The 72,089-nt window shown below is 47.8% G+C and overlaps 1 long non-coding RNA gene across 1 annotated transcript; it reads right to left on the bottom strand.

Annotated features, from left to right (window-relative positions):
• Positions 1 to 54,521: 54,521 nt before the first annotated feature.
• On the bottom strand, positions 54,522 to 71,778 carry LOC107320499. Its single transcript, XR_001558284.2, has 2 exons — positions 71,602 to 71,778; positions 54,522 to 58,381 (listed from the first exon to the last, which is right to left on the bottom strand). It is a non-coding gene; the product is annotated as an uncharacterized LOC107320499 (long non-coding RNA).
• Positions 71,779 to 72,089: the final 311 nt, after the last annotated feature.

Below are 72,089 nucleotides of genomic sequence, written 5' to 3'. Positions count from 1 at the left end.
GCTGAAAATCTTATTTTGCCTTAGATATTTCCAGGCAGAAAGAGAAGGGAGAAGCTGAAGATTCCTGGCAATATTTGATTCCCTCCAATGTTTTGTTACTGGGTGCTGCCTGCCAGAGTACGAGGGGACAGTGGGCTGGGGACAGCCTGGGGACAAGCACTGATGGAAGGTAGGAGGAAGGCACACTCTGAAGGTACCGGGATGTGGTTCTCACATCGTGGCTCCTCCTGTACATCAGCAATCTCCACCAGCACCAGGAAGCCTTACCAGCCTCCAGCAGGCTCCATGACACCCTCCCAACCCATCACCACCATCTCAGTTTCCTGCTCTGTGCATGGGGTGGGATCTGCCTGCCTGTCTGTGCCAGTCAGGATGCATTATCCCTGCAACACAACAAAGCACTGAGTCCACCCACTTGTCTGGGTGGTGTGTCATCATTTTCCAGCACCTAAGTATAATACTTCTGGATCCTGAGTGTGACAGAAACCAGTGGGATCTCAGACCTGAGAATGCTGCAGTGAATGGGCATCATCCAGCTCCTTTTACCTGCCCATTGGGTGGGCTCTGTTTGGGCTGCGGCTCATGCAACATGCATGGAAGAAGTTCTGGCCTCTGGGATAGACCCCAGATGATATATCCTTGACTTGGGAAGATGAGACCTTCCCACCAATGATGGGAGTGGAGCAAAAAGGTGAATAAAAGTGAGTTAATAAAGTGGCCTTGACCAGTCAGCATGATATAGGGCTCCTTGCCCCTCACACAGCTCTGGGGCCCTTCTTGTTCCAGTACAGAGGTCCTCCTGGATGCACTGGGGATTCTTGGTGTAGAAAAAGCCTTTCTGCCTTTCCATGGTCTAGGACAACTTCTCTCTTTAAGAGCCATTGTCAGGGCTGTGCTTGGGAGGGAAGACTTGCTCCCAGCCTCCGCCGTGGTTACTTGTGGCCATATAACACAATCAGCCTGCAAGGTTACTTACTCATCTCATTATGCAAGCATAAACCCTAGGCAGACAAATATAAACTAAAATAAGGTTTATGCCTTATTGAGAAAGCTTATTGCATCTCCTAAATTGGAATAAAATATGAAACAGGTGAAACGCTTTGCTACTATTAGAAGAGGGCTCCCAGAGCTATAAGAAGGGCTTTGAGTGCAATGGTGCCAATGGGGTCAGGGACCAGTCTGTCCAGTGCTGGCAGCAGAAGAGCCAGAGATGGAAATGTTGCACTGGGAGGTGGGGGCAGCAGGATAGATGGGGCAGTGGGATGCAGCTGTGGCAGATGGGTGACATCTGCTCCAGCTGCATCGGTCAGTACCTGCCTCAGTTTCCCAACATCTGGCTCTGAATGACAACACTTGCTCCCATGCCAGCAGTTAATGAGATCGTGTTAGTACACGGCTCTGAACACAAATGTCTCTGTGATGTGTAAGTGCTAACTACTATTAGCAAGTAACAGCAGCTCTCCTTTGGTACAGGGCTCTGCTGACTTTGCCTGAGGCCATTCAAACCCAGTGAAGCATCACCCTTGGCAGCACTACCTGCACTGTGACAAACCTCCATGTCCCACAGTGATCAGGAAGCCTGTCCAGCCACCCAGAGGTGGAGCTGTGCCTCCAGGATCACAGACAAGATTGGTGTAGGAGCCCTGGGGACTGGGAGATGGGAGAGATACCCGTGGGAGACAAAGTGTTCCACTAGCGCAGTGAGACAGATGGGGGCTGCCCAATGTAGATGCCATGCTCTTAGCCCACATCACCTTGTTCCTCTGGAGAGGACATTGTCAGTGCATTCTCATCTGCTTTCTCTGGCTGTTTCTGTAGCCTACAGGCACCTGTGTCATAAGGCAGGAATAGGAGCCATCCTCAAAGCCTCTATCAATGCCCCTGGTGGGTGATGCTCCCCTTGCAATGGCATGGCATGCTGCCTGCTCACCATCCATCTACAACTCAGCTGCTTCTGCGCTCACCCTTATGACCATACTATTCCCCACCCTTCCTCTTCATGCTCCCTGATTGTCTCTGTACTAGATCCTGCCTGGAGACAGATGATGTGCTGGGCAGGAATGGCAAAGTTTATTAAGTTGGTGTGGGAAGCTCTAGCAGGCTGGGTTCACAATTAGGCTCCCAAAGGCAAGAACATAAAGCATTCAGACACTTGGGATACAGGGCTGATTACCAGCATCTTTCATCATTAAATATTAACACCCAGGCTGCTTAAAGGCCAGTGAAAGAATTATAGAATTTAATACCTATCACGCTCTATCAATAGGCCGGGAGAAATATGGTCCTTTCGCCTATGTTTTTTTTTAATGCTTCAATGTAAACTAGAAGACTGGCAAAATTAAACAGCACAATTCTTGGTTAGGAGCCACTGGGAATTGCAAACAGGGAGCACCAGGGATCAGACTTGTTTGATATGCTAGGGGAGAGAGCTCATTAAAACATAGGCATCGGTACCAGAAGGAGAGGAAATTAAAGCATAATTTAAGAAAAGGAATCCATATACAGAGCGTGGTTCCAGCCTCAGCATTCCCCAGTGTGGCTGTCAGCTCCCTGGGACCCTGAGCCAGCTGCAGCCTGGTGCCCTGGGCAAACAGAACAGCTGCACCACCTCCTGAAAGAAGCCTGAGAGTGCTGGGGAGTGACGTGGTGTGAACCCCCCCCTGGTGTCCTCATCTCCCTTTGCCCTTGCACATACCTGGGGTGGAATGGCAAGGACGGATGGCTGGAGCTCCCTGGTGTCACTGATGGCATTCTTAACCACTACAGAGAGAACCCAGCAGCCAGGAAAAGATCGTCCTCTGAGTGTAGCACGCTGTTTGCTTTGCTTCTTTCTCTGTGTTACTGTGCCAGGACATCCTACAGCACAGCCATGAGATACAAAGCCACAAATGTTCCCAGCCATCCATGGGGAGAATTCGTCCCTGCATGGTGATAGCTTTGCAAAGACCCCATGGCACAAAAGGTCCCAACAGGAGCTAACCAGCAGTGGGTGCAATAGTACTTGTGCCTTGATTGTTGTTATCCCGTCATCTTACAAGCTGCTCCCAATGCAGCTCTATGGGCAGAGGTTTAATGGATGTGCTACCACTTGGGCAGCCTAGAAGGAAAACCAGGGTTGGCCCAGGGCTGTCCAAAGTGAGCTGTCCTCTTGCTGTACCCTCCTCACACACACAAAAGACAGTTCACATGGCCAAAACGCCACTGACGTTCAGACTTTGCTCCGCTGGGATGCACATCCACCAGGCAGGGCTGTGATTTTCCATCTTGCCTCTGTGTGTTTCCCTTTGCCTCCTTCCCACCTGTGTTGGTGCACGTGCAGGTGGGCAACCAGCCATGGAGTTAATGGGAGCGTTGTCACCGGGTGGGTCAGCAGAGACACGAGCTGCAGCATCAGGAAGGCAGATCCAGACATGCATGACTCCGGGGAGCCTGATTGAAATAACTAATTAGCTTCTCGCAGCCACTCGCTTTTGCAAGAATAAGACCATGTCCCACTCCATATTTCCTAATGAATCCCACTCTATGTTTTCTAATGATTTGTTTAACTGGGCTCTCCACATCCCTGGCTGCCCTCCCAGCGTGGCCCTATGCAGCCTACCCAGGTGTTGGGGGAAGCTTTTCATTCTCTCAAATTTACCTTCCCATGCTGGTAAGTGTAGCTTTTTTATTATTTTTCCCATCGCAGTAATGTAAATTCCACCTCTCGGTGCCATTCAAAATAATTTCCCCCTTCCCATGTTTATGCATGGAGAAGTATACAGATGGTTACCATTTTTTCTGCTCTTTTGAGCACCCCTCAGAGTGCCTAAATAGGTGAGTTCTTCCCTTCTCCTGCTGGTGCAGCCCATCCTGGCCCCACTAACTGATGCTGTGGATCTGGACTCACATTTTACATCCCCAGTGCCACATTCCCATTACCCACACAGACACCAATCCCACAAACATTTGTAGATGCAAACATCCTTCCAGCTGCAGAAAGTTATGCGGAACTCAGGAGGGCTGCCTGCAAATAACATTATTCTTGTGCAAGAAGTATTAGGAATATTTTGATCAAATCATCTATTTTAATTGTTATTTTCAGAGGCAATCTCTCCGCAGCGATTTTTCTTGCTAAATCACATTGTTTGTGTCTTGCTGCTCCATTATCTCTTGGCTGTGTGGAGGTACAGGCTTTCTTCCCTGTTTATGCTGTTCTTTTACTAGTGTTTGAGGTCGTACCAACTTACGACAGTTGCTAAAATCATGTTCCTTTCTCCGTATACATTTTCATACCAACACTTGACTTTATTTTTCTCGGTGTTTTATTCTTCCCCATTACACAAATCTTTCCCTGGGGAACTGCCGATGCAACAATAAATCACCGCTCATTCTCTTCCCCGCTCCTCACACCCCTTCTTTATACCAATTTAATTTATCACACATTGATTTGTATACTGCTTATGAAGAACGTTTTTTAAAGGATTCTGTTTGATTCCTGGTCTCCTAAACTCGACATCTCTCAGCTGACAACGATTTCACACCCCTCCTTGTTGACTGCAGAGCTTCTCTTTTCTCTCCAAGACACACTGGCAGAAGGTCCCTGCATTGTGCTGCTGTGTGCTTGGCCGCACTGTTAGCTAACACAGCTTGTTAGCCCGTCCTTTTTTTCCTCCAAGCCTTAAGAAATCCTACGTTGCCTCCCTCTATTGTATTTGCCATAGCAGTTTTGTGAACTCTGGCTCCTCGAGAGCCCATACTGCTGTTGTCCTGCCTGCTCCTTTTCTCCTTGCATCTCTCTTTCACAGCAGGTCTGTGCTTTGCTATGGCTTCATTATCATGCTTTTTAAGATTCCCCCAGGAGCTGCAGCACCAGTGGATTTTAATATCCCACCCATGACAATGTTGTTATTGGTATTATCACCATTCCAACCAGGACTGGTTCACCACAGGCAGAACGAGCGACTCCATGCAGGTCAAAGAACATCCCTGTTTCACGCAGCTTAATCTGAGAAACCAAAAAGCAGGCAATAATTGAAGACAGAGACAATGCACACGCGTGTGGAAACAGCCAGCATGTTTGTCATTAACAGATTGCAGGATGGCTTGAAGCAGGGCTCCTGCGGACATAGGAGGGATGCAGAGAGCTGGGGATGCTGCACAGGGATTCTCCAGCAGGCAACCAACAGCCACTGTACACAAGCCCTGGGGATTTGCTGGTGTTTTTAACAGCTGAGGTTGGAAGTTTAAGTCTCATTCCACATGGCTGCCCACTGTGCAGCTCCTGCCCCTTCCGAGCTGTGCAGTATTAAGGAACCCATGGAAAGTGGCCACTTTTCCTCTTTCAGAGAGAAGTCTGTGTTGGAAGGATCCTCAAAGGCCACCCTGATCCAGCGCCCTGCCATGAGCAGGACTACCTACTTGTAGATGAGGTTGTCAAGGGCACCATCCAGCCTGGCCTTGGGCATCTACCTCTAGGGACAGAAACTCAGTGTAGCTGGAGATGTCCAGGGAAAGCTTCGTGTGGGATAAGTAAAGGGCAGCACAGCTTGTGTTGGTTGAGAGGGTCACCATGCAGCAGAAACTGCTGCAGCACAGATTAGGTGGGGGGGGGAGGGTTCAGAAGCAGAAACCGAAGTAAATCCTGCTCTGAACAATAAAATACAATACCACCATATCTCCCAGCAACATCCACCGAAAACCAGGGACGAAGGTGGAGAGATGACAAAGAAGAAGAAATTCTATAAAGAGCCCTTCTGTTTCGACAAGTTAAAAAAAAAATAAATAGAAAGTATATGCAGTCAAAGATTAAATGCCAGTTTGAAGAGGCATTCATACGTACTTCAAGGAACAGCTCCAATATAGAAAACAAGAAAAGAACATTTCTGAGGACTTCAATTAAGTACAAGGTAACTTGGAGTCATTCCCATCCGTTCCTTAAGTTTTCCAGACTATCTTCTCCCTTTTATTTTATGTATGGCGCTCAGAAAGGCTTTGCTACATCAAAGATACTTTTTGTCTCCTTTGTTCAAATGTATAAATTTGCCTGCAAAAATTAGAAATATCATCAACGGCAAAAAATAATTTATTTGTAAAAGGAACTAACTTTTGTTTGAACTAGAGCTGGGAATTGAGATAATGTCTATGAATTGTGGAATGAATAGATGGAAGTATCTGAATTTATGGAAATATATGAATTCTTCTTTGCTGATAGAAAATTACAGTCAGGACCCATCGCAGGACAAATTAATATTCAGCATAATCTCATTCCCACAGTGGAAACCGAAGAGGCAATTGATCTTGTTTCCACTGCAATCAATGGGCAAGCTGTGCGAGCAGCTCTGTGAGCCCATGGCACACCTGGGCTCACGCGGCCCCACTCCTCCTGCCCGCCTCCACCAGCCTTTGTTGCTGCTCGGATTAGCTCGGAATTTAGCATCCCACTCCAGCTCCTTATTTTTTCTGTTTTAAGTCACATTAAACATGCTCCATGTGAGCATCGGTAATTATGCTTATCCCCTTGAGGTCACCTTTTTAGATGTATCCTCTGGATCTTCAATCCCCCCCTGAAGTAAGATGTTCTTCTTAATCAAGGTTGCCATGAAAAGCTCAGCACTTGCAGCCTCACGTGGAGGAATATTAGTGCTAACAGACATTATTTTTTATTTCTCTTTCAAATGCATTGATTTTTTATCTATTTTATTTCAAGATGGAGCCGTGGCACCTATTTTACATTCTGAGTCTGCCACAGGAGCAGTAATAACACCAAGCAATGCATGCTCAAGACATTGTGCCTCCAAACAGGTCAGCTTGTACTCAGTCCTGCCAGCCCTGTGTCCCCAGCATCCAGAGAGCACAGGAAGGTGGCAACTGGAAGGCTGGGGATGGCCGGGCTTGGTGGTGGTGACCAGCAAAGAGGCTGCAGCTGCTGTGTTGGCAGAGGAGCCGAACCCAAACTGGATCGTGAGGGTATCTACTCCTAAAGAGGGGCAGCCTTGGTATGATCAATCTCCTCTTCTTAAATCAGACCCCAAATGTGCGGCCCAAAGGAAAAAGAGGCTCAGCAAAGAGGCTCCGCAAGGAGGATGCAATTCACCATCTGAGCAGATGAGAGCTGTATTTGCAGTGGCACAGCAGAGGAGCAGGCTTCTGAACTGGGCAGTGCTGCTTGCAGGGGGACAAATCGATTCAGAAACTACTCTCACTGACCCAGGATTACAAAACAAACAATGACAGTCACTTGCAAGCTCACAACAGCCTCTCATCCCCTGCCTCTCATCCCGGCTGCTGAACACGCTGTGCTTTGTCGTGGGAGGAGCACGATGCTAGCAAACCTTTATTCTCATATCCAAAGTGCTCAGTGTGGGGGCGGCAGCTGGGGAGAAATCTCAATACAGATATAATATAAAACAGTGCTACAGGAAAAAAATAACAAAAAATAGTGCTTAAAGGTCCAGTCTCATTCTTGAGGGAAAAGCAGATTGGGATAGGATATGCAAACAATAGCTACATCTCTATGCAATCTTTCCTGCTAGGCACAGCTGGCCCATAGCTCTCTGAGTAAGCAAAGCCTGTCTGGGACCATCAGCCTCTTGTTGGAGCAGGAGGATATTCTGGCATCTAAAGAGATGTATGTCTGTCCTGGGTGGTGTGTGGGAGCCCACAAGACTTTGCATGTGGGAACTCATTGAATATTTGGGTGAATACCCATAGGCTACTGTGTGTGGGAACCCATAGGATATTGCAGATGCACTCTGTGCCCACTGCAGAGTGGAGGGGTTAACTCTCGGGAAGGTTTCTGAGCCTAAATAAAAAGGCAGAAAGGGAAGCATGGGTTCCCTTAGGGCTTAAGAAAAAGAACTGTAGGAACTGTGAACAGGGAACTGGGAGAGAAATGGACCTGGAAAGAGGATGGGGAGCTAGGTCCACACCATACTTCATTGGTCACTTCTGATCATAGAATCATAGAGTGGCTTGGGTTGAAAGACACCTTAAAGACCATCTGTTTTCAATTTCTCTGCCATGGACAGGGTTGCCACCCACCAGGTTTCTCAGGGCCCCAAACAACCTGGCTTTGTATTCCTCCAAGGATGGGGCATCCAAAATTTATTTGGACAACTTGTTCCAGTACCTCACCAAAAGGGTTGCTCAATATTATTTAGAGGTTGGTGGCTTTGGGAAAGAAACCACAAGTAATTAACCTTGAGCTGCTAATGGGTCAGCTCAGCTGAAAGCATTGGTTTTGCTAATTAGTCCTGTCCCACTAAGAACAGGATTTCAGACTGGAACACCAGTGATCTGAACCACCATGACCAATGCTACATTATGCTGCTGAGGAGATAAGAGAATTACGATGGGATGCGGATAATAAAAACCACTTTGACATGTTCTGGGTGAAAGATAATGCTTAAGCATTAAGTTATTAAGCATCTTGTTTAGGTTCGTGGTTACAGTTCTTCATAACTCCTGCTTGGTGAGAACTGAGAATGCCCATATGGCTGCGTGTCTGGCATTTCAATAACTGACTTGTCTTGATCAGGGCAAACGGTCGAGTTTGAGACAAGTGGTGCAATACAAATGTCCAATGTGCCTCTCCTGCTCCCTTTTCCCCAGCACAGATGTGGACTTGGCCCTTTAAGCTGATGGCAGCAGATCCTGTCCTTGCCCAAGGCTGTATCTCGACCTGCTCAGACGGATGTAAGGGTGTAAATCTATGTCTGTGCAGGTGCTAACTTGGGCTTTGGCAAATTGCTCTGGTTCACTTGCATAACCTGATTGAGGGGCTGCTGAGGTAGCTCTCATTTCTCATGAGGCCACAAGATAAAATATCACTCACATCCCAGCTCTTCTCAGACGTGGCACTAAGTGGTGTGGGAGGTAGGAAATATGACATCATTTTTCTTTAAAAAGGGCATAAGGAACTGGAGACGAGTAAGTGTGCTTTCTGTGACAGGCAGATTTGAAGGAGCTGTAATATACAACAGAGTTAACAGGAGTCTAGGTAGATCTGGGTATAGTGGGGAAGAGTCAACTTGGCTTCTCTGGAGGAAAGTCATATCTCATAAATCTATTAGATTTCTTTGAAGGTGTCAACACAAGTCCAGGAAGGATTAGCTGGTCACTGTAGTTTAATTGCATCTTCGAAAAGTTACTTTCAAGGTCTCTCACAGGAAGGGCTTAGAGACAATGTGAAGTTATGGGATATGAGAGGTTCCTATAAGTTGTTACAAGCATACAACCAAGGAGAGAAAAGCTAAACAGTGTCTGAGCTGCCCAAAGACTAGTTACCAGGTCCCTAAGAGGCCTGTGCTGGAATCTCTGCTGTGTGACACGCTCATCAATGATCTGGAAAAGTGGTGGATAATGAAGTGACATTGTTTGCCTATGCGACAAAATTATTCAGGATCATGAAATCTAACACTGACAGTGAAAAGCTCTGGAGGATCTTCGGAGCCTGAGTTACTGGCAATAAAACAGAAGATGAAATTCAGTGTAAATAAGTGTAAGGGAATGACAGTAAAGGTGAAAGAAATACAGAATGGCAACCCAGTTCAAGCAGACAACAATAAGCACTGAATTAGCTGTGATCTGATCCTGCATCTCAGAAAGGATATAGTGATGCTCCTGATGCTGAGAGACTGAACAGACCAAGGTTTTTCAGCTCGGATAGGCCATGGGGGTCTATTCCAAATGTTTTTGAGAAAGCAGATTGGAGTTGGTGACTCCTCACTTATAATCAGAACTGAAAGAATTTGGAATATTGGGCTAACCCACAGCAGTATGGCCAAAAAATGGATTAGATAAAACACACTTCCACGCTCCTTCACAGAGCAGAGCTGAAGCCAGCCTGTCTGCAATAAAAATTCTGTAGCAAACACTTGAAGTTTGACTCTGATCCAATGCGGAACAATGCAGCTGAGGAACACAACAAAGGAAATCTTCTCTTTTCACCTGAACGTAAGACGAGGAGTGAAAAATGTATATTTTGTCCGAGGAGAATTACACAAAAATAAACGTGCTTCAGGAGCGAGGTCTATAGACACAAGCTCAGAGGAAGAGATGAAAGTGCACGTTGTGCAGCTCCAGGAGGATGCACAAGGAGAGGCTGCCTTTGCTGCCCCATCTCCAGAGGCCAGGCAGGAGGGATGCTGCCAACCTTACTGCCCACAGAGCTGCCAAGTGAGATGCCGAGGTAGTGCTCTACTCCCCGATGTTTGGCTCTCCTGAATGCATTGCTCAGTTCCTTCCTTTCTTCTTCTTTTTTTCCAGAGAGACACAATTAGAAATAACCCGTCAGAGTAAAATAACCAAAACTCACATTCTGTCTAAAAGTCTATTTCGAGAAGAAAGAAGATTGCGCGTGAAGAAAACGCTCACCAGTGAGGTTCGACATCAAAAGAATGTTTTGCATGGACTAAATAGAAGTATTCATTTTTCATACATGCACAGATTCACACTGACACCAGTTAGACTTTCATACGAGCACACTTTGTTTACTTAAAAGCTTGAAGGAAGCAAAAATGCCACAAATGCTCATGTAAGCCTGCATGTGTGCCAATTGGACACATCCAGCATGGCTGTTTGTACAAGCAAAGATCTCCCAATAGGCCAGGAAGTGTTCGCATACATCATCTGCCCAATCATTTAAAAGAATGAATTATTCATAGACAGGCAAATGTGTTCACAAGCCATTCGCATGAAGAGCTATGTTCGAGGGGTGGATGTGATGCTCACTGTCTCTGCAGCCCGGGTTCTGTGAACCTGAACTTGATTTTCTTTGGTTCCCAACCTTTCCAAACCTGGAACAGTGCTGTAGCTCAGTGCCTCAAAGCAAGGCTGCCCTACATGTCCCTGGTTATTACCCATCTCGAGCTGCCTGTCCACTGCTTGTGTCTTTCCCAACAGATGAAACAGTGGTGTCTCCCACAGGAAGCAATGCTAGTCAGTCTCACATCTCTAAATAACTTAATGGGAGGGTCCCTGGCTGGGAGTGGAGGCACAGAACTGCTATATATCAGACAGGCTTTACTTCTTACCTGAAGTCCTATCTCAGTTGTAAAGGTGATGGATTAACAATGGGACAGATGGATGGACAGATATGCTGCCTGCAGCTCCACTTGTTCTGCCCCATGCCTTTATCTCCAGTACCAGCAGTACATGGCCAGAGAGGAAGGGGTTCTGTTAGTGACCCATCCCCTAGAGGGACAGCCATTAGGAGGGAGATGACAGGGGACACCAGCCAACTAGGAACAGCAAATGCAATGAGTGGGATGAATGGAAGGCTTAGTGCAGCTTATCAGAGACTTGCAAGTTGGATGGGGGTTTCTTCTGCTCTGAGGTTCCCTTGATACCCCCAGTCACAATTCTGACGAGGAAGCTGTTATTTTGCAACGTCAGGCTTAACAGAACCAGCACAGTTCTCTGTAGTCTTCCATGAGATGCAAAATACAAATAGGAAAAAAAAGCTTCAAGTGCCCGTTGCGTTCTCATAGTTCTCAAGTGTCCTTGATGTGCAACCTCAAGTGATATCTGCTCAGTTTTCCAGAACCCACTTACAAGGCCATTCCAAACTTTCTGAAGAAGTACTGCCATGAAAGGTGCGTCCATCCTGCAGCTGCTCAGATCTGCAGACAACAGTCATTTCTAGAAACCAGCCCTGCCTTTTTGCCAAGGAAACTCTGCCACGGAAGGATGTGGCTCCTCTGGAGTGTGTCAGATTGCCCTGTGCTTTGATTGCAGGACACAGATGTGCTCCTTGTCCTGACTCAGAGCACCGATCTCCACCTGCCCAGGAGCTGCCCATGTCCTGCTGTCCATATGCATAACCAGCTGCTGACGCACCATTCATGCACTTCCTCCCAGTCCCCACTGTTCAGAAACACTGACTACACCTAGAGCTGATGAAATACGATTACATTTTTCTCTTCATTAAACATGATATGGAATCATAATTCACACATATAAAACTGTTTTATTCCTTTTTCCTGTTTGCTTTGGAATTATTTCATGGTCTCGACAATGTAAGTTTAGCAATGCTGTCTCTTCTGCAAAGCCAGTCAGCCGCCGGTACCCTGCAATTTTAATGATCTAATCCGACAGCTAGCATGCTTTAATTTAAAGTTTTATTAACGACCGCTTTCTACCCTCAAAGACTATATTAAAATTTGTTAATGGAATTGGAGATTATAAATGCCCCACTGCAAGGCCCACTTGTGCTGTTCTGCACCACCCCCTTTAGAATTCAGAGCAATCCTATTAACTCTTCTTTATGTTTTGTATAGGTCATTTTGATTGCAGTTTTTTTGTGTACTTCCCTTATGAGATAGCGTTCCCCGAATCTAAGCAATTGAAAGAATATAATTTTACAAAAGATCACATATTTCAGATTCATTATCCTTCAATAGTCAGCTTAAAATTTAATTTCTTTGACTTATTGCAAAAAATTTTTTGAGTCTACTGGGGGGAAGAAACGAATTCTTTGGCAGTTTCAGACAGTGTGACAGAAGTGACAGAATCCAACCCCAGTAGGAGAAAAGGGAAGAGGAGAGGAGGACTCAGGGCTGTGTGCAGGACCAGCACCACACCGCTGTCCACCTCACCCTTGGATGGTGGACGTATGCATTCCCTTGCACGGCACACACTGCTCTTATGTGTCCCATTACCGTGTGAAGGCTGTCCCCCCTATCACCCAGACGGCACTGCTGAGCCAGGGCCCCCACGTTCATTCTGCAGTGAAAAGGAGCCCCCCCCTCCCCGTACCCGCTATTTATTTTATTCAAAGAGTCAATAAAAGCATCCCCAATCAGCCAATCTTCACCGATCATACGGTCATTGTTTCACACCGACTGTCATTGTTTGCCTCAGGAAGCGTGCTATTAATCATTTGCTATATAGACTTAATTTCTCACAATTCTCCCCTCTTTATTTGCTGCTGCTATTGTTCCTTTCTCCTGCTTAAACGTTTCAGCCACCCAGTGAAAAGGCAGAAACAACATCAGCTTCTCAAGGAACCAAACAATCAATCAGTTCACCGGCTTCACAATGGGACTCAACGGGAGCAGCCGGGCAGCTGCCTGTTGTTTGAATATCACTCACCCGAAAGGCTTGGCCAGCATGCAGAAAAAGCAGTTATTCACAGGAAAAGAGGTAGGTGAAGGACACAGAGGGGGATTTCTAAGTGGATTTTTTTTATATTAGAGATGTTTACACTTGAGCTACTCATCCAGTCTCCTTTTACAGCAGATGAAAAGCACAGAAATGTAGGGTGCGACTCATCCGGTGCATTTGAAATGTCTGCCTTTGGAGGAAATGAAGCAACCATGCTGTGCAGTACCCATTTCTCTCTGAAAATATCCTGAACAGTTGAGTCAGACCTCTAGATTCAGGTAAGACCTGCACCATCTCCATAGGGAGCGCCACCATCACATTCTTGAGGTTTACCAGCTAGCAGGTCAATCCACCTCCCCATTGCCTTCCTGGAAAAACACAGGTGCCCTGAGCTTTGTACAATAGCCAAGAGTGGTGAGGGGCAGAGGCTACACAACGGTTCTACAGTGCATTTCCACAGTTTATTTTTTGCTGACCTCCATCCAGCTTGGCTGTGACTGCACATGGCTGCAAACAAATCAGTACCACTGATAGACAATCAGTTCCCCTCCACCTTCCCTTCCTCAGAGCCATATTTGTTACACGTCATGCTGTCATTCTTCATTGAGGCCCTTTGCACTGCTGATGAGTTCCATCTCACTGTAGAATTCATTGCATCTGCTCCTCAGGTGGCTTTCCTCTACCCACAGCACTCCACACCACAGCCCTTGTAATGCACGGCATTAGCCTCTGGGCTCATTCCAATCTTTCTACACTGAAATCCTTCCAAACTATCAACAGCTTTCCAGTGTGAGGCCTCCAATCTCAACCCTTACCAGGGAAAGGTTCCCATTAGTGAGACCACCTTGGAAAGAGTTCTTTGCTCTGGGGTGGGATTTCTCCACCTCCGAGTCCTCCTCTAATTCTGAAGCCAACAATGCCAAGTAGACCCTCCTCTGCTTGCCTGTACTCAGCCCGCTTTGGCTTTATACAGGTTGTTCAAACCTGCCCATGGCATGAGGGCTGGAAGGGATCATCTAGTTCCAACTCAAGTCATTCTGTGATTCATAGAATAATTTATGTTGGAAGGGACCCTTAAAGGTCACATAGTCCCACTCCCTGCAATGAATGGAGACATATACACTAGATCAGGTGCTTAGAGTCCAATCCAGACTGACTTTGATGGGGCATCCATCACCTCTCTGGGTACCCTGTGCCAGTGCCTCACCTCCCCTATGGTAAAAAACTTCTTCCTTATACCCAAGCTAATTCTCCCCTTTTTTAGTTTGAAATAGCCAGCGGTGGGACAAACCAGCTCAGGAGCTCCTCAGTGGCCTTCTTGTTCCTTGCTGCTGATTCTTTCCCAGCACCTGCAGCCCAGTCCCTGCTGTGATTTAATGCTCCTATCCACATCCAATAGGGCACATGAAATCAGCGTGTTTATTTCATTCACCAGCTCCTTAACACACCACCTGATTCAGGCACAGAAGCAACAGCTCGTGGCTGTCGAATTTAAGTCGAGAGCTGGCACAACTGGTGAGCACGCAGTTCAGGATTTATCTTTTGTGAATATTTGTGTGCTAAAGTTACAGATTTGCTTTTTCACTGTATTTGCAATAGCACTGCTCAAATATTTGTGGAGACTGAACACAGCCTAATTGAAATTCAGTTGAATTCAAATTAATATTCATGTTTTTTTTTTCCCCCCCTTTCACTCTTCACTCTGCTCTAACTGGAAGCAGTTTTCTGTTGCAGAGCGGGCAGCTGGGAGCTGGAGATCCTGGAAGGGTGCAAAGTTTGGCAGTCTGATTTGGATTTCTTGCAGCAGTCACTAGCACAGAGCAGCTGGGACTTCTCCATAAGGAAAGGGCAGAGATTTGTTGCTTGCAAGCAGCAGAGAGGGATCTGGGGACACTGCTTATTTGTAGCTGTGCAGAATCAGGGCTGGGCTCGCTGAGACCCCAGGACCATCAATTGCTTTTGCAACCATTGATCATGCGATTTCTATTGGAAGTGAGCTGATATTTTTAGCAGGATGTGATGAAATCCCACAGCTCCATAAAGCATTATTTCTGGACCCCTCCGCTTCTCCCTGCCTCGTCAGACTGCTGCTCTCTGTCTGCCACCAAGGCAATCTTGTACAGGGAGATTAGAGATGCCTGGCACACTGAAACCTTCCCCCAGTCACCCAGGAAACATAAGACATTTTTCTTCTTCTTTGGAAAAACATGGAGATTAAATTGGAAGTGCGACATGGGTGCAGCTCTGCCCAGATAAATGCACAGGCTGTCAGGATGCAGATGTTCCTGCAGACTTGTACTGCTCACACGCTTCTCAGAGTATCCCAGGTAGCCTGCAAATGCTTTTCATCGGGTATTTATGGCCCCCAGTAAAGCACTAAGAGAGAAATATTCCAAACTACACATTTAACAAGACAAATAAGAGCAGCAAAAAACACCTGGAGGCACTGCAATGTTTGGAAAGATCTTGTAATCATCTCAGGTAGTTGTTTTTTTGGTTTAAAGACACGCTTTTACCACCACTGACCCTGCATATGGTCACAATACTGTTTGTGTTCCTCTCCATTTTTAATATTCACATCCTCATTCGTGCTGCAGCACCCAGAGGCAATGGAGGGGGCAGCTTAGGGGTGAGGGTAGGCACATGCCTGGGTTGGAGTCCTTGAATAGAGACTTATGACTCCCAAGCATCATGCCCCTTTCTTGCCTTTGCAAGAAGTAAAGCATGAGGCAAAATTATCACACCTCTAAATACCAGCACAGCTGAACATGGATTTTTAAAAGTCACCGTACTGCTCCAGCCCCAGTCATGCTTCTATAGCATTTCACCACCACAAATCACAGCCAGGCTTTCTCAGGCATCAGGTTTGCATTTCCATCCCTTAACACCTTGCTGGAGAAAACCATGATGACCTCAGGCTGCAGAATTCACCACTGAATGCTACAGGAGTGCAGGGGATAGCTGGGAACTGGACAACTAGAGACATGTGAAATGGAGACACCACATTCCAATGGGGACACACGGGATGGGAACACCTGGCTGACCCTATCCCATCTTTGTCAGATATTCATCTCAAGGTGGAAGGAGTTGGGAAGGAGACAGGAAGGCACAGCAAGCTGCCTCTTAGGAAACAAACTTGAGGGGAACTGAATAGTACTTTGGACTTTCCTATTTTATATGTGTGCAAAGGGCTCAGTAGACGGTCTTAAATCTGAATAATTTTTCTGCTTTGGTACATTTTCTACTTTTCCACTTTAGCTAGTCTTCCCTCTGGGGAAATGCCTCAAGGAGCAGCAGATGTAAGGTGCAAGGAGAAAAAGGCGTCTTTTTCTAAGCTGCTGCTGCCCCGTCTCCACTATCCTGACCTCTCCTTTGGATGTCCTAAAAATGAAAAGGGGCTGGGACGAAGGAAAAGGAGCAACCCGAGGGATGCCCCAAGTCCACAAAGCAGCACCAGGAGGAAGGGTGCAGCCTAGCAGGGCCCTTGCAGCTCTGCATGCACTGATCACTTCACCCTGCATCTACAGTCTCTGTTTTCCCTGGTGTTCCTTCATAAAACACAGGCACAGAAATTGCTGCTGCCCTCCAGCCCTCTGATCCTGCACATGTTTTGGCAGAGATGAATACTCTTGCAGCTCACCCAGCAGCTCAGCCACTGTATTATTAGGTTTCTTCAAAACCCCTGAATGTCCCATCTAGACCTGGTGACTTAATATTTTTTAAATTACCTATTTGCGCCAGTGCCTCTTCATTTGATACCTTAATCCTTAATAGCAACTCACCTTTATTACCAGAAAAGAGCAAGTCAAGAACAGATTTCTCCCAACATCCCCCGAGGTGGGAACTTATGAAATGAAATCATTTCGCTTCTCAGCTGTGTCCTCATCTTCCTTAATTGTTCCTTTTAACTCCTGGGGAGCCAGCAGACCTGTCTCATCCCTTTGCCGACTTTCCTCTTCTTGTCAGACTTGAATTACCTATTGTTTGTTTCCTTGCCTTCCAAGCCTTGCTATTTCTTTCCGGCTTCCTGCTTCCTCTCTTCCTGCTTGTGTTTTCTGCCCCTGTTTATTGACCTCACAAAGGTTGGATTTCCATTTTGTGAAGGACCATTGTGTGGCCCAAGCACCTTTCTGAACCCTGCTTCTTACCTGCTTGGCTCTGCCTTCACCCCGCTCATGCCCACACAAGCATCTTGAGCCCATCACTGGTGCCAGCTCTCAGTATTGCTGAGCATATGCTGAGATCTCGTTAATGGCAATTAAACCAGAGCGCGTGGTTAAGTACCTTGCAGAAGGTAGCTGCTTTGCTGTGTCACTTCTTAAAGAGCACCCATGCCAAATTTCAGCATTTTAATCTCTTCACTATTGACTCCGGATGCTGTCGACCAGCTTCCTCCTTTTGTTGCAATCTCTCAGTCTAGAGGTTAGCATAGCTGCGATAGGATTTGATCCTCTTCTTTCCCAACGATGATGAACATAATTACATTCTTAACAAGTGAATTAAATTACAGCATGATTTCTCTAACAATGAGCGCTCTCCTCGCCATGGGCTGAAGAGGAGCTGAGCTGCTGGCACGCGGGAGCCCACGCCATGCTTCAGAATGAGTGAGTTTTCTAAATTCTATTCCATGCATTATTGGGACTTTAAAAATTATGTCTTATTCATCTATTGATGACAGTGGCCTCTTGGGTGTAAATTGAAGCAATTACGAAGGATCATGCAAATTAATCAATTATTTTCAGATTATTACATTCAAGCAGTAGTCTTGCTCTTCGATTCAGTTAAACTCTGCCTCTGAGTCAATTTTCAAACCTACAAATTAAGCTATTTATTAGCTAAGAAGGTCGGGAAGAAAAAAAGAAACCCACCAAAAAAACCCGAAACACTCACGAGTTGAATAGTAGAAGGGGTCATTATAAAAAGACTTCAACACATGAACTGCTATATTTAAATACGTGCTGCAGTGACAGCCTGACCCCAGTGTGAGTGGGATGCTTGGCATCACAGTGCTGAAGCTGTGGACGTCCAAAGGCGCTGTTGTTGGATTGATGGACAGCAGGGCACACACCAAAGCATAGCACCCTCTGCCTTGGGCAGGCACTGGTGGAACCATCATCCCCTCTGGGTTCCCCTTTGCTGAAAGCCCATAGAGGCAGCAGCACCAGCACACATCTTCCCATCCATTGCAGGGAGCTGACCTAGATGACCTTAAGGGTCCCTTCCAGCTCAAACAATTCTCTAATTCTATGGAACCTGCCCAGGGACAAGACAACTTGAGTGTCACAGATGCTCCCAGCATCGGCTTGTACCTTCCCCTTTGCAGCTTTAAACTCTACACGTGACATGGTCCATCCATAATGGATTATCACAGCTCTCTCGAATTGGCCCAATTAATGCAAATGCTGATGGGAGCCACCAGGAAAGGAATTTGGAATTAGGAGGTGAACCAAGGGGCTCCTCACCCACGCCCAACACCCTCCGTCCCCCTCCCACTGCCCAGGCAGAGGGGTTGCAGGGTGGCTGAAGGCTTTTGAGTTTTAATTTAAGTGATTCTAAACCAGCTTTGGGTTTATAGCTAATAAGACATTAGTATGCTAATTAAATTATCCATGGAGTGGTATAAAGAGGCCTTCCTGAAGTTTAATGGCTATGTAAAAGGTAACTCTACTTGCGATGTAATTAATTCATGGAACAATAAATGTATAATTAGATTCTTATTAATATCAGAGAGGCTTTTCCTGCATGAGGAATGAAGACTGGTCATTTTTGCTTTCAGAAAGGGAGAAAGGAGGGGGCAGCTCCTGGCTGCAGAGCACCTCTGTCCTCATTACATCCAGCATCAACATCTATCCCAGCCACCAGAGCTGGGCACAGGTCCTACAGAAACCTCACAGCCCTCGGGTTTCCTCCCGGGGCAGATCTGGTCTGGGACATTCCTGGAAAGGTGGATGAGGCTGAGCAAACTCAGCTGAGCATGAAGCTCTGCTGGACCAGAGCTTATCAAAGGAGAGGCAGAAAGCCCAGTAAGAACAGCATGTGGGAATGGCAACAGTATTTTTGTATTTGTAAGGGAAATGAAATTGCTGTGAATGCATCTAGGTAAGAGAAGCCCCCAAGTTGCTTTGTCTGTGGGATCCCAGGCTTCTCTATGATGTGGCCACTCCAGCCATGAGTCAGCATCCTGAGAATCCTGCTGCAAGCCAGGAGGTGAACAACAGCCCCAATCACATGAGGAGAGATTACCTGGCAAGGATGGGAAATGGCACAACCTCTTCCTCATACAGATTATACTGGTCCTCCTGGGCTGCGCTCCTTCCCCTCTGTGCCCCATTGCCCTGGCAGTGACTTGGCTGTTAGCATGTTTCCAGACTATCCCATGCCACAGTCTGACTTCCTCAGCCCTCACTTGGCTCCCACTGGAACGTCTCCAGGGAGATCTGGGGATTCCAGAGGGGCAAGCATCCCACAGAGCCTTTGCCTGTCTTCCTGATGGCATCCCACTGCCAAGCAGTCAGGGCTGGTTGCCCCTCGCCTCTGTGCATGGACTGGCTCTTGGATGCTGCAGAGTTAACAAATCAGTCTTTTCTTCCATTACAGAGGAACACAGAGTCCCTTGTTTTGATCTCTCCCACCCCTGTCTTTCAGAGGGACGGTCGTTAGCAATTAATTGCCTTGGTGCCTTGTTCATCACAGCTTCTCACCAGGCCTCGTGACACGAAAGCTGAAAGTCACCCCCACAGGTGGTCGCACAGCTCAGTGCCCCACAAAGGGAAAATCTCCAGCCCCTTCCAGCCCTGTGCCTCTGCATGTGCTTGGGCAGAGTGACGCTGCCCTTTTCACCAGGTGACAGCACCTCACTGTACAGCCACAGCAGTGTCACAGCAGCTCAGGGGGGAGGAGAACAGCAGAGCACCATCCCAAGATTGCAGCTCAGTGAATGTCCTTCACGCTGTAGCCCACAGCCTGCTCCTGCTCAACACACCCAAGCAGGATGCAGCACCCAGACAGGCGTCTGATATGCCTGGGATGAGGACATTGATCGCTCTGACCTTTGCAAAGCCCTGTCTGGAAAATGAACGGCACTGCAAAGCACAGAATGTGGTCACGGGAAACAAATGTGGCTCCCGAGCTCATGGTTCCACCAGCATCCCAGGAGCAGGGCCAAGCCTGTGTCGGGGAGGTGCTGGAAGAGCACTGCCTGCATGCAGGAGGAAGGCTCAGAGCAGGGTGCTCTGCTCTCAGGTCCTAACACTGCCCCAAGAAGGTGCATAGATACAAAAAGTACCAACAGGGGGGTGAACTTCTGCCCTGAGGGCTGCTCAGCCCTGCCATACAACATCAGTGCCCGGCAGACGGGAAAACTTCTTTTTCTTCTTTTCTTCTTTTTCTTTTTTTCCCTTTTGATCTTTTCTACCGCGCTTCTTGCTTTCAGCCTTCCTCTTTCATCTCCTTTTATGGATTACCCCACACAGAGCCTATGCAGCCTTCTAAGCCCCCCCACCCCAATCATCCCCAGCAAACCATTCCCCCTCACCTAAGAGCTGGGAGAGGAAGCAGCACTCCTTTCTGTTAGGTGTCTGCATGCATGGAGCCCTCCCAGCCCCGCACAGTCCCAGCTGGCTCAATCAGCTGTAGAAATGTGCACTCAGATGCAAAGACATGCTCAGAGTGCCTGGGGATGGCTCATGGAGCAATGCAGGTTATGGGAGCTCTCCACTCCAGGCTGCTTCTTTGCCCCTTGAGATGGGGACCAAGGGGTTGCAGCTGGGTGGCATCCGATCCTCACCATCACACTGAGGGGCTGCATTTTGAAATATCCTCACAATTTCCATGGGTCTGTTTGACCCCATTGAGCTCATCTCCTCCAAAGGCACAAGAAAGCTTTTGTATGGAGCCACAACAATTCTGTGCTGAAACTCAGCTCAATGAAATCCATGGCATTTCCCTTCCATTAAAACAAAGAAGACAACAACCCACAGTTATCTTCCCCAGAAGAGGCAGCGTGTTGATCACACTTGATCTCCTTCTGCCAAAGACACACTACATTTAATCCTGTTTCTTATTTACCCCCACGAACCTTTGTTTCCTCAGTTACTGTGTCCTTTAGGTATGACTTTAGGCCAGCACAGGTGCAAGAAGGTTGAATTTTTCTTCCTCCTTAGCAGTGGGACATTTGCTCTTCAGCCAGGTGCCACTAATTAGATTACAGCACATTTATTATAACCAGTTCCCTCTTCACCCATGCACCTGTGACCCCATTCTCCCTCTCACATGACCTTCATCCTTGCATGGGCTGCAAAGGGAAGCCTCAGACAAGCTCAGGGCACCCAGTCCTCCATAACTAACATGGAAAGCAGGTTACCAGGTTCTCCTCTGGGGTTTGTTTGCTGCCTTGGCTGTGTCTCCAGACAAGACACCGGTCCCTCTCTGCATGGCACATGTGAGACTGTCACCTCATTTCAAAGTCACCATTGTGAGCCAGACTCTGATTTGGAAGAGACTTTCTTCCTCTCTCCTGCAGGGAAATTAATTTCTCTTAAATGTGCTGATGTACAGATAATTTGCCTGTGGACCCAGCAGATTTGCAGTCAGCAGGCTGCCCTGGTCAGTGCCAGAGAGCAGCATGTCACGCCAGACCATGTCTAACGTCTTCTGAGTGATGGGACTTTGGTCTTGGAAAGGTACTCGGTGCCATCAATCCCCCCAAAGCTTCTCCAGGGATTGGGTGTGGGAGGGCTGGGAGCTGTCAGCAGACCCTGCCAGCCTCCCCTCCACCACCCTACGTTGCTCTTGGTGTGCACAGCCCCACAGCAAAAAGCTTTTTGCTTTCCAACCTGACACATCTCCCATGAGAAACCTGCAGAGCCTGGCTCCCGCAGACCACAGATGGGCCTGAGCATCACAGCTTGGGGAGACGGCTGTGCTGACCCCCAGCAGAACTGGGTCTCTCTGGAGATCAGCCACGTGGCTGCAAGTGACAGCTCAGTAGATATCCTCACCCAAGCACAGCACATGGATGGGTCCTCTGGAAGCAGCAGCTGACTCTCAGCCAGGAAGCCAGCTCAGCAGTGCCCTCGATGCTGCCATTTTTGGACTCTGCAAAGTGCCTCATTGCATCTGTCTCTACAGATTTCCACTTACCCAGATGGTTTTTGTCTCTACCATTATAACGTCTGGTGGACGCTGCTTCCCTCGTTTGCAAGGATCTACTTTACCCAGAGAGAAGCCTTCAAAGGCGCAGACCCAGCCATGACCTCCACTTGGAAACAGCAGCCTAAGAAATTCAGAGAGGTCTAAATGTGATTATAAATAGGTTACTAATTACTCTCTGATTTTCCAGCTCTTTCGCCACTGCTGCTTTTGCTCAACCTGCGTCTCCCTGGGAAGCCAAAGATTTACCTAAATACCAGGTCCCTAGCTGGGCAGCATAGAGGCACATTGAGACGTGCATCTGTTCACGTTTGCATTTGGGTTTTCCTGAGCTTCTGATCACATCCATAATTTCCAGCTAGCCTGAGGAGAAGCATTTGTTAAGTGATCTTCAATTAAGAATGTTAATTGGCAGGTTACAACCTGACTCCTGCCCTCGGGACATGCCGATGTATGGACCCTGTAGGATGCATTAAGGGTGCAGGCAAAGCTGCCAGGTGAACTGGGAAGGGCTGGGAGAGACCCATCACCCCAATGGGTCATTCCTATGGAGAAGAGTCATAGCAAAGGCAGAGGAAATTCCAGGAGTGTGTTGAGAGACGTGTGATAGTGATGGAGGACACTGAAACTATACAGACCACATGTAGAAATGACAATGTTTTGTAATGAAAATGTAGGAATACTTCTGGGCTTACTCGTAGCTATCCATGAGAAGGATGGTCCTTAACCACTGACAAAGGATTGTCCCAGCTACATAGTCTAAGAGCTGGGAAATACTCCATTAAAAATAAGGTGCTCCTGTTTGACATGACACAAAAAATGAAGGGAATTTCAAGAACAACGTGATTCAGAATCCTTCAAGGATTCTGGGCTCCTTTATTCAGTAATTGGACGAAATATGTTTGTTCTGCTACGAGACCTCATAGCACTAGTCGAAGCAGGTGAAACTGGGTTTAATATCCTCATTAAAGCATCAAGATGGTTTTATTCACCCAAGAAAAAAAGTAAAAAAAAAGTCTTTTTCAGATAGATTTTGAGAGCCTGCATGGGGTGAAACGCTTTGTGAAATAAAGAGCCAGCCAAAAGGTTTCCCTTTCAAGTGCTGGTGTTGTCGTGGCCCTCTCCAGGTCTCTTAGCACCAGGGCATGCAGGTAGGCAGCCTGCAGAGGAGGAAACCCCGGAGCATAGAACTGTAAATCAACAGTGCAATCAGCTGCACGGGTTTCTGGGTGGTGGCCACTCGCAGATCTACAGCACTGTCACAGAGCTGTCACATGAAAAATGCTTTGAGTAGACAAGCTGCCTCTCCAGGAAAGATCAGCTTTGATCCTGGTGCGGAAATCAAGCAGCTATTGCAAAGATGCAAATTTATGAAATTCCTACACCTGGCATGTTCACACGTAGCGAGCGTATTAAGAAATCACAACGTCTAAGAGCACTCCCCGCCGTGGGGAACCCAACCAAATTGTTACTGTGCGCTCCCTTCCTCGCAATCAACAAGATCTGAAGGTTTTGCCAAGCCCCCGATGTAAGCACAGAGAGACCACGGGGGCACAGAAAGAAGCTTTGCAGAGGGTCTCTCTAGACCAGTTCTGTACAACAGCCTCCCCCCATTCCTCTTCTGATGTATTGCTAACCTCCAAAGCTTCCAGACTGACCCAACAGCTCCCTGGCACCCAAGCATCACCTCAGTTGTGTTTTCAGGGAGCAGCATCCTCTGACCAGCACACGTTTTAACACCCACTACTCCAGGAGGCACAAATGACTCCTGATAAAGCATTTGTCCAGCAGAAAGCAGAGCAGACCTGCCCTAATCTCATACCATCTCCCCAGGAATGGGCCCAGCCAGCAGTTTGCAAGCAGAGAGAGCAAACTGGGAAGTGCTCACTGCTGCACCCAGCCTGATTTTATCTGACCTTGGAAGAAGGTCAGCCTGTGCTGCCCCTGCACAGAGCTGTGAAAGGCAAATCCACAGTGTTCAGCAAATCTCTTCGTCTAACAGGCTCATTTCTTCTCAAGAATTCATTTTGGAGGGATTCGGTGGCATTGACAGAGGTGGCACAAGTAATTTCGCTGCTCATATTCAGGATGTAGCACTTCATCCTTCGCCCTACAAGTGGGTTAGCCTGTGAATTGCTCTGTGCTTCAAGTTGCAGAGCCTGAATTATTTTGGCTGCGGGACATGGACTGCTCACCAGAGCTCAGCTTTGAGATTGCATCGAGGCTCACCAGCAGCATGGGGAGCTCATAACTCCAGCACCGCTTTCAAGCACTGGTGGCTGCAAATGACAAAATCCTCAGAAAGCTTCATGTGGGTGCAGGAGCTCCTGACATAAGCTCTGAGGGAAGCTGAGGCCTCTTCCAACGCAGCACAGCAGATGCACAGTATGTCCCTGTTAAAAAAGAAGGGGAAGGAGACAAGATGCTGCTGCTCATTTTCACTGACACAACTTGCTGCTGGGTGCATGTCCCCATGCAGGGCCACCCGAGCAGGCTTCAAGCACGTGTTCATCACACATGGGTCTCACAGGGCTGGGGCAGATTCATGCCCACAGCACAGAGCAACCCTTTGGACCCCCTCAACATGCCATACCAGGGGAACAAGGTCTTCTCCAGCAGCCTCTGGGTAGAAAGCAGGAGAGCTTCAGGGCAGCATCACTCCTAGGCCACCTGTTCCTTTTGTGCTTGCTACTTGAGTCTTGCTGTGCTCTTACTGCTGCCAATCCCTTTCTATCTACACTGGTTCTTGTGGGTTTGGAAACTTGTTACTCTGCTGCACTCACAGTCTGCTCTGCAGCTCCTGCATTGCTTTTTCTGCCCGCTGTCCTAATCTGCTACAAAGCTTGTGACCTGGAGGGCCAGTCATGAGAATCCCTTTGGGATCCCATTTATTTCTGCAGCAAGACTTGAGCCACGAGTTAACTACTTGCTGCAAACTCCAGCAGGCCAAGGACTTGGGTAGCAGCAGGGTAGAGAGTGTGGTGCAGCCCCTGGAGGGCAGCTGCTCCAGCCAGTGCATCACAGAGAGCTGAGCCCTCACATCCCCAGACTCACCCTGCTCCTCTAGTGACCACTTGCAGTCAGAAGAACTGCCTAAAAATAGCAAAGTACAACATCTGCAGTGAGGCATTTCCTCCTCTCCCCCTTCCCCTGGCTTTGTCACCTCTGATGTCCCACCAGCTCTTTCCTTTCCCAGTCTGCATGGGACTGGGCAGCACAAACGTGCCTCCATGTCTCTGCTGGGCCCCTCGTTTCCCACCACGTTTCTCAAGGTCTCCAGGATCCAGCCCCACAATTACTCAGCTTGCATCCTTCTTGGGACTGAGGAAAGCACAGGGGCCCCTTCCTGCCCTACAGCATAATTCCTCTGGGTCTGCAATTCACAATAGCAACCACCACAATCTCCTACTTGGTACACCAAGTGCTTTCTGCCCGAGGCTATTGCTCTCCAGGTGTTTAATTCCCATTGAGTTGTCTTTGGGTTTATTTTCCCACAACAGAGGATATACATTCAACGAGGGTTGGTTTACATCGTGCTTCCTACCCACAGCTCCGGTCCTTCCGCGTTCCTTTGTGTTTCACTTCTCACCAGAGTTTGCATCTCCTCCCAGTTTGAAGTTATCTGCAAATGTAATTAGTGTGCTGCTAGCTCCCCTCCTTTACATCATTAATGCTTCACCAGGGTGGATTTAATCCCTCTCTCCCCTCACGACTCCTGACTATCAAGAGGCATCAAACCAATGGAGATGGTGCAGGTCAGCCCAGAAAGTGAGGCACGGCAGTGATTTATTTCCATCTGTCCTATTTCAGGCACGGTGCTGGGATGCTTGTGGTTGCCAGGCTGCAGCATCCACACCTCACTCCCTGCATCCCCACAGCATCCTCAGCCCAAGTGGCTCATCACTGCTGAGATGTGTCCTCAGCTCTGAGCATCCATTGCAGATGGGAGTGGAGGAAATAAATAAATAAATAAAACAGTGGGTTTTAGGTCAAGAAGAGTTAAAACCATCCATTCCTGACAGGGCCCCCAGCACAGCGCGTGATTGGAGCCTGGAAGAGTTTGTACCAGGATTTTCGGAGCAGCTATTCTTTCCAAAAATACGAAGTCATTCCTTTGAAGAAGAGGGGAGGGAGGGGGGAGGCGGAGGGGGAGGGTGTTGGGGGGGGGGATAGAAACGAAGGCGAGCTCTAATCTCCTTGCTGCAGAGTTTCACCTCCTGCTTTCTCCGTCCTTCTCCCAGAGCCGAGGAAACCTTTGGGGGGGGGGGGGGAGGCTGAAGTGGGGAGGAGGGTTGCGGATGGAGGGGATAGAGAGGGAGGGGAGGACGAGGCGCTGGGGACATCGCAGTGGGAGCCTCCATCCCCTTACCCCCACCCCCTCTCCAGGACCACACCAGCTTCACGGAGCTGCGGTGCTAAACGCGATGAAAAGCATCGCGTGCTGTTCATGCCTGGACCCCTCCTCCCTCCCCACCGCACCCCCCCCCCCTTCGCCCTGCTGTTCCCACGCTCCCCCCGGAGCTCAGCACAGAGGATTCGAGCCATGTGCGAACCCTCCGCACCAGCTCAGCCTCCCACGCAGCTCCTCTCTCTGCCTCGTGTTTTTCGGAGCGCTTGTAGCCCACGAGGAGGGGCGAGGACTGACTCAGCGTGTTGCACCCCCGCCTGCAGCATCCCCGGGAGGGGGGGAGGGGAGAGGGGGGGATGGTCTGCTCCCCCAGGTGCTCGGTCCCGACGGGTTCGGCTTCAAGGGGGTCCAGAAAGTGCAGGGAGAAGGGCTGCGGTGCTCCCAGCTCCGGTCCCAGCTGCGTCGTGGCGGTCACTGGGCCGTGGGCAGCCCTAAGCCCTTTCTCATAAGGACATCTAGTGGCACCGTGACGGACGGCAACACTGTCCCTCAGCCCCTCTCGGCCCAGGGTCCTCCCCCCCCAACCTCTGCCATCGGCTTTCACTACCACCCACATACCCAGATAGGGGCAAGGCTGGATCCCACCAGCGGTGTCCTTGGGACACGGTAGGTGACCGAGATGGGGACATCTCCAGGAGAAGGGTGAGCCCAGGGGGATGTCTGATCTGTTGTGAAAAGGTACAGAGCTGCAGGACAGAGCATGGGAGGCTCCTATCGCTTTGCAGAGATGTGAGTGCAAAAGAAATATAAATAAATACAGAGCTCCTCTGGGGGAAAAATGGACATCCCAGGGAGAAAAGGGCATGGTGGGACAGTGCTGGGATGGTGCAGAGCAAAGGCATCACACAAAGGGACCACGTGGGACACCTGATCGAGGTGCCCCTTTTCATTGCAGGGGAGCTGGACCAGAGGACATTTAAAGATCCATTCCAACCCAAATGATTCTGTGATCCCATGAGCTCCTGGTGCCACAGGCCAGGCCAACCTTCCTTTGTGCAGCAAAGAGGAAAGGCAAATGGGGAGATGAGGAAGCCCTTGAGCCCTGCATTCCCTATGGGAAACCAGCACAGGCCTACATGCACAAGCACTGAGACATGGGTTCCAGCAGCAACAGCCACCATGCTCCTGCATGAAGCATGCAGGGATGAGAGCAAAGACCCCCACACAGGCACATGCCATCCTCTCATCAGTCTCAGCCTTTCCAGAAACATTCTGCAGCAGAACGACACATGCATGGATGTGGATATTTCTGGGGGAAAAAAAAAACCCACAAACAAAACCCACCTGCAACGAGCTCCGTGCAATTAGGGAAAACATGCCCAGCGTGGAAGGATCAGTGCCGTGCCCCAGGCACACATCTGCCTCCACGCAGCTATTTCCTAGCAAACCTCTTCAGAGCATAATGACCATGAATAGCGTGGACTTGAAGAGCATTTCCATTACAGAAAGGGCATATCATCTCCTGCCTTTATTCAAATGAAAACAGTAATGAAATCACTGCCGCCTAATACAGACGCACTTGGTTAGACATGCACTCGCTTTTTGGGTGTTTTTTCTTCTTGCTTTTCTGTTTCATGGTCAACATTTATGCATTGCTGTCAGAAAGATTGCTTTAATTTTCCATTCTGTTTCAAGACCCTTTGCTGAAAACAAGAAGTATTATCCACTGAAGAACTGTGAATTAACTCCATCTAATATCTTAGGAGCAGACCTAACACCAAATGGCATTCACTTACATTTTTAATGTACCGATGAAGTCATAGAAATCACTAACTTAGAGGCTGGCTCATCACATTTTTCTTGCTAAAGCATATCCCATATCTCCTTCTCTGACTCTCCCCTAGAGAACCCATCACTTCTTTTAATGATTTTCATCATCTAGCATCAACATTTTAAGGCCAGGCATGAGTGATGTGGGTGAGCGAATTTCAGGCCTTCATTGGCTTTTCATTTATGGCATCAGAATGAGCCTGACCTGTTGGCGTTGCTTGTTTTCCTCCTTTTGCTGGCCCCTAACTCAGATCTTACATGTGCTCATTTGACTTTAATGAGGCCACATGCAGACCTCCAGACCAACAGAGTTGCCCTTCCATAAGGACAACCAGAGCCTGGCTATTAGGTTGTCCCAGCAGCAACAGCCACCATTCCAAAACATGATTGTTTTAGACATTTCTTAGTTGTATTTCTCAACACAGCCCTCTACACACCCAGTAGTCATTCAGCACACCAGTTTAAATCTGCTACACCAGATCTCTGTTTTTTTTTCCCTTCCAGGCTCAGCAAGTTATTATTCTATGCAAGCACGATGCCCTCCCAGGACTGCACTACAGGACCAGGCATTTGCTTGGATAAAACAGTTTGGCAACACTTGCTATTGAGGAAATTTGTGGTCTGTGTGTTGGGGAATGACTCAGTGGAGCCAGGAGCTGTCTGAAAGCCCCCGCTGAGGATTTGCTCTGAGCACAGCCTGCGGGGCTGGTGGGTGGGCAAACAATGTGGCTCAGGAGCTCCTGTTCAATAAAATGAATTTGTCTCCAAACAGACGTCGCCTTGTTTCACTCAAAATACTTCAGTTCTCTGTACTAAAACACAAGAAAGGAGAAGGTTTGGTTGAAAAGTTGTCATGCACTGGTGATGCCCATCTCCAAACATAACTGGCTCCCATGCAGCTGCATTGTATGCTGCCCATCTGCTGGCCTGGCGGGTGGTGATCCCCAGGGCCTGGCCCTGTCACCAAGTGCAAAGAAAAGTTAAGGACAAAGGTGAGGGTATCAGATTTGCTTCTGATCCTTCCTCTTTTGTCTCTGTATGAAGCATGCCACATGGTGCTGGGTGGAGAAGCACATCTCTGAACCCTCAGAACCCCTTGGCATGCTGCTGGTGCAACTAGCTTTGAGGGCACACATACAGCACAGATGCCACCCCCAAGGTCTATATGTTCCTAGTTAGTGACTTGGGTCAATACACAGTCCCCAGGGATGGGTGACATTGGCATTCTGCATGCATTTGCAAGATCTCCCTTGAATGAGCCTAATATACCCCTGGTCTAGTATAAGATATGGAGTACTTAAAACACAGCAGGCAGAGCAAGGTTTGGGAACAGGACCCAACCAGCAGCCTCAGGCACAGTAAGCAATGAACTGAGCCCAAAGTCTATCCATGGGCCTGGTCAGGAGAAATACTGAGGACTAGCAAAGATCCAAAGCCCATTCAGGAGGCAGGACTGCAGTTAGATTCACCACCAGAACAGCTCAGTAAAAGTAAGAAAAAGAGCCAGAGCTGATCTTAAATAGCTGCTGGCATGGGCCCAGGTGGGGCTGGTCAGGGCCATTAAGGTCTCCTGGTATAACCTGGGTCCTGACACCTACTATGGTTCCTTGTGACATTACTAATGTAATTAGAACTCTGAGAGTAGGGCTTTTTTTTCTTAAGAGTTTTCTTCTAATAGTGAACTTCTGTGCTGAATTCAGTTTGAAGATGCACCTTTGGCAGCCCCAGAGACTGTCATGTCATCCAGTGACAGTCATCTGAGAGGTCCAACAACCCTAATACCAAAGCCATCGTTATCTAAAATCAAAACGTGTATGGTCTGGGGACTCAGGGAAAGTAGAGGTGAAACACAGGTGTGTGAGGTGCATCTGAACCCAGGCAGAAACCCACAAGCACCTGAGTGTCCCCAGGAAAGGAAGTCCCCACATTCACACCCTCTAGCACAGGGCTGCCAAAGGGAGGAGGAAACATGCCCCAAGCTCAAGGCACGTTCTCACCATAGGACCACACAACTCAGCAAGCAGGGCAGTGCACATAGACATGGCAGAGGGTATTGCCCCTCTCTCACACAGATGAATGCAGCTAAGCCTACTCCTTGTGTTTAGATGAGAGCAAAGCTCCTTGGTGATCCTTTAAAGATGGATTCAGCTCATTCCTAGGTGAGTAGTTTCCAAAGTTAATTACCTTTCCCGTTAAATATTTGTGTCTTAATTCCAATTTGAATTTTTCTGACTTCAGCTCCATCTGTCAGTCACTGAGCCTTGTCTTTGCCTGCTGGATGAAAGGACCCTCTGCTATCAGAAATCTCCACCCCATAAGCCCTCAGACACCGAGATCAAGTCACCTCTCAACTTGTTCTCTGATGAGCTAAATAGGTTGAACTCCTTAAGCCTATCATTGCACAGCAGGTTTTTCAGACCTTTTCTCATTTTTGCAGCTCTTCCCTGAGCTCTCTCTAATTTTTTTTAATCCACAATGAAAGCGTGGATGCCACTATTTGATACAATATTCAGTAAAGCTCTCCCTACGCTTTAGATCACTTATCCATCCTAACTAATAGCCTCTCAAAATACATAACTGTCACATGCATTAATTATAAATTGGACTGGTGTCCTGCTTATCTGGCTTCCTAAGCCGCCTACTGTACCATAGGTTTTGTTGAAGCTCTTTCCAGATCTCCACACGTGGATGACATCTTTGCAGTGAGAATTGCAGTACTGAGCTTTCCATTCCTAAAAGGCACAAGGTTTGTTTGCTGTGCATCTAACAGTCTGCAACCTAACTCGTTCGTCAGGTTCTCACTGTTAGGGCTTCAAATCCAGGTGCAGGCAAAACCTGTGGACTGAAAGTTCTCCCATTGCATTGGGTCAGTCCTTGTTGCACATACATATCCTCCTCAGTCTTGCTAAGTACATCACCTATGTATTGAAATGCAAAGCCACATGAAGCCACAGCCAATGCTACCAGGAGCTTTCCAGATGGTCACCTCTTCACTGCAGTTAAGTTGCTTCTCCCAGCACTGCTGCTCAGACCTGGTTAAATGAGAGAGCATGGCTATGACTGAGTCCCAGCACAGAATCATGCAACATGGCACTCCAGCCCTAAACACTGTCCAGAGAAAAATAAAAAGGAAAACAGGCTATTTTCAAGACTTTTCCAGCTGCTTTCTTTCTCCTCTGTTCCCCTTTCAGCAAAGCACTATCTAGGACGCACAACCAGTGCATGAAATCACTCCTTCCTTCTCCCTTCCAAAGCCACTGTAGCTGGGCCAAGTCAATGCAGAGGAGATGATGGCATTGCTGCAGGTAATTAGCAGTGCTGCCCTCAGTCCAGGCATGCCATGTACATGTACGCTCTGGCTCCAGGTGTCCTGGGGGAGCAGGGAGAGTGGCAGCTGTGGCAGGTCCATCTGGGCTGGAACGCCTGAGGACAAGGCGGCATGGAGGACACACAGCTACAGAATTAAGAGGGATGCATCACTGGATGGATTCCCAGCAGGGATGGCAGAAAGTACGCTCGGTTTGTGCATCTCGGTGACCCACTTCCAAACCTTCCTATTCCCTAAATGGAATCTCCTTCAATTTATAACCACTCTGTCTCTTTTCTGGTGCTAAGAAGCCATTATCACTGTGTCTACTCCGAGTCCTCACAGCTGACTTTAGATGCCACTTATTTTTACTGCAATAACAATAACTTGTGTATGCAGAAGGTTGGATGGCCAAACAGCTGTGCTGTCTGAAGAACTGAGAGATTTAGTAGGGCAGCCATGTCTGGAGATGAGAAAGAGGAAGGGGAAGAGGAGGGAGAAAGAAGGGAAGGGAAGGGAAGGGAAGGGAAGGGAAGGGAAGGAAGGGAAGGGAAGGAAGGGAAGGGAAGGAAAGAAGGGAAGGGAAGGGAAGGGAAGGGAAGGGAAGGGAAGGGAAGGGAAGGGAAGGGAAGGGAAGGGAAGGAATGGGAAGGGAAGGGAAGGGAAGGGAAGGGACACGACTTTCTAGATCACTTGGATGACCAGGGTTATCTGAGACTCCACACTTCTAAGCCCATTGAGTCCATTCAAAATCAGGCAGGAACTGCTGGAGAAACAACAGAAAGAAAATAAAGGCAAGGACTGGAGTCATAAAATGCCCAGTAGGCAGGCAGAAGGCAAAGAGCAGAGGGACACTGATGTACAGTGACTCACAGTGGTGACGCAGGGTGGACAGAAAGGGAACCTGGAGGGTACCAGAGGCTCACCCCAAATCCATACATCCCAATCTCAGAAGCCATAAGGCAGTAAGAGGATTTCACAGTCAGCATCTCCTACAGCTCCTCTGTCACAGCAAGTACTGTGGATAGATTATGTGGATACGCACGTCCTGGCACTTCTGAGTATGTGGGCATAAGAGAATGCCTGCGAGGGAAATCAATTTCATTTTAAAATAAAATCTTCATTTCCTATATGGACTTGCACTGAGCTTCGCTACATTAGCTGAGCTTTGTTGCTGCCACGTTGCAGCAGATATGCTTTAGATTCCAGATGTTTTGAATTTTCTGTCTATTTGTAATAATAATGATAACAATCATACAGAACCAAATAATTCTTACAGTTTTTGTACGTAAATTGAAATGTTTCCCAAATGTTTTGTGAATGTGTTCTAGTTATCATTATGTACAATGAGGGAGCAGATACATACTGTCCTGGCTTATTCCTGCGGGGCACCCACTCCTCTGGAAAATTATCTTCCCTGTCTAAGAGAGTTTCCAATTGCAGAAATGATGATGGTGCTGATGATTATGATGACTATTTCTCCCAGGAAAAAGAAATATGATATAGAAATGTGCTGAAGTACAGTCAGATCTGAGAACGCGTCTCAGTAATAATTTAAATTAAAAATATTAAAGGCGTATGTTGTCATTACCCAAACGCTCACATACTGCAGCCATGCCATGCAATAATCAATTCCAAAATTCAATTGAAATAGAATTAATCGATTATTTATTCTCCGGCTCCAGATTAGGGTACAATTGTTATGACGGATGCGCCAGCTCCTTTGAGGTCTTGGGTTTAGTTTACCCTTGAAGCACCAAGAGCTGGCCAGCCAGCACATACTGGGAAAGGTTTAGGGATGTCCCATGGGCAGGGTGATGCCAGATGGCCACCACTGGGCCTCGCCATCTCTTCCCATTCTTCTTCCCTCCCCAAAACCTTCTCCAAGCTCACTGTGCTGTAACCATGCCCAAGGAGCGGACCATTTGGAAAAGCTGGTTTTACTCACAGCAAATTGTAGCTTCGGTCTCCTTAATAACATCGACATCAGTCGTTTTCTGAAAGTGGAGCTGGTGATGGCCATTTCCCAAAATAAAGTAGATTCCTCAGACTCAGACCTAGGAAAAAAAAAATGCAGTAATGAAGGCCAGCCAAAGAAAATGACCATTACTTATTTTATTTCACTCTTAACTTTTAAATTCGAGCATGATTTTGCAGACTTTTTATTAGAGGAACTTTGAAGCATTGGTATTATCCTCCGGGGAGGGTGCGAGATACATGAAATACCCACACATAAAGCCAGACATGCTGGCGGATGTGCCATTAAGTGCCGCTAATCGCACGCCACATTTATTGTCCAAGGTCAGAAAGCTATTCTGCTTTCAAAAAGGAAGTGCTGAGAGTCTGAGCAGGATGAAACCTATTCTTCGTGGGTATGTGTCCAATTGAGAACAAGAGAACCTTGCAGCTGCGTCCCTAAGCATCCTTTCAGACCTGGCGGTGACAAAACCCCATGCGATCACACAGGTGACTTAATAAGAGGGAAGAAGTTACAGCAGGGCCATTTCTCCATTCTGCAGCTCCTGTGCATGGCACAGAGGCAATCCAGCACGGGTTATTTTGCTACTACTTATTTCTTTCTCATTAGCACTAAGGAGTCGGATGTGTCCCTCATACATACTCCAGCTCACCGCAATGCTTTCCACTATGGCAATGCCATTAACCCATTGTGAGACTGCTTCCAAAAACTCCCTCCTGTTCCAAATGCATGCAGAAGAGGACAAAGTTTCTTTAATGGCTGTTTGCAAGAGCTCCTTGTTTTCTGCTGACGAATGCAGGAACAGCAGAAATGCAAGGTTTGTATGGAGCAATTTCTGATCCTGAGCGTTTCATCTGCTTTATCATCAAGGATTATAGGTCAGAGTCTGGGCTCCAAATGTGTGTTACCTACTGCTTGACATGCATTAGTCATCCTTCCCTCTTGAAATCACTGTGAAAAGCACCCGATGAGAGGGCATGAATAGCTAATAGTGGGTGCTGGAGACTGCAGTGTGTTCATCCAGATCATCAGGCAAACACGTGCACACCGGAGAAATCAGAGTGTATTCACAAACAGAACAAAAGGCAGAAATTCAGAGAAATGAATTCCCTCAAGAGTGTGTGATGAGAGATGCCTCCAACCTACCTCTCCTTTCCTGCTGGCTGCACTGCTGGCAGCAAGGGGTTGTCTGTCTGTCTGTCCCAAACCAATGCTCCCTCTCCCCACCAGGCAAGGTGGACCCAGACAGCACCTCCCAGGGATGTTCCCTTGTGGCTGCTTTCCAAGACAGAGAGCCTCTTTTAGTGTTGTCATTCAGCACAAACTTGTGTTTCCACCACCTTAAAACCAGCAGACAGAAGTGTTATGTAGGGCCCAGGGTGGGATCCTCCAAGAACTCAGCCCTGCTGCCCTGACCTCAAGCCTCAGGTTGGGTGAGAGAGAAGGAAAAGGACTGAAGAGTGTTATGTGCTGCTTTGGTTTGAGCAGCACAGAGGGATGCTGGGGGTGAAGCAGCTCAGGGGACCAGCTCAGTGCCACGCACTATGGGGCTGGGTGCAAAGGGGTTGGGATGATACTGGAGTGGCAGGAGCAGCCCTGCTCAGGTGTTGGAAGGAAGAAAGGGGCCAAAGGCTGTGGAAATGACAAGGACACAGCTACCATATCCATGCACAGCCACTGCCAAGCAGAGCATTAACAAGGACCTCACCTCAGCTTTTCATCAGCTCAGAGATGCTGAGGGCAGGGATCACTGCCTTCCTCCCACCTACTCTCCATGGCAGCTCACCCTCAGTGCTTTGCATACAGCCCATGTCTCAGGGGTCAGCAAGCACGGGGGACTGTAGATGTGATGCAGCACTCATTGGCAGTCCTCACATGTGTGGGAACCTGACATTTCGTGAAAGGGCCTTTTCCAATAGGTAATTCTGCACTTCATGAAAATTTGTTTGCCCTTCTTAATCTCCGCCGCCAGCACAGCCTTTTGTGTGGCTCCGCCTGGGTTGCAATCAGAGGACTTCTCTCCATGTCTGATCCTGACAACCCGAACATTTGTCAGGGCTCCACTACCTGCCTTTATAATCTCACCCAGGAGTCCCGCCATGTCCCGTGCATACGGATGAGGGCTGAGCCTCCTTTGACACAGCAGAGACGGTTGCAGCTGTGCTCATCTTCACAGAGTCCTAAATCAGCTCTGAATGAGGACTCGTCCTTTCACAGCATCCCACAGTCAAGTCTAGGGCAGTGCATCCCATCCCAGAGCCTTTCAACACACCATGTGCCATGCAGCGGGGTGATGGGAGCCAATAGTGCGGGTCACCCTCTGCAAGCACATAATGTTTGAACTGCCTGCCTTCAGTGTGTCCCATCTCCTTAGCAAATTATCATCATTTTCCTCCTGCCTTCTGCTCCTTTTTTAAACAATTTCTTTCCCCAGGTTTCCTTTAACTCCTCGTTACTGAGAGTGGAGTTACAGTGACTGAGGGCATCAGCATGATCCAGCTCTCCAGGCATCAGATCAGTAATTCAAGGCACTTTCTTAAGTCTCATCCTCAATACAAACTCATTCTCTTCTGTCACTTTTTTCAACCTTTCATATGAAGGAGGAAGAAAACAGGAAACAAAAAGGTGACCAAACATATTGCAAAACCCCTCTTTGTGGTTGATTGACATCAATCAATCAATCATTCCCCACATCACCACATGTTTTCTCTGTTTTTTTATCCTGCATCCTCATGTCACTGGGATGAGAGTTAATGGCCTTAAAGTTGTGCCATCGGAGGTTCAGGTGGGATAGCAAGAAAAATTCCTTCTCAAAGAACAGCAAAGTTCTGTACATCCAATAAAGGGTGAAAATCCCCCCTCGTGGTGGTGGGCTCTGAGGAGACACTTTTCTTACCCTACCAGAAATACCCTTGCTGTGGTCACATATTTAATGTGGCAAGTTTCTATTTGTAACTCCTGAGGGTCTGCGTGAAGGAGGCTGAGGCACCAGCAATGTGATCTAAGGCAGCGTACACAATTCAGTCACATTTCAGCGTGTCAGGAAAATAAATCTCGAAACAGACACAGAATCAAAGCATCTCAGCCCAGCTTGCAATGCCAGTGGTTATTCAAGAGATCAATCAGCACTATGAAATGCCGTCTCTCCCAAATCAATGAACTCAACAGAAAGGTGCCTATTCATTATTTCAGCTCATGCTTGGCCTCATTGCACCAGCCGAACAAAAAGTTGTCTGATAATGATAACTGCAAGACAAGGGATGGAGAAAAGGATTGTCCACCCTGTGTGGAGCTTTATGATGGGAGACATCAGCTGCACCGCAGGTCTCGGGACTGAGTGCTTCTCAATCACAGCCTCATGCTGCTGGGGATAATGTGTCACGCTTAAATATCAGCATCTTCTCCTTTAGTATCTCTGCAAATTGCATTCAGTGTGGACACATTATATTTGTTTCATTGTAAGCAGAAGGAGTTGTGACACAAAATGCAACAAACAAGCAGGACCTAGGGAGGAAAAAATCCTTTCTCCGTTTATTTCTTGCGTGGGAGTAAAGGAGCTAATGTCGTGCTTAGCAGCTTTTAAACTTCCTTTTGTATCTAAACAAAGGCAGGTTTGAGATCTTCTGCCTCAGTTTCTCCTGACAGAGCCCTCCAAGGGACAGAAACCTGGATAAAGCAGACTTGTCCTCTGCTGGATGCTGAGGAGGTGTCGAGGCTCAACAAGATGCTTGCTGGGGTTAGGAACACAATGCCACAAAGCTCCTTAGACCACACTGGGAGTAATGTCCTGTTTTTGTCAATTCATTCGAAGGAAGATATTTTTGTGTTGGAGAGAGCGCAGTGTAAAGTCATTTAGACAATAAAGGAGTGACAGGATTTCCACAGGAGAAGAGATTAACCAAAGTGGGATTATTTTGTTCTGAGAGAAGATGATTAAGAGGTGGCATGATTGAAGTATTTAAACTGGCTCAAGGTTATTATCAAATTAAGCTGTATTGGTGATGGCTGGGCAGCCCTCACTCAAGAGCAGAGTGGAGGGCTTTGCAGCAGCCTCAGAAGGAGCAGTTTGGGCTGACCCGAGGCAGTTGTGGATGAAAAAAGCAAACAGGAGCTGCTGCACACCACGCAGCAAAGGCTGTGGTAGGCTGGAAAGCCATCTGTTAGCAGATGACCTCAACCTTGGCACCATCCTTTGTGATGCACTTTGGTCTTGCACCTCTTCTGCATTCAGGTTCATCCCTGGCCTGTGCATCGCTGCCTGCTGTTCCTGCTGGGCTTCCAGCTCAGCCCTGAGTGTTTCTGTTTCACTCTTGTGCCACTTTGGATTCTCTGCCATGCCTGATGTGTCAAAGCCAGAACAGTTCTCTGTACCCTTCACACTAGACAGTGATTTTTTGGGTTAGCATATTCTAATTGCTCTGTAGAGGGTTAATTTAGGACCTTCAAGTAAGCTCCAACTAAAATTTTTGCTCCAGATCACACAATCAGATTTCAATCTCTTCTGAAGATTCAGCACCCATAATTACAAAATTGGCACTTCAGACCTTGATGAGCTGTAAATGTCTCTATGGTTTCACCTTCTTTCACATGCTTCGGATGAGAAGCCCTCTCTCATGTGCATCGTTTTCATGTTGAGTGCAGCACTCCTTCAATTTCTTCAATAGGACTTCGTAATTACTCTCCACTTCCTGAGTTAACTAAAGAGTGTTAAATCTATAAGTAATCCAAGCCCCACCCTTACCCGCACAAAGCTCTGCAGCTTCCTTTGGCTTTCCCCCTGTTTTTTGATCTCTTCCATCTGTATTTCACATCTATATGGAATTCCAGCTCTGGATACCGCAAGGCCTTCTTCTCCACATTGCCCAGGTTCACCTTTGATTCTGGAGTGAGTACAGCACTCACTTACCAACATAAGTTCAATGTCTTCACTCCTCTTCCACTGGTGATGGAAGGAAAACCCACTTCATCCTACCAGCCTGCAGAGACAGGTGTGGATTTAGACCAAGGGGAAAAGGTTTCAAGCTAAAAGAGGGGCAATTTAGACTGGATAAAGGAAAAAAGCTTTAAGATAATGGTGGTGAAGCACTGGAATATGTTGACCATGGTGGATTCTCCATCCATGGAGACATCCGAGGTCAGGCTGGAGTAGCACCCATGGTGGGTCAAAAGAATCCCATCTCAAAGGTGGTTTTGTCTTCCACTCATTCACACAATGCCCAGATAACCACTCTGCAAGTGGTGGCTGTGTTATCAGCACCAGCATCATCATAAGATTACAGGTCCCAAACACATTTAGGCTCTGTCTGAGGACACGAGCAGCCTAAAAGAGCTCTCTTCTTGATTGACAGGTGAGTTTTCATCATGAGAACCCAAACAAAAACAGCAGCAGCTTCCAGCAGGTTGGCTGCCCCGCACCGCAGCATCCCCCAGCTACCTCCTGCTGCATGGAGAGCCCACGCACGGTGCCTGGGAGGAGAGCAAGCAGCTCATCAGTGCTCACCAACATCTGCACAGCCCAGCGGGGAGACACAGCATGCATGCTTAAAAAGGGCACCGTGGCACAACAACTGCTTCTGCCCCGTTGGGTCAGCAACAAAAGCAATTAGCTGGCGTAGGTGGGAGCGGGGATTTGGGGCTCTGCTTATGCAGCTGATGAGGGATCATCTGTCAGTCTTGGCCTCTCCTAGGAGCAATCCCTTGGCTGCTGCTACGAGCCAGGGAAGCAAATGCCTCTGTGAGGCCAAGACTTGGCATCCCGTTGCAGGGCTGGGAGGTTCACCCTAACTCTCCAGCTCCATGTGCAAGCCTGGCCAGGAGCTACAAGAGCGTCACAGGCAAGGTTTTACACTTTTTTCCCCCAAAACTGTCTTCTTTCCTGCTGGGACGCTCATCTCAGGTCTTTCCAACCTCACTTTTACAGTCAGCCTGGGCACAACAGTTCCAGGAGTGCTCCTTGCAGAGCTGTGCCCACTCCTGCAGTAGCTTCTGCCCAGTGGCCACACACAGCTCACATCCATCATGCTGTCCAGGCCCAGCTCACTTCTCTGCCCCATGTCCTGTGCTCCAGCGCAGGATCCATCTTATCAGGACCTTGGCAGAGGAGGGAGGAGGAGGAGGAAGGAACCCCTGGCACCCACCACCTTTCCTCTCCCCCTTCTCCCACTTGACATTTGGAGTGTGAATGCCTCCGTGTTTGGTGCTTGCGGAGATCATTTCTCCTGGAAGGAGAAGGAGTTGCCGACAGCAGCAGCCACAGGGACGCAGCTTTCCTCTAATGAACTAGAAAATAGTTTCCCTTTAATACTGATTATCCTGGAAGCCAGCTGAAGTGAATGTGATTTACATAAAGATGAACCCGCTCAGCACTGTCTTCCTCAGCAACACCGGGCAACTCGTCAGCAGTGCGGGCTGGGTCCCAGCCAGGGAGCTTTGCTCTGCTCTGATCTGCAGCATCCCGTGAGCTGCTTTGGCAGCTCCATCCACCACTGAAAGGACTCAGATCCTGCTGTGCCTGGGTGGCTGTGCAAGAAACTGGGCTGGGAAGCTGATCTGGCTGGAAAATAAATAAAAAAAGCAAAAACCTATGACTCAGCTCCCTGCATGAGCAGCAGTGCCAGCGCTGGGGAGGCACTGGAGCACAGCGTTCAGCAGCAGCCTGGCTTGCACCATATGCTAGACTGCATATGTGCACAGTGCACAGCACTGCCCATGTGCATTCCTGAGCACCATGATGTCCTGCATCTGAAGGCATTTCCAGGCACAGAGTATGGAATTTTGCACCCTATGATGTGCTGGCCAGCAACCCTCCAATGTACATGTGAGCATCAGCTCACAGCCAGGATGCAGATGGCTGCAGGCTTGCAGAACTTGGACCCATTGCACACGAAGGAGAGGTCTGGCTGCATAGTTTCTACATGCTCACATCCGTGTTTGTTTGTACTGCTGTATGCATTACACTTGCTTGCATCTCTGGCATATTTGTGGCTAATGCCTTACTAATTGTGCTACCACATAGCATATGCCCCTGCACCAAGATTCTCCGTCTGCACCATATGTGACAAATTTGGGGGTGGTGGGGATGTACACACGAGCCCTGCAAACACTGAGGCATGCAATCTGGCCTTCTGTAAGTGCAGCAGGTGCCCACGCTTGGCCGTGGGCATGCAGCATGCGTGAGGAGCAGCCCACAGCAGGTGCTGCTGCCAGAGAGCCAGAGAGCCCCTCTGCCGTGTGCACGGCTCGGTCAGCAGTTCTGACTTCCCCTCAGATAGATTATGTTGTCGACTAATAACCACATAAAATATTCAGGAGCTTACTGCTCTGCCAGAGGCACTGCGGAGATGAGCGTGCCAGGAGATGGATGGGTTGTGGGCTTGGGAAGCTCACGCTGCAACGGGAGCTGGGGAGCCGGGCTCTGCTCTTAGGAAGGGGATTTGTTCTCTGAGTTCTCCAGAGGTAGAGCAGTGAGGGAGGTCATGCTGCTGGAGGGGGCTCAGCGGGGATTGGCCCTGCTCCTTGGATCCCTAGGGATGCAAAATGCACACATGGCTTTAGCACAGGGCAGGGAGAGTCACCAGGAATGTGGAGTTCAGCTCATCTGGGGCTCCAGTGGGAGCTCCATAATGCTCTGTGGTAGGTGCCAGCACCACATTTTCCTGTGCCAGAGACCTAACTTGGGACCCTCTCTCCTGGGGACTCTCAAGGACCATACATGGCATTCCACCACTTTTCTTCCTGCCCAGTATCTCAAAGGACTGGAGTCAGGAATGAGATGCTCCACAGGAGTTGGGAGCAGAGCCCCAGGCTGTGACAGCAGTGCATGGTGCTGGTGATAGTGGCTCCAAAAATGGATGTGGGAGCCCAGTGCAGCACTGGGAGCCATGCAGCAATGCTCTGCAGCAGCCACTGCACAGCAGCACTGACTGCGGGTCAGCCTCTATCACTGCCTCCACTGCAGGCTGGGGGTTGAATGGAGGGAGGGCAGAGAGACTGAAACTCAGGAGATGCCCTGCCCATCTCCTTCCTGCAATGTAGAGTTATACAAACAGCTACTTTCCTGCTTATATTGCTTGTCCTGGAAGGATTTGTTCTTTGTTCTGTTCTTGAGCATAGCAGGAAAAGATGCATTTGCCTTCATTTTGCAGAAAGGGCACTGGGGGTGTACAGGATGTGCAGTCCTCAGCACACCCAGCTGTGGGGACACACAGCTAATGTTCTCATGGCATTTCACCCACCCAGAAACGTGCACATGTAATGTGCAGTGTGCACACGCCCAAGTAATGCCCAGCGTTTCAGCAGTTCCCATGCTCAGCTCACATCTGAGCTACTCCAGTCTGGGGTTGCTTAGCATCCCAGCCCTGTGTAGGGCACTGAACGAGTGGAGGGCTTGGGGTCGAGTGCCCACTGTGTGTACTGAGCTCATTTCATCCTTTTCTTCTTGCCAGGAAGTTCTCACAGACACTCATCTCATCATTCAGGTCTCTCATGCTGCTCTCAGCCCTGCCAATGTGCTGGCATAACCTGTCACAGATATAGCCAGGGAATGAAGTTGAGTCGGATCAGTCTTTACCTGTGCAATGCTCCACACACGGCTTTGCATCTCTCTCCCACAAAGTGCTTCTCCAGGGGATGAAACAGCAGAATCCACTATGGGTCCAATGGGCTGGGGCTGCCCAGGACCTGTTTGCCCATCCCCAGCTCTGACTTGGGACGTGGGCCACTGGGAGTCAGTAAAATGTATCACCCAGCCGTGGCACTGCAGGGGGATTTTGTTTTGCAAAAGGATTTATTCATAAAGTCACAGCAGCAGCAAGCCAATCCTTGTCCTCCGGGCCCTGCAATGTGTGTATAAAGTAAATTAGAACAAGGTCTGCATGTGAAGGCTATAAACTAACATCAGACTGGTTGGGAATGGGAGGGAGAAAAGGAGCCAGAGAGCAAGAGAAAAAGGCAGAGGAAAAGGGAGGGGAGAGCCCTTTCATAATTCACAGTTCCTGAAATAAAAATAAGGCTGGAATCATGTTTTGGGTGGAAGGGAAAGTGCGTAGGAAGTGTGTACTTGCCAATCTGCCAAAAAAAGTTGCTTTTTATTTTCTTAGGAAGGCAATTATGTATTTTTGTCATCCACTTCCTACTTTGAAGCAGTGGAACCTGCTTTGCTCAAACTTTCCAGAACAATTTGCCCTCAGGCTACTGCCAGAACTGCAAGACTTACACCCCAAAGATGAAAGCAGGAGAGTGCCAGAGCCCCTCTCCACATCTGCAGAGCAGCGGCACCTGCAAGCATGGAAGTGGCCATGTCTGCATCTCCGCTGCACAGCACTGGGAACAACCTGCTCCTCTCTCCGCCCCAATCATGATCTGCAAAGGAAGGGAGATGCTGAGCTTCACTTTGCCTTGACTGAGGTCAGAAGCTCATCAGAGGGAGGCAGGGATGCTACAAGGGACCCTGTTGCCCTGCTGGGATGCGCAGCATCTCTGCAGGACTTGCTCAGGACATCCTGTTAGCCTCCGTTGCCTCCAACCCCACTATGTCAGTGGCCCTTTAGATGTCTTCCATCTCAAAGAAGACGTTCCTTCTGGCAGCTGTGAATGGGAAAACTGTTCGGGCAGCGGGTTGCCCACACCTAAGGATGTAATTTCACAGCTGGACTTCTCCAATGGAGAATGAAATGCATTATCAGAGATGTTAGCTTTCATCTCAATCAGTGGGTTGTTTTCACTTGCTATAGACAATGCAAGAAAGATAAAGCAGCACACAGGAGCATTTTGGTCTCTCACTGTGTGTGTGACCAGTTAGCAGCATCCTCAGGGCCTCTGGCTATGTATGCATCTCACCATGCTGAGAGCAATCCCTGCTGCCACTCCCTGTCTGCGATTCCAAATGCCACCAATATATTACTAATAACAAGGATATGTACCTTGGAAAACAAGCCAGCGCCTGTGGGCGGGATGGGATCTATTTTCTAACTCAATGTAAACACCACAGTAACTTTGATATTCATGATATTCATATCCACAAAGCAGTAGCTGGGCATTAAGGTCACCAGATAGCAGCATTACAAGCAACACATTACAAAGATGCATGGGCTCGAAACCCCCACACGCAGATAAGAGTGACCCAGCTACGCCCATAAGCATTCCTGCTTGGTGTGATAGCTCTATCTCCCTATTCCCTGTCCCACAAGCAGCCTTAACACTGGCATACAACGAGTATGGATGGGGCTGGGTGCGTGGAAGGGCAATTGGGTGCTGTGAGTTGTGGGTTGGGTGGCTGCCACTGGGGCCAGGGAGGGTGCACGAGTGCTGGTGGTGGGCAGGTGAGGAGCAAATGCAACCACTGTGCACAAAGGCTTTGCAGTTGCATCACGAGAGGATTGCTCTGCCTGTGCCTCTATACGCTGAGAAGACAAGCTAGCAAAGACAGACGTTGGTAATTAAGAAGGGCTCCAATTAGAGCCGACTAGAAAACTGTTGTGCATTGGAGAACATACGCAGTGCAAAGCTGTCCTTTATTTCACAACCTGTATTCTCTGTTTTTTTCCCTCCAAGACCTTTCCTAGAAAAAAATTCGAGTTTCCAGAAGGTTCAAAACCATTGACTTGAACAGTGGGACCGTGAGTAGCGCCATGAGGAAAAGGCCTTGTGAACGAACTCAGTGTTTGCAGTAATTAAGTAACTGTCTAAATTCCTAAATCCTGATTTTGAAATCGTTTGGTTGACTTGACACATGGAAGTCCCAGAGCTTTTAATTCAAGTATAAAGCTTGATTGGCAAATTAATAAAAGGCTATGAATGAAATTAATGAAAGATTAAAGACCAACAGCTCATGCTGATATAAAAATTACTCTTCCAAAATAGGTTATGCAATAATTAGAATAAGTTACCACCATGTTAATATTAATTCTGATATAACGTTTAGTCATTGATTAGATTTACCGATTCACAGCGGAGATCTCAAATCTTACATACATTTGTTGAATCTTTGCAGGCACTCTAAATCATCTTTATTTTCCGTTCCGCAATTTCTAGAATTGCTATAAAGTGAATTTTCATTAATAAATTGTATAGTCGAGCACTCGAGTTTGCAGTTCCACTAAGCAGAATGAGGTCTGAAGAGCCATTAGGACCATGGAATGGGTAATTGATTAACTGAAATGACTTGGTCAATGCGCTCTGAAGCCTCTAACTAGGGCGCTGTTTTGATGTCAACCTCCTCATCTGGTATCAGCTGGGAAAACTGATCAAAGGTATACAACTGGAGAGAGTTTTAGCCCAGGTTTTGTTAATGGGACATGAAGCTGAGGCATCTGAGGAAATTTGTATTTAGGCTTTGTGGATTTGTCTCCAGCCCGTGAGCGTGGATGGGTTCATCGCCTGTGTCAGAAAAAGGAAGGAACATATTGCTGCCCATTTGCAGAGATTTCTTGTGCCACTGTAATTAGGCTGCGTAAGGTGTCAGCCTCATATTCAGAGGCTACAGTAAAAATGAGAAGTGTTCCTAAGCATTAACTGGGTAGGATGAGGACCCAATACCAAATTCATGCTTGCTTCTGCTTTCTCCAGCTTTACTGGGGATTCTATTTCATCCAGTAAACTAAAATGTAGATCAGCAAAGTTTCTCACCTGAGAACATCCCAGTATTTTAAAAAAAAAGTTTATTTAGTAATTATGTTCATCTTTATCATTACCTGCTGTCTGCTTTGCAGTCCTTTTGTCAATACACCCTATTTTTTTTATGGGCTGTGCAACTTATTGCAATGCTTCTCTCTCTGTCTTGTTTTTGGCAGCTGATAACTGAATTCTTTTGTCTCTTATCACTTATTCTTGCTTTATAGTGTAATAAAAAAAAACAAAAGCACAACAGTAAAATTGTGTAAACAGAGTGTATACACCTGCATATATGTTTTTTCTCATTGGATGGATGCATGCTCACATCCTTGCATCCTCAACCTGTGATGCCCATTCCAGTGCCACACAGAGCCCTACATCAGATGCAGTGGAAAAGAAAACTATGAGCTCTGTGCACGTCCTGGAATGTCAGCTCCTTGTTGTCTGATCAAGGCTGTCTATATATGGTTGGGCTCTTCAAAAGTCTGTCCACCAAGAAAGGCAAATTAAGCTGATCACATTTCTCAACCCTTTATTGTGGGGTGCATGATGAGCAGTATACCCTGGACCCATTTAAGTCCTGCCCATGGGTGTTGCCCAGCTGCTTCCCATCTTCACAGTGATGCTAAAGCATCTGGTATCAAATCTCAAGACATGGCCAAGCTCTGAAGCCAAGAACATGGAGTTTTCCATTTTGGGGTGCTGAAGGAGGACTGGATGTCCTCCTGTGTGCAGTATCTGCTCAGGCAAGCCCTGGCCCTCAGCTCTCCCTCTCCTGCATCAGGACTGTAAGAGCCAAAACCTGTTGTGCAATACAGCACAGTCACCTCCCTGAAGCTCACTGCTGCAAATCACATTTCAGTAGGAGATGATTTTCACCTTCCTTGTAACTAATGAAAAACCCTTTAATTCAACATGTTGATGCTATAGCTCAGCCTGAAGATCTCTTCCTTGGAATACAAATGGAAATGGGACACACGCTTTTGCAGACAAAGATAGTTTAATACTACCTTGGCAGTACACATGCCTAAATCCCAGCCTGCCAAGATGGAATGCAGAACAGTGTGTCTCCCAGGGGCTTTAGTTTACCCACTTCCCATCCAGTCTCACAGACTCCCTGCATGTCTCACCAGCTTTCCCCTGATGTCCTTCCATCATCCCAGAGATGATGCACATGGCCAGCATTGCTGTAGGGCTGGAGAAGCTGGCTGCTCTCCCAAGGTCTCATTCTAGGCTTGCATCTTGGAAGTGCTTCTGGTCCAGCTGTGCGTGAGGGATGCAGAAATACTAAAGGTGGGAGGTAAGTGCTTGGAATAGCACTCGTGGAGCTCTGCAGCAGGCAATGTATTCATATTTTGCTATCTGAGTGCAGACAGTAACTCGGATTTGAATCTTGTTATCTACAGGTGAGGTGCGTGGTTAGCCAGCAAGTGTGTGAGTATTTTCTCCTTACTCTGTGTGAACAACTCTTGCAGCCACATAGAAGTGAAGAAACCGTGTGTTTTTTTGGAAAGGTGCTGGGGAGCAGTCAATGTGTCAATGTGAATCACTGCCAAGAGTAAAGATGTTTTAAATGGCTTTAGATACCTGCTAGATTAGTAAGATGAATCACTATCGTCGTGACCTCTACATGTGTCTGGCAAGTTGTTCTCTTGTTACCTAGTGAACAATCTGTTTTTCATGAACCTAAAATAACAATGTTTAGGAATACACTTTTCTTCTTCTTTTCAAGCTCTGTGTGAGTCACCAGAGCTGAGGGAAAGGAAGGAGGAATCCTCTAGAGAGCAGGGACTGCTGCACAGAAGGGGCCCAGCCTCTGCTTCAAGCCCAGCACCTTAATGGCATCCCCTTCCTCACTGGGGGGGCACCCAGTTTTGTGCCCCTCTCCACCCCCAGGCTGGTGCCTCTTCTTCCTCTCGTCATCTTATTTGCCTCCCTAAGAAGTGCCTGGCTTGGATCCCGTGGTAAACTCACTGGCTGCTGCCAGCCCTCTGCCGAAGCTTTCCTCTCAAATCCGAAACAAGAGCAGGTTGCAGGCTTGACATTTCTCAGCGACTAAGCCAAAGTGAGATGGAAATCATATTTTTACCTTTTCCTCTGTGCCCTTTTCTTGTTCCTATTTGCTTCTCTCTTCTTTTACCTCACAAACAAACAAACAAATAAATAAAAACCGAGCATCAACAACTCAATAACTGCCCTTCCAGCACATCCTTGCCCGAAACTGCTCTGTAGGGCTGTAGGTTCAAAGGCTCTCCCTTAAAGAGTAGTTAAGCTAAAAGGAGTGAGTGCAATGATACTTCGGTGCTGAAAGCTATGTTTTCCTCCCTTCCTTCCCGAGGAATTTACTGACAGTTGAGCTCTTGCACGGCTGTTTGTTTGCAGTGGATGTGTGCCAGCTCTAACTTAGATACAGTTAAATATTTCATGTAAAAGCAGGGCTGCTTTCCTCCTGGGCCTGCGGGCAGGGTGGCTGGCAGAGGGGACCTGGCATCATGTGAGCCCCTGGGCATTGGGCAGGCAGGGCTCATGTTTTTGGGAAAGCTTCCCTCTTTGGAGGTTTTAATTTCTATTTTTTAACTTCTTCCATGAGAGAATCAAAAATAACCCAACACGGACAGAAAGCTGAATTGCTGCGTTGTGAGATGGATTTGATAGCAGCAGGTGCACTTTAAAAGGGGGGAGCAGCGATGACACGGGGCAAAGCAACAGTGTGAGACCCAAAGCTGCACCCTGTGATCATGGCTGTGCAACAAAATCAATGGCTGGATTTTGAGTGGTGCTCATCTCCCAGCCCAGCAGCTCAAGGGGATCACAGGCCCTGCCTGGTCCCATCACACTCACATGTCCCATGTGTGGTGTAGGATCATCGAGTGCCCCACTCACAGTGAGCTGCACTGAGGATCAGAAATGTCCCTTATTAATGCTGAAATTTATGCTGCCTATAAAGTACATTCACATGACATATTTAGTAACCCTATTAATACTCCACGACAGACATTTTAGTGTAACTAATTCTAGCTTGCATGCTCCCTTTATAGTGATATAAATGGCTTTATGTTGTGCTATTGATCTTTGCGGCCACAGGATTTCTGAGCACATCCCTCCCTTCATCACAAACTCCCCAGGAAGGTCCCCAGGCTTTGAATCACCATGGAATTCATTTTCCCCTGGGGCACACAAGGGGGAAATAGGGTGTCTGGTGGAAGGGAGCATCACTCCGCCCCAGTGGGAGCTCTGAGCTGAAGGTTTGGCATCATGGATGGGATGGGTGGCTCCAGCCCCATGGTCCACTCCTCTGAGCCTCTGCTATTGCCCAGCAGAGATGGGGATGTTGTTTTGTCCAGATTTTGTCATCCAGGGTCTCTCCACACTTCTGCAGTGAAGGAGGGTCATGACGCTCCCTTCCAGCTCAATGGCAAGGTTGCCACGGAAACAGATACTGTTGATTTTAACTGATCTTCAAACACTGCCAGTGGCATCGGTGCTGTCATCCACCCTGGGGACATTTCCCAGAATCAGTAGATGTGGGGCAGATGTGGGGGCAGTTGTTCCTCCCACTCACCCTATAACCTGCCACTGTCCATCACTGTATGAAGGATGCCTCAGCTCTGAGCCAGGTGCTCTTGTATTTTGGCAGACTTATGAGGCATTCCAAGGTATCCTTGGGATGTGCACTGTGTATCCCGGTGGGACACCGCATGGCACCTGTACTTCTCCCCATCAAACATCATGTCCAGCTCTCTTCCCCCTACATCCCAATGTAGTGCAGGGTGCTTGGGCAGGAGGGACAGCAGAGGAGACCCAATGCCCATAAGTGCCTTTTTGGAAGTGGGACTGTCTGTAGGGTCTGGAGGCAGGAGAACAGACATGGAGCTCACAGAGGGGGACAAGGGATGGCAGACATGATGCACTGGTTTCATGCCAGTGCTGGAAGGAGGGGAGGGCAGTAAGGTGCTGGTGGGAGCTGGATATGGTTACCATGTGGGCAGGGGACGCACATTGCAGCAAGGTGTCTTCAGGCAGAGCAGTTACTCTCTGCCTCCTTGCTTCCTGATATCCACCGGCTGCATTTTCATTATTCATCCCCCTTCAGGGGAACTCTCTCATAATAATAAAAATGTCAGAAGGAATACACAAATACATACATACACTAAACGAGGAGTTGCCACTGTGCTCAGAGAGACGCAGTGATTTATGGCTCCTGGGATGTCACCTGGGTTCTCTCATGGGGTAGCAGCAGCACCCTGCCCCAGCCACAGGACACTGCATGTGGGGAGTTCAGGGAGGACCCTCACAGCCCTGGGGCAGGATCTCAGGTACCTGCTATGTGGGCATCACAGCTCCTTGTCTGCATTATCCAGAGCTGTTTCTTGCATCCTCTGCATGCTTTCTGCTTAGTCCCATCCTAAGCTTGGGTCAAGAGTCATACTTTGTCCAAGATGGAGCACAAATCTGCTCTGCAGCCCCACCAGTGACATGTGAACACATTCCCATTGGATTGTGTACACCAATTGCCCTGTCCTGGAGAAGAAAATCATTCTGACTGCTCCTAGAGGTGGTGGCACAAAAAGGCATCATGTGCACAAATGCATGTGTGTCTCTGCTGAAAGTACTGAGCACACCCTGCATATGCATCAGTGTGTCATGGCTGGGCACACGCTCCTCAGATGGATTTGCTGGGGGTTGTCCCCAGTGAATGATAATCTCGTCACTCAGAGCCAGGCATATGCAGAGTTAATGCTGAGTGCACATGTTTATGTTAAAACAGTTGATTTATCAGAGCTGTCACCCACTAATCGCTGGGGGAATTGGAACACTCACACTTCCCACAGAGCTGCAGCACTAATGCCATGCTCCTAATGCAGATTTGCAATGCAGGGCAAGCAGGAGCCACAGGAAAGCAACACATGGCTACACAGCTGGCCAGATGCAGCAGCTCACCCCAGGGAAGAGGGCAGTTCCCATGGGGAATGGAAGAAAGAAGTAAGGAGATCTCACAGGGCATGGGTTTCCTCAGACAAGACAGTTGCTATTGCAAACTTGTCTTGGAGATGGATGTTGGAGCTCCAGGGTTGAGTTTCCATGTGATTTCAGCTGCTCTACTGTAAATCTGGTCCTCACCAGGAAGCGATTGCCCTTTCCCTGCTGTGACAGGGATGGAGATGCCTGGTTACTTGGGATGATAGCACACGGTCCCTCATCCTACGTTCCCTGCAAGAAGAACACTGCCTCCAATGTGGCACATCCACAGGGGCTGGTCCCATGAGGAAAGTCACAACCTGGGTGAGAAGAACCCATAGAAACAGGTAGATTCATATCAGAGAATCACAGAATGGCCTGGGTTGGAAGGGACCCCAAAGATTATCCAGTTCCAACCCCTGCCATGGGCAGGGTTGCCAGCCACTAAATCAAGCAGCAGATCAGGTTGCCCAGGGCCCCATTCAACCTGGCCTTGAACATCTCCAGGGTTGGGACTGGAGATTCTCTGAGCCACAACTTCTCTGAGCCAGCTAAATCAATACAGGCTCTTTTCCACCTGGTACGAGCAGTGGAGGGCAAGGTTTTGCTCTAACATGTTCCTGGATGTCATCTGCATCACAAAACAACTACTTCATAATTTGAGATTTCTGGGAGATCTTCAGTTATACTGTGACCAAAGCTACTGCCAAGAAGGACATTTGGTATTTGCTTCACCAAGCTAACACTTACTTCTTGAGCAATATTTCACTTAAAAAGCATAAAGCTTTGTTCTATCACTGTCTTCAAGTTCAGTTTCAACATCCCTTTTCTGAAATATTCCCTTGTACCAGAGACACCAGATTTCAATATGATTTCAGAAAGACTGTCACTGGTATTTTGGGATTGAGTGGCCTTTCTGTTTCTGCAGTGCCCTTTCAGTCATCTCCTCCCAACACCTCACTAACTCCTGTGACAGCAGACAGCACGAGGTTGAGCTAGAAGGCTCTGTCTCCTGAGGAACGGATGAAATTCCACATAAATGATAGAGAAACAGTTTCTGAAATGGCCTTTCCAGGCAAACCATATGGGCTGGCACTTTCTGCTGAGAAAGTGCATTTGCTTGGTCTGAGCAGTCTTTGCCAGCCGTTGGCAGCTCATTTCTGTAGATGCCATGAAGAGGTTTCTTGGTAGCTGCATCAGTCTCTCATTCCCAAACCACAGCTTGTGTTGAGACCTGGCCAAATAATATCTCTTGATTTTTCAGCTACAGTGCCCTGAAGGGAGGTTGTGACAAGGTGGGGGTTGGCCTCTGCTCCCAGGTGACAGCCATAGGATGAAAGGAAATGGCTTCAAGTTGAGCCAGGGAAGGTTCAGGTTGGATGCTGAAAAACATTTCTTCCCAGAAGGAATAGTGAGGCATCAGCACGGGCTGCCCAGGGACGTGGAGGAGTCTCCATCCCTGGAGGTGTTCAAAAGATGTGGAGATGTGGCATTTGGGGCCATGGTTAGTGGCCCCAATGGTGGGAATGGGTCAACTGTTGGACCAGAGGATCTTGGTGGTCTTTTCCAACCTTAATGATTCCATGATTCTCTACATGCATTTTCCTATACATCTGCTAGCATAATCCCTCTGGTTCACCTCCCTGGAGGTATTAGGCTGTATTTTAGGTGCTCACCCACCTGCTCAGCCTGCAGGTACAGCTTTACACAAGAAGCAGGATGCATGGGGACATCAAGCCATGGCTGGCAGGTCTCACTGGAAGGACTCCAGTCCAAAAGCTAATCCTGGCTGATTTCTGTTTTCCCCTGGCATGCCTCTACTTTCAGCAGTGTCAATAGCATAAATACCTCTGAAAACAGCAGAAGGACCAAATCTGGAATTTGATGGACTGCATAAAATAATTCAGTCGTGGAATGACAGTGCAGAGCCATACTGCCATGGAACGTACTTCATGGGGTCTCGCCTAGATGAGAAGGGGATTAATGGCAAGGAGAGATTTTCTTTGTCTTAGTGATTTCTGGACAACTTCAGTCAATCACTGTGAGCTCAGATAATTGCTGCATGCCGCTTCTCCACCAGCTCTCATTAACAGCAGTCATTTTATCCACATCCAAAAACAAACAGGATGAGGATGACCAGCTCCACATCTGATGCTCTGTAGCAGCAGCATGTGTCTGCAGACATCTGCAGGCAGGAGGAGTGCTGAGCATGGCTGTTCATTCCAGGTGTGCATAGCACCCTCCCAGCACCATCCACCACTTGGTCTTGACCAACACAGACACTGCAGTGAAGTCTGCAGCAAGCTTTCCTCTACCAAAAGACACGTGCACTTCTGCTGCTGGTGACCACAGGGCTTGGGATAAACTTTCTGACACGTGTCTTTGTCCAAAATTTCCTCCTTGCAGGCTTTTAGGTACAGAAAGGCGAGTATAAATGATTAACAGAAGTTTTAATAAATCCTGATGGGGTCTTTTAGGTTGATAGATCACTGGAGGTTGTTTATTACCATGTCTTGTAACTCACTATGACATGCTTTATTGCTACGCTCACAGTGACGCATAAAATGTCTGCAACAAGCTCCCACCACGGGCTTAGTCTCTGGGGATTGACTCAAAGGTGAAACCCAAAGTTTCAGCCCAAACGTTTGGAAATGGAAGGAATTCTGCCTGCCCTCCCATCCTCCTCATGGGACGCTGACCCTCAGCACAGCCCCTCTGGCACAGCTCCTTTCTTGCATCAGGGCAAGCGAACCATCAAGGAAGATCATCCCCACCCCCAGTGAGCACTTGGAGTCTGTCCCACCACTCCGTGCTGTGCTCAGACCCCCACCATCCCCAGCCACAGGCAGAGAGCGCACACCTGGAGCTGAGCATCCTGCTGGGTCTTAGGCAGCCTTCTCTTTTTAGCATGGCTAATGTCAGCACTTGGCAAAAATAGCAGCAGTGCCACTCCGGCTCCCAGCCCGACGTCTGGAGGATGCGACGAGTGCTGTGCTCAGACCGTATCTTGCAAGATAAAGGGAATCATATGGCGGGACTAAGACATGAATTTAACTTCTCTTTTTTATACCATGGCTCCAGCAAGCAACTGCAGCTAAAAAGCAACAGAGGCAATTAATTACCAATGTCTGTTGCCTGGTGCAGGACCAGAACGGGAGGAAAACAAGGCAGGGAGCACTGCATTCCTCCCAGATAGGGAAAAATGGACTGATGTGTGCTTCTGCTGACACACTCGAGCATCAGGGAGTCTTTGTTCGCATGGGCTGAAGAGACAGCCATGCTTGGCTAGACAAGAAAAGGAAGGAAGCTGTACAAAAGCTCAGCAGGATGCTCACCTCCCAAGAGCCCCAGGCTCTCCTGGTACCAGTGATGGTGCTTACTGGGAACTGGGACTATGTGCTATGAGCATCCCTACCCCACTGTGCTTTGCACTGGCTCACAGAGACTACACCTCACTGGGCAAAGATATGGTCATGTCCGTATCTGGGCAGTGCTGCTGCCTGGGGAGGGATGGGGAAATGACCACTGCAACCTGTAAAACATGGAGCCAAAGGCTCCTGGTGCCATGGGGGAGGTGCTGGTTTTTCATTTTGCAAATCTGTTTCATAATCTTTGCAGGGGTTTTTTGTGTTTTTGTGTTGTTGTTGTTGGTTTTTTTTCTTCCCCTCCTGTTAAAGCATACAGCAAGCCCACAGCAGCATTAATTTTGTGCATTTTTATGGCTATAAACATGATTTCTGGTGAGCTGGCACAATGAGCCATCCGTTTCCTTAAGCAGCAGCAGCACACCTCTCACAGGCAGGCTGCTAATGTGGCAGGAGTTAAAGCAGGCAATTTGCTTGAGAAAAAGAAATATATAAATAAGTAGAAAGTGAAAGCAGCTGAAAACTCCCAGCATCCTGATTGTAAATGAAGCACCATTAGATGGTGGAACACAATGCTACCAGGACAGTCTGGATGTGTGGTAAGCTCTGCCTGGTGCCTGAAAGGCTGCTGGGCTGGTAGAGGATGGGAGTTAAAAACAAAATATGATCAAATTAAGAAAAATTAAGGAATGATTAAAATCACATGATCATGACCATAGTAACTCTGGCTACCAGACACCCACCAGCTGTTCCTCAATGGTTTCTGGGCCATCCACCCTCTCCAGATGGATATGAACTGGAGCTGCCAGATGCTCAGAGCATCCACCAGTGGCACAACTAAAGAACCATTTTCCCCAAGTTTATTCAGTGCATCGATTTCAGAACAGAAAGTCTTGCCTTGTTCTTTAATAATAGCAGTTTTGTATGCATTTGACTATTTCTGCCCTGGATGAGCCAATATAAACTCTATCTCATTTATCAATTAGCATTTATAAAGTCCTTATCACCATGGAATCAAAACACGGTAAATGGATTAAAAAACCACCAGGCTGCCTGGGGGAGTCGGTAACTTCATCTAGTGTGAGCTCTGTGAAGCAGTGAGATCTCCTCGGGGTGACGGGGACACACACCATTTTTAGACACTTCACAGAATTTGAGAAAGGAGTCATTGAAAATAATTAGAGTAATTATTCCAGAATTAAGTGGCTCTTTATTCTGGACCTGAACGTTCATTGCAGGGAGCTATTCCGGAAGAGCTGTTCTGGAATACTTCATTCTACTTACTAGCTTACGCTAAATTATTTTAACAGCCTCACCTACACATCAGTTCACAGTTGTGGGGCCATTCATATCAATGCAAAGTGTCTGCAAGGCAATGCCAACGCAGGGCGCTGATGTTTCCAGCCACACTGAAGTGGAGTAACTGATTGCGGCAAAACGAAGCTAATGGTCCTGCTGTCATCAGAGGAGCAGAAGACGTCCCCGGGTGCTTAGTGACTTCACATTAAGGAAAACCATTTGCTCCAAAGCTGACCAACCATGAGATGCATCGCTGTTTCAATGGAGGGAAGATGAAATGAACGACAGGAAGCCTCCCTGCCAGGGTTCACAGTAGAACTGGCAATGTTTGCCTTGGCCCAAGTGTTCAGATTTTAGGGTTGCAGCTCAATATTTGGAAAGCAGGACTATTGTGTTGGTTTTATCCCCATCACCTCTCCATGCTGTGGAGCTCCTGGAACATCAACCCCATCGTTTCAGCAGGTCTTCACTGTGTCTCCCCCTCTCATATATAAAATTACAGGCTACTGCTCACGGTCAAGCAGACACCAAGGACTGTGCAGCTGAACCCTTGTGCTGGAGAATGACAGAGGAATGAAGTTTGGAGAGGACCACTAAGATCACCCAGCCCAACCACCAAACCATCCCCACCATCCAGCAGTTCCACATCTCCATGTTTCCAGAACATGCCCAGGAATGGTGATCCCACCACCTCCCCAGGCAGCCTGTGCCACTGCATCACCATTCCTAATGAGTAAAAACAACCCCTTCCTAACATCCAGCCAACCACAATGGGACACTCGTTCTTTGTGCTAACAAAGTTTCACACAATGTCACCTCAAACTGTCAAGAGGGAAAAAGAAGCACAGTGTGGATATACACAGGACGCATTATTATTCTAGGGATGTGCTAAACTAAGAATATTCATGAGAAATCATTTGTTTATCCAAGTAGCCTTGAGCATTCATCAGTGAAGGAACCAACTTGTAGTAGCCATGAGTCAATATTTGTCCAGTATTAGTCGAGCAGAAGCGGTCATTTTGGTCATCAAAAAAAGTCATCATGCTTTGAGTTCAGAGAAATCTGTGTGGTTTCCTGCTGCGGTGGAAAACAAAACAAAAAGCCCCAATCTTTGTAAATAGTGAATGTCACACCAAGGACAGAGGGCCCAGGAGCTAAGAGGCTATTCTCCTTGTGTTTACACACTGAGCATTTTCATGCTAAATTGGCTTCGGGATGCAGGTGCCAGATGAAAATCACCACAGCCACGTGATGCTAATTGCTTATACAGAGCAGAAGCACATTGCTGATTGAAGCTAAGGCTGAAGAGGCGGATGGGTTTAGTCCATGCTGGGCCAGGCACTCTGCCCACACCCACGTGCTCACTGAGCTCCCCGTTATCCCACTACCCTGCTCTCACCCACAGACCACACCATATCTCCATCCTCCATTGACAGGAACTGGGCTATCTATGGGCTTTTTCAGGTGTTTGGGGTTTTTTTTACCTCTTTGTAGATCTTTATGCTCAATCTTCCATCAGATCTCTGTATACAACCACTTCACCTGGGAACAGCACTCTGTCACCAGAGCCCACCACACGATACCCACGACAGCAGAGCCAGACTTCCTCAAAGCAGTTTTTCTTGCCTGAAAAGCATTGGCAGCTCTGCACAAAGCCACACAGCTGAGGAGATGGGCACGCATCACCACCCAGAGAGCTATTTTGCTGTGGCAAGGGCAGGGAGAGGAGCACAGAGTGATGAGCAGGTCTTATGCAAACAGCTGTAAAGGGGCTGCACTGCAGCTGCCGTGCGCCAGAGCCAGGTGGTGAGAGCACAGAAGGGCACTGGGAAATAGCTGCAAGTGCTGCAAAACCCCGTGCCCTGCTGGGAAGCTTCTCCAGCTGCCAACACTGCTGCTCTGCCCACACCCATGCCCCCTTCCTCCATGCACCCAGCCCATGCTGTCACCCGCACACAACTGATGGGCACCGTGGTACCCCAGAACCCTGCACCCCTTCTGCTGCCTTAGCTTTGCATCTCATGTTGTCTGGATTTGGACTTCACACCCAAGCCGGGCTCTGTCCTCCACAAAGCTTTGCATTCAAAATCTTGACAAGAAAAGGTGCTGCAGGTCATTGTGCAGAGCAGGAAATGCAGAGAGCCTTTATTGCTTCTCCCCATTACTGCACAATGACAATTTGTGTCAAAGTGGAAGATAAAACAAAGCGTTGCTAAACGTTTCAAGTTATCCTTTAGAAATAAATCTCATACAATCTCTGCTTGGAGCTCAGGTCATCCAATTCCTTTTTGAGGTACCTTAAATCGTTCCTGCTTCCCATCCTAGCAGACAGTAAGGCAGGAGAGCAAGCAACACCTCTGTCTGCAAGGGAAGCAGCCCTCAGGCTCCACACCACGCAGCAGCAACCCTCGGGTGCACACCCACGGGTGCTCAGTGAGTTCAAATGAGTCAGAGCTGCATCTGAAGTGAAGGCAGAGCAGCAACGTGGGGTGCACAGAGCATTACACTGCATGGCGATGGGGAGCACAGAGAGTCCCAGTACCTGCTGGGTGCTGAGTCCAGTCATTGCCATTTCCCAATGGGCATCAACAGGCTGCTGTGCCAGGCTGGAAAGGAAAAACAACAACAGAGGACAATGTCCACATTCCCACTTGGTGCAAAGTAGCATGTTCCTCCCCTTGCCAACCAAAAAAGCAGCAGATCCACACATTCAGTCTCAGTTGTTTTACCACGTTGCCTTTGCTGCAGCTCACAGCAATCTGTGTCTAGCAAAAACTGCCAGCAGAAATGAAAAGCACGCTGTTGCTTCCCCCCCTTCCACTGTGACCCCACACAAATCCCCTCCAGGAGGTGACCACACAACACAGCTCCTGCAGATGGATGGAGGAAATATTGGAGCACACAGACCTGCTGGGTCATGGAGCTACAGGTATTAAATAATAACACAGATAATCTTTCCCCTCCCACCTCACATTCCTGAGAGTTCTCATGATGTTTTTGAGCTCTTGCTGTGGAGCCCACATTCCAGCTCCCATTTTCTTCCTCCCCACCCTACTGGTTGGAAAGCACATGCTGTCAAAGGAGGTGCATGCATGGAAAGAGCCATCAGGATCCAGGCTGGGCAAGCTGGTTCTTGCTCCCCATGCTGGCTGCATGCCGTGCCTCCCGTCTCCAAGTCACAACCGAGCACTTCTCTCTCTTCAACTGAGCTGGAGGCTCCAATTCTCTTATCTACTACAATTATCCCAGCAGAGGTAGATTCATCTCCATTGCCCGCAGTTCTGGTTCATCAGGGAGCAACATCAGGGGCAGCCGGTGACATACAGCTTCCCTGAGGCAAAGGTGGGTTTTGAACAAAAACCAGATCAGTTCTTAGAAGAAACAATGAGAAAACCACTCCCCCACTGCATCTTGAAGTACCAAACCAGGAACCAGCCTTCCTGCTCTTCCTCCTGTAAGACAAAAGGATTGTTAAGGTTGGAAATGATATTTCAGATCACCAACTCCAACCACCAACCCAGCCCCACCATGACCACTGCCTCCACAGTTATTGAGCACCTCCAGGCACAGTGAGTCCACCACCTCCCTGGGCAGCCCATTCCAAGAGCTCACTGACCTTTTTGTGAACGATTTATATCCAACCTGAAGCTCCTGCGGCACAAATTGAGGCCATTTGATCTCAGCCCATCACACAATGCAACGCCGCATCCTGCACCAAACCAAGGGCAACCACACCCAGCACTGAAGGCTGCAGAGTCTGACTCCAGGTATTCCACATTGCTGCAAATCCAGGACTGCTGATGACTAAGTCAGGCTGAAGCCTTGCAATTATACAGACAAAAGCATGCACGGGGCCCATTCAATACTTCCTCAGCAGCACATCTGACAATAAAAACCACCTTGACTTTGCTAATCCACTGTCACACCTCGGGGCTTCCTCCATTCAATGCTCAAGGACCTGCTCCTTTTAGGATTAGCAGCCACCCTGCTGGAGTTCCACTCTGCAGCTCCACGGAGCCTGTGTGCTACCAACCCAGTTTCACGTTGGAGAAGCTCTCTGGACTCAGCCGAAACGCAGATCAGTTACATGCAACATTACACTTAGTCTCCGTTCATTTTCACACTCAGAGGATCTGTAACAACTAAAATGAGGCATCATCTTCAAAGTGTCACCCAGCCCCGCAACAACAAATTCAAACAAAAAGGTAAAATTTTAAATCAAAACCTGCGAATTACCTCAAACAATCTCGTTCAGATTTTTATTCACGTTCCAGGGTGCATCTCCAACAGTAAATTAATAAGAGATAAGCTCGCAAGATTTTTGATGGGCTGATATGGCAGCGTTTTTTCCGTTTCAATTAGGAAGAATAGAGCGATTGTATTCCTCGGCTTTGGCTGGAAAGGAAGTGTGTTATTTCCTCAGGGTGAGGATCTTCCTGCACTCCCACCTGTGGGATCTCCTGCCAGGTTAGCCCTTAAGCAAAGGGATTGCTGGAGGAAGTCGCTGGCACTGGGGAAAGTGTTTATTAATGCTCTCTCCAAATAATGGCCTCTATTGCAGAGGTGAGGGGATCAGACTTGTCTCAGCAATATTCTTCCTTTTTCAGCTTGCTGAGTATCCCCCTTACAGACCTGGTCCAGGCCAAGGAAGGTGGAAGACAACACTATGCCTCCTCCCCATGTTAACCATTAAAACAGGAGGGATTCCTTCCCTACACTGAGTGAGCAGTGCTGCTCATCCAAGCCAACTATTGGCATCGGAATGCCATGAGACCAGTCATACAGTGCCTGCAAGGGCAAAGAAGAGCCAAAAAATGTGTTTTATTTTCCTCAAAAATTCTCAGTCTTTATTTTATGATTCATCTTGAGCTATATTGGTCTGCATTTCCTCCCTGAAGCCAAATCCCAGCTCTGCATCTAGGCAAGACCTGAGGAGCAGTGGGGGACCGACCTGTCCCCAGTTCTTATTTGGGGCAAGGAGTCAGGAACACCACGAGATAGCAGGATCATGAGGAGGAATGCAGAAAAGCAGGACAGCTGCTGGTGTAAAGCAAAGAGGAGGTCAGAGCCCCTTTGCCAAGCAAGGAGAGCTGCAGCTAGAGATGCAGATAAGAAAGCTTCCACCTCATTCGCTGTTCCTCCAAAACATGGCTGATCTTTGCCTGCAGAACACTTCCAAGAAGGATCCTTTGAATTCTAGTAATCCCCAGTGGCATTTGCTGGAGTGAATTCAGGTTTCTCCCAGTTCTGTAATGGTTTTGGCTATTAAAGGTATAGCGAGACAAAACAGCTTACAGAATTCACAAGTTACAGAGAAAACCACGATTACCAAAAGAATCCCTCATCTAATTCAGAAGGTTTAGCACCTTGTAGCTGGATTTCACAAATTTAACATGACACGAAACAAACTCTCACATTTAAGCAACTGGGCTGTTAGTCCCAAGGTTTATGTTGTACAGGTTGGCAGAGAAGCTGCATGTACGGGCCCTGACCCTGCAGGGAGGTGACAGCAGCACAGGCAAAATCATGAAAATTAGGATAATGAGACATTAACAACAAAATAAGCTCCAAGATGCTCAGCCTCTACCTCACTGCATGTACTGATGCTTCACTCCTCCCATCCATGCTGGCTGGGGAAATGGCCTGGCCTCAGGTGAGCTTCACTGCAATGGGAAGCTCAGATGCAGCCAAGGGATGCAGTGGGATGCCCAGCCCCATGGGTGAACCCAGCCCCGTGGGTGAGTGCTGGGACCTGATTCAGCTGGGGGAGAAACTTCACCCAGAGCAAAAGAAGCTCTGGCCAGTGGCACATGAAAAGATAGTGGGAAAGAGCCAGGAACTGTGGATGAGCAAGTCATGGGGACTCAGTGTCGTCGCCCAGTAGGACAGATGATGGTAACAGACTTATGGAAAGGCAAAGATTTAGAGCAAACCTCCCTCTTTGAACAAGATTTAGAGAAGACAGCCTCTACACTAACACCAGACCTGAGAAATAAGATGGAACAACTAGAAATGAAGGAGGAAGCAATGCACATGGGGAGCTGAACCTCCCACCTGCCAATACTCTGCAGGTTGACCAGCATCCCTGAGAAACATCACTGTGCCAGGGCTGTGACAGCAAGCTCTTTGAAAATACCAGCCAAGAGCACAAAGAAAAACCCAGACAGATCAAGTGTTAGGAAGTACAGGGTGAGGAACAAAGAACAGCACAGTGAGGGATGGGGAGAGCTACTGGGTCGAGATGGACGATGGGAAAAATTAGCCTGCTCCTCCCACCCACCATTTCTCCTTCAGGTGGTGACCATCAGGAACAGAATCTGGTTTGCAAAGTGTCTCTGTGAGCAGCTCCAGCCCATTTTCCTCATGCCTCAATAACATTGGCACACTTCACGGGAGCGGCTCAGCAGCGCTGCTAAAGCTTTCTCGCAACATCAAAGAAACAGAACAGTAAAACCCATCAAAATTTTACTAATCAAAACTACGTGTAATTGTCAGGCAAAGGCAGATAACAGAGCTTGGGCAATCTCTGTGAACCCACAGCTTCACTCAGACTTAGCAATTAAGAATCAGCTGCTGCTGCCAGAGTAGCTGTAGAACTATGGGGTAAAGAGTCACAGCTCACCAGCACCAATTAGCTGCTAATGAACATCAGCAGTCCCCCAGGAGAACAGGAGCCCGAGACAAAATCCAGACCAAAATACCACCCACGCTTCATGCCACCACCATATGCCAAAGGATGCTCCGCATCCCTCCCGCTGCACCACGTGGATGGGCACAGGGGTGAGGGAGCCCGTTGGATTTAACCCAGCTGGGAAAGAAAGTGTTGGTTTTGAAGTGCTTCATTCCCCAGGTCAGTCAGCTGCTTGAAGGAGGGAGACAGCCTGTAATAATTTAAGCAGCCCTGCCATTACATGTGAAATCACAGCCTTAAAGGAAGTCAGTCAATTTAAACCCGCTCCTGAAGGGGAATAATTAAACACTCCAAAGATGTGGGAGAATTTTAAGTAGTCAGCAAGGATTTAAGACAACATATCATTTCTATCCAGAATTTGAAAAAAAAAGAGAAGATAAAACGTAGGCAGGCAAAGCTGGCTCCTCAATGTCGACTGAAGGGAGCTACGTCAAGAGAGTCAATCAAAACAGGCTCACCTCTCCAGACTCAAAGGAGACTGCAGTTTTGAGCAAAAGCATGTGGTTGTATGGGTGAGCTTAACAGCAGTGGTACCTACCTGAAAGATGATGAAAAGGTCTCAGAAATGGGAAAAACAGGCTGACTCCAGAAGCAGATGGAACAACTCACAGGAGAGGAAAGGAGCAGAAAGCCAAGAGGCTTCCAAAGGGATCTCTGTAGGGGTGGGGTGTTATGTTTTGTGATGGTCTTGTAGGTGTAGGAATAAAGCAGGACTGTACCCTATGGGAACAGGCTGCAGGGCAGAGGCCAATGGGAAAGCAGAGCACAGAGCTGCAAAGTCAGAGAGCACAGGACAACTGGTTCCAGCAGACAAAGCAATCAGAGCCATCCTGGGCTCCTCAACGCAGAAAACAAGGATGCAATGCACCAAGCTCTCTTCTTTCCTAAATTTATCAGGATAATGTGGAAAATAAATTAAAGCCCCAGTGGTTCCACTATTACCCATTTGCCTGGCATCTCTAAAGTAGCCTGTCTTCCAATAATTTTGCCATTATCCACCCCTGAGAGAACTAATCAGCTTGACTTCACCATGCAACCCGAGGGAAGCTTGCACACGTGGAGCAGAGGCAATGAGCCACCGTCCCCAGCAAAAATGAGAGAGAAATAGTCAGCACCTTTCAGAGTGTTTCAAATGATACCTGCATGCAATATGGATTACAGAAAGGCACCTCTGTGAGCATTATTCAGTGGAAATAGTTCAATCTTAATATTACTGTGAAGTATAGATCTAAGACTCCAAAGATAACTAAACTTATCTTAGCACTTCAAGGCAAGGCACTGTAAGCACTGATATGGAAGAGGAAATTACAAAACAAGAAGAACTTATGCCGTAGCTTTTTGAAGTAATCAATATATTTTAGCATCTCAGCCCTGTCTGACACAGCAAACAATGTGCTGAGCTTCAGGTGAACTGCACAAGGTGACCAGAAAGCAGCTCACCATGTGCTGAGCATCACACCTCAAACAGGTGCTGACCTAGATAGAAATGAGGGAATGGCTGGAAATATCAAAGGTTTTGTGGTTGGGGAACTTTTGCTCTTTCTGAATCTCTCCAAATACGACAGAACTGTTAAAACCAGTGAACAGGTGAGAACTCTTGGAATAAAGCACGAAGGAAAGAAATAAAGCCAGTTACGCACAGAAAAAGATCCTACAGGAGGGGGAGGGGATGAGTGTGAATCCTGAAGTCAAGGATGTTTCCTGCGACAGGGCAAAAGCAATCTATGACAAGATCACACGCACAAAAGCAGCTCACTCTTGTTGGTAGGAGATGAACACCCAGCAAAAGCCGAAGAGAATATCTCCAGGCATCAATTCTTTCTGAATGGCTTTAGAAAGAACATTAATATGAAGTGGTAAAAAAAAAAAACACCTCACAACAGCCTTTTAAAGAAAATCTATGGATGCAGTCCAAGACCTGTGAACATTTACAGATTCCCCAGAAGCTTTGAAGCTCTGTAGGATTGCAGCATCTTGACCTCAGTCATCTGGAGCTCATGCTCAAAGGTAGGCAAACCAAAGGCAGTGACAGCAGTCAATGGGTCTGCAACATGACCGCTAATGAGTACTTGAATCCCAGGGCCCAGCAATCAAATCTGACCAAAGCTCAGCTCAGCCCTGCAATGAATGGTCACGCTTAGGTGAGGGCTACAGGAACCTCTTTGTGCCTCCTGCACCCCCAGCTGCACTGCAAGTATTGTTCATGTTCCCATGAACAAGGTGTCATGGAATCCTTCATCCACACAGCCATTGCACCAAGCCTTGATGCTGATGTGAGGCGTACCCAACTGAAGCTTTCTCCATTCACAGCAGCAAATAGCTTGGCAAGGTCATAGTTAGACAACATAACAAACACCACACTGGGGCTGCTAATGCTGGTGGGGTAATACCCCAGCTCTACAATGCTGTGATGAACTGATCCAACAGGAGCTCGCTCCACAACGTCAAATTAAGTCACAAGCCTTGGTTGCTTTCCATAATAATACTGACAGATCGTTGTGGTTTTGTGCTTTTTGGTGTTGGTATTCCACATCAGAACATCATGCAGAACAGTGGCAGTTAAAGAGTTCATGTCCTGGTTCCGTGTTACCACCTTTTGGGGCATTTTGGGTTCCCAGAGGGGAGAGACGGCATCCCCTTCCTTTTTTTTCCTTCACTCCTTTGTCTCTCCTTTTTTCCCCATTATCCCGGGCCATGTGCCCCCTGACCCAGACTGATATCCAGAGGTAACCCCCTGACACAGGTGAGCAGCCAGCCCAGACCTTATTCTGTGGCACTCCATACCAAACACTGATGCCATAAAGCCAGCAGCAGACATACGACTTATGCTATGTTTTCTGGCTCAGATTTGCACAGAGGTGTTCCAGCAATAGAGATTTGATCTGGCTGATGATAGGAGATGGGCTATTGAAGACTGACTTTAACCCAGTGCAAGCACAAAGCAAAACCTCCAGGCAAGCCCAGCACAACTGGCAAACACACTGCAGCATACAAGGTTCACCATTTCCTTTGGGGTCTGCTCCTTCTCTAAAGGAACCAAAACTGGCAGCCTGGAGTGCTTCATTTCTGCAAATACTGGGGCTCAAATAAGATAAGTACTGCTGGCACCAGCTGTGGTTACGATTGCTGTGGACTCCAGTCCAATTTTTGTTACTGTCTCCCACTCCTGCACAATCCAAATGCTTGTGGAAGGGGGTTAATTTCTTAATTTAAGAATCATTAGTGAGAGAAATTGCACCATGCAGCTGTCTCAAGTCCTTACTAAAACGTCTCTACCAGCTGAGGATTTTTGATTCAAGTTGACCAGCTTTGTTCTCATGCATTTGACACCAACAGCAATAGTCACTTTGGGTCAATTAAATGTTTTCTTCTTTGTTTATCACCATAATATATCTGGCAGCACTACTCCATCTGAATAGGCAGACACAGCATCCATAATGCATGTGAACATGGAAATCACAAACGAGTGGATAAATACCAAAATGTCTTACTTTCTCATCTGAATTCTTTATCTCCCCACTCATTTGTTCACCCATTCAAGGGCCTTGTAGCAGCAGAAGGCACAAGGTTTGTCTTTGTGTAATGATTTCAAATACAGTTTTTAATTGCTTCCCCGTGTTTCTGAGAAGCCAGCTCTGTCAGCACAAAATTATTAGGTGTGATTATACAGCAAAACCAGCTGCTGCTGCTGCATGCACTGGCGTGCCCATCCTCTCTCCACCAACCTGGCACGGAACAGAAACAGCAAAGATGCAGGAGTGTGGACTTCAGCTTCTGCAAGAAAGCAGCACTCGTAAGTGCAATTCCTCAGGAGCTTTTACTTTGCTTGTTAGCAGGAGCTAATACCCATGTTAATGCTATTGTTACTGTGCCCTAGAGCCATCACGGTTACAGCAGCAGACACTGCAATCACTCCTTCATTTGGTTGTGTAGGCATGTCTGCTGTTTCAGTTAATAACCTCAGACTTGGCCTTAATTCAACGAAGCCAGGTTGATCAAGCTTTTGACGCTGTCTCCCTCAGCATTCTCATTTGGAAGCTGGGGAAGTACGAGCTGGATGAAAGGACTATTAGATGGCTTGAAAATTGGCTGGGCTGCTAGGCTCAAAGTGTGGTAATCAATGGTTCAACATCTGGTTGGCAGCCAGTAATAAGCAGAGTGCCTTAGGGGTCAATACTGGGGCTGATATTGTTCAATATCTTCATCAGCTACCTGGGTGATGAGACAGAGTGCACCCTCAGCAGATCTGTGGACAGTACCAAATTAGAGAGGATGACTGACATAGCAAACAGTAGAGCTCCCATCCAGAGGGATCTGGAAGAACTTGGAGATGGGGCCAATAAATTCCCCACAGACCCCTTTCCACCACTTTTCCATAACTATTCAGTCAGGCTACACTCATTTGCTTTCCAGAAAGGCTGCGTACACTCAAACGTTAAGAGAAAATATTGATCCAGTTCAGTGTTAACCCAGAGCCCTATGGTCCCCACCTCAACGTAAGGTCTGGCTATAGCAGAGGGGTAGTCATTTCAGAAGGACATTCATAATGAGTTAGAGGCCAATGAGAGATACCAAACCTCCCAAGCCAGGCTACCCCTTTGATTTATCGTGCTAAAACCACAAATATTACTTCTAGACTTTTGTTAGCTCCTCATCCAGCCTCAGAAATACAGTGTCATTTGATTCTGTGAATAAAGATTTCTTTCAGTATTAGCCTGGGGAGATAATCAAGAACTCCTATCAGCTTCCTAATCTCATTATAAAACTTTCTTTGAGTATCAACAGCATTTTGTCACAAATCATACGTCTGTAGATACCCCCAGCTTTTACCACCCGCTGGCATTTTGAGGTAATTTAACTAAGGGAAGACAAGCCTTGGAACTCAGAGGAGATTAAATGCAAGTTATTGCTTACAGAACCTTATTTTACTGTTTCCCTGGACTTCCACAGGGCTCAAGATCTAATTAATTGAAATGCAGTGCCCCTCCCTAATGATCATAGTATTGGCTAATTGGCCATCGGTCTCCCCCACCTTTCCTTTCTATGTCTTCACCTTCCCAGCCTCGCTCCTTCATTCTCATGGCTAAGGGTGATTTGTTAACGCTGGGATCAGAAAGACAGATTGGCTTCCCTGTGCAGGCAGAAAGAAAACGCAATTAAAACAAAAGGAATCGTGCATTAAACACTCTCCTTGAGGGGTTTCGTGGCAAGAGCAGAACAACCCACCTCATAGCTTTGCAATAGGTGAGCAGGTGTGCTGCAGCAGGTGCCCAAGGGATTGCTCCTGCTAAGCCTGAGCACTCTCTGAAATCCCACATTACAGCCACTCTTTGCAGTAATGTTTTGACCTCTGGGAATAAATACTGCAAATTAGTGTTCTAACTTCGCATCTTTCTACAAATTAATTCTGTCTAGGCAGTAGATGATATTCCAGCTATAACCTACCTCTCCCACTCTCTCTTCCACAATAATTCGCTGACAAGATCTCCTGATGTGCTTTTAAATGGGAGAGATCAAATTATATGTTTGCATGTAATCATTTAAAAAATAATAATATCTTCAAAAATCCACAGCATTGTTACAGAACAATGGATTTAATTATTGGGAAATGAGCTATTTGCAAGCAATTTCACTCACTGCCTGCACTGATCCTGGCTCTGGGAAGCTCTGAAGGATAAGAAAACTGAAGAAGCTCTTTGAGGGTAATTTGAGTCTCTGCATGTGAAGAAGTGAATGGGAAAGGTTATTTCTTTACAGAGCTCGACTAGGAGCCTACCACCATAGTTCACATCCTAGCTCCATTTCCATCCACATACCATAGGACTGAGCAAGTATCTCAATGGGACAAAGCTCAGCCTCCCCATTTAAGAGCTCATTTGCATCACAGTGGAAGACCCTATGCAAGGGAGGGTGTTGGTGGGCCCTACTTGTCTCATCCTCCCCGAGGGCGGGTGCACAACTGAAGCTTCTTTGCTACAAGTAGGGAGAGGATCCAAGCAAACCCCTTTGCACCCTCCTGCTCCAGAAATTGAATGATAATTGTGACCTGCTGCCCAGAAGGGCACTGCTACAGCAACTGATGTTCTGTGCTGCTCCTCCTCCTACCCCCTCCAAAACACATGCATGCTTTGTCTCATCCTTGTCTTTTGCCTCCCCCATTTTTTGCCCAAGTCCACAATGACTCTTCATATCACCTGCCCTGCATTCTGAATTCTTTATGCCAATGCCCAGGGGAGCAGCACTAAGCTCTGGGCTAGATGCAGTGCACCTCATTGGCAGCTCTCAACTGCTCCAGAGCTGCCTTTGGATCATCTCCATCACAGCAGGACGCTGGACCACATCAAATCTAATTACAGCTTTCACTGCTGCTTTCTCAATCTGCAAAGAACTACTGTTAGATTCTCTTTGCCAGCACTGTGACTTAGGATTTCTGGCTCCTTCCCACTTGGCCATGCCCATGGATGTGCCACCTCTGCCCTCATGCTGTTGTGTGAGCACCCAAGTGAAGGGGACCCACATCAAAGCACCAGAGCTCAGCCCTCACCACGCACAAAATCTCACCTTCCACAAGTAGTGTCAACTCTCTGATCATAATCCCTACCTAAGCACCCTCCAGCCATCACCTTTCCACCGTAAATTGGGATAGTAATGTAGTGTAATCACATAATTCTGTCAGGAAAAGTAAACAAGAATGGCTGAGTGATTTCCAAACAACACACTAATGGCCAAAGGAGAAAATCTCCTGCTTCGCTTCTCCTCGAATCTTCCTTAAAGCAGCCTTTTGCTGATCATATTTACTGTGGGTTTCTCCCTCATTTTTAGGTTTATTTACCCAGAGCTAATGAATAACACTGAACATATGCTATAAACCACCATTAAGATGAAATTTGGAGAAAAGAAAATTACTTTGGTATGATAGCTGAGAGGATGTATGACTAGTAAGTGCCCGATGCAGATATTTGAAGGCTTCTTAGGAGAGGCCCCTTGAGATTTCGTGGTCAAATAAAGGGAGGCATTCTGTAGGAATTCTCTTTTCGGAGTTACATTCATTTTTGTAACACTTTGATGCAGATGCTGTTTAGGAAAAAAAAAAGAGTCTACTATGGACTTTTTCACATTCAAGTCTTTGTGTCTCATTTTTACTGATTACCACAGCTGTTAGAAGCAGCAAGGTAAGCAGTAGCAGCAGATGATGCCAATGCACTGATTTTAGTGTGGCTTTTCTCAATCTTTCAATAAGCCCTTGCAAGCAAATGCGCACACATGAATAATATTCAGGAAGAGTGGAGTACAGCAGCAGCAGCACAAAGCTTGCTGGAAAGCTGGGTGTGCAGAGAAACTGTAGATGACTCATTGTCAGAGAGGAAAGACGTGAAGGAGTCTTCTCCAAAGCACATCTCTGCCCAGTATTCAGTTGGATGTGTTCCGTTTTCTGCTGGTGACCCAGATGTTTCCATGCTGAGGATGCTTGTTAAAGAAGCTAGGAGAGACTACATGCACGTGGGAGGACAGGATTAGAGCTCAGAAAGGAGCTCCAAGGATTTTTATTTTTTTATAAAGAAAATGATGCTGTTCAATGGCATATGTGAGAGTCCCTCCACTATGCTTGCAGGCACCGTTGCAAGTATTAGGTTACATCAGCTCCTATACAGATTGTGAATAACAAGAGTAGGAACAGATCTGGAGCCCATTTCAGCAAACATCTGCTGACTTTCAGCAGCCCTTGAGAACCTGGTGGCCATAAAGGAACAGACAGGGAAAGCTAATCAGTTCGAGACTGTTTCCCAGGTTTGGCAGCTTTTGAGACTATCTATGCAAGCGTTCAAACACAGAATGTGGGAGATGATTGAGACACAGAGGTACAGCGTGCCAAGGGGCAACACACATTAACTTGAGGGTCAAATGTGAGTTGGAGCTGCAGCATGGGTTGCAGAGCACAGCATCGGGTTGAGCATTTGTCCTGAGAAGTCAATCATCCTGGCAGGTACACAGGAGGGCACAGCATCCAGAGGACTCCTGAATACACACAAGGCAGAGATCAGCCTTATGTACATGTAACATTTCTCTAGAAGACCTGAAGGGATCCCCAGACAGCTCCCTCTGCTCTCTTCAGGAGAGCACAGTTCTGCACCCCTGTGCAGCATAATGAGGCACACACAGACTTCCCTGATCAAGCTTATTCTTCCAGGTGCTGAGGTCTGAGTGCAGCTTCCCTGGCCACTCAGCCAGTTCTGCTTTTCAGATAATTTTCTCATGCTTTCTTTGCTTATTGTAGCTAGAGTCAAGCCTAATGGACAGAGCTATTGACAGTAACCCCCTGTTTACATAGATGCCAGAAAGCCCAAATCCAAACATCTCCGTAGTCCCATTTGCTATTTGCCATTTATGTCCAGCTATGATGACTACAGCACCAGCTGCTTGCATTTCAAGTTTTATTTCTGCCAGCATTGCTTCCCTTCCTTTTTCCTCCAGCCACACCATAAAAAGCTGTAGCTTCATTTTCTCCCTTTCATCCCTGCATTAGCTCTGTAAACAGATTTCTTGCTTCCTACTCATGCAAGACTTTGGAAACCTTCACTGCCTGGGCCCAGCACTTTGCTTTCTCTGGTTGCAGTCGCTCTTTTGTATGTTCATTAGTGACACGCTGCTCTGTTCTGTGATCCTGCATTACTTTCTTCTTTCCGAGCAAGGTCCTAAACTGAACAGCAAAGGAGTTTGCTCAGAAGGCTTATGCAGGGTGAACAGCAGACTTGTGGGAAGCATCCTGCTGGAGAAGTGCTTGTACCTGGGGATGGGCTCAGGGGTTCAAAGATGGCTCCTCAGACAGCACTACATTGCAAGATGATTTTCTACTACTTTTCTTTCCCCACTGTCAGTGATGACCAACTCCATTCACTCCAAGAGACACCATCATAGCTTGCACACCATGAGCTATCTCAGCTCTAGTCCTGTGTGTTCAGCAGTTCCAGGCACTGGTTGCCACCCTTTTCTGCCCCTTTCAAAAGGCACTGAATGAATTACAGCCAACTGGTGGGAGATTCCCTATTCTTGTTTCACTGTCCATCCAATACAAGGAGGCCACGCAGGCTGTGAACACAGCAGCACAGCCTTAATGGAGCAACACTGCTCTAACATTTGCAGCCCAATAGATGAACATAACCACAGCATAACAGCAGCAGCCAAAATACCTTTGACAGTTTGTTTTCTCAAGTCAGGTGAGAGATCCAGACCTTCATGCTCCCATGGTCAATACTGTCCAACAGCAATGTCCTTCATGTTCAGATGGGTATAAGAGCACTCTTTTTGATACTCCTAGCAGCAATCCTATAGAAAGGTTTCATACCCTCTACCAGCTGCTGGCCAGCCACCTACTCACCTTTGCTACATCAGTGAGGTCCAAAGGCCAGTAACACTTCTGCAAGGACTGAGCTGCTCCTCCTCTTTATGCTTTCAACTCAAAATCTGACCTCACTGTGGCCCAGCCTACCAGTTATCCCCATCTCCAGGATCCCCATCCAGCACCCTGAGGCAATCTGTGCTTCCATAGCCACCCACCATTCTTACAACAGTAGCAGCCACACAGCTCATGATTCAAGCCCCCTCCCAATCCCTGCATTGGAAGATGTCCACTTTCTTTCTTCTTACCTTGTTTGGCAGCAGCATCCCCCCAATCCATCAGGAAAGCACCCATACAATCACAGAGCACCTTGCAAGGGATCTACAAGGCTACCTTTACAGCTCTACTGGCTGCACTGCCATCCTCTGCCACCCAAGCCCTTCAGCATGCATGCAGCTGGAACAGGTCCCTGCATTGAGCACACAGAGAGCAAGGAGCTTCAGCTTCCCTCCCATCCCTCCAAGCAGCATCTAAAGAGTTTCATCCCCATCTCTTCCCCTTGGAAATTGCCCAACCCCAAGAGGGACCACACTGACATTCTCCAGCCCCAGCTCCACCCCCAAAGCCAAGGGGAAGAGACATACCTTGACCAAGAGCCACCTAGCAGCATCCCAGACCATAACAACAAGCACCTTCCCAAGATATCAAGCCCCATCATACCACCAGTCAGCCTTTATAGAGCTCAGACAGCTGCTCATTGGCAGAGCCTGGGCACTCTCAGCCCCCTGCTTCCACTCCTCGCTTTCTCATCTCTCTCATAGGCACACATGGGAGATGTGACTGCTGTCACCTGCCCCAAGCTCCCAAAGAGTAGGAAAGCAGTAATGAAACTCCTACCTAACTTGCAAAACAAGTGGGAGTTTGTGGTGCTCTCCTTCCCTTTGAATATGCTCTGTTGGAATTTTAAACAGATTATGTAAGTGGCTCTCATTTAATCCATCTGAACTATCCTCTTTTAATCGCATACGAGATCAAAGCTGCTGATTGTGAAATGAGCAGGGAGCAGCCAGGCTCTCCCCAAGCTGTCCTGCACTGGGTGAGAAGGGGACAGGCTGTGGGGGAACATGTGCAC

The sequence above is a fragment of the Coturnix japonica genome, chromosome 13 (genome assembly GCF_001577835.2).
Source record: "Coturnix japonica isolate 7356 chromosome 13, Coturnix japonica 2.1, whole genome shotgun sequence".
NCBI classification, from domain to species: Eukaryota; Metazoa; Chordata; class Aves; order Galliformes; family Phasianidae; genus Coturnix; species Coturnix japonica.
This window is presented reverse-complemented; position numbering and strand designations above follow the sequence as displayed.